Genomic DNA, 71485 nt, shown 5'->3' on the forward strand with positions numbered 1-71485 from the left:
CCTCCACTCCCCTTGCCATTGGAGCCTGTTGCGCGTGCGCCATGCCTTGGCCTGCCACCATAGCTCTGCCTGGCCCTAGGATGTCATCCACCCCATACAGGGACCCTCCACCGCCGCCGAAGCCTAGATCGACCTCCACCAAAGTGGATCCATCGATTCCGGTGCCCGGGGTGCCCTCCCTGCGCATCGTCGGTGGCGGTCGCCACTGCTACAATAACTATTAACTGAGGCCAGGAAAAAACTATTAACCGTGGCGTTTTTCACAACTGCCTCGAACCAAAGGTCACGGTAAATTACCTATTTTCCGAGGCGGTTGCCTGACCGCCTCGGTTAATCGAATAGAAAAACAAAAGCTCATGGACAGGCTCGTCAAGCATATCCACGGGCCTGCCGAGCCCATCCATGGCCCGTCGCCGCCGCCTCATACTGCCCATCGGAGGAGCTCGTCGACGTTCTGCTTTCCGCGCCCTCGCCCTCCTTGTTGTCTCCGTCGTGCAGCTCCTCAGGCGTCCCAAACAGGCAAGAGGCTCAGCGCTCGAGGCGGCCAAGGTGCCTGGCCCGCCGCCCGCTGCAGCGCGCCGCGCACCTGCCGCTGCCAAGTGCGTCAAGGGAGGTTTCGGGAAGGGCCCACTGGGAGGGAGGCTTGGGAGGGGGCCGGAGCGCCCGCTCGCCGCTGCAGCGCGCCGCCCGACGCCATGCGCTGCCCGCCTTTCGTGCACCCACCGCAGCCAAGTGCGTTGAGGGAGGTTGGGGAAGGTCCCGCCGGAGGGAGGCTGGGGAGGGGGGCTGCCAGCCAGGAGGGAAGGAGGCCGCCGTGCGGGATGGAGGGTTGGGAGGGAGGGAAAGGAGATGAGAGTCCCAAACCCTAACTCGGGTGTGTGTGTGTGTGTGTATATATATATATATATATATGGAGCCCTGGTAACGGGTCTTCCGGGCTCTTTGGGCCTCGATATTTTCTGAGGCGGGCCCTATAGGGTGCCCATCTCGGTTAATCGATTAACCAGATATTTAATTTTGTTTAGAGCAACCGTCTCGGTTAATTTCTATTAACCGAGGCGGTTATTTTAAGGGTGTCCGCCTCGGTTAATAAGTGGTAAATCAATTTTTTATAGTAGTGCGCCGGAGAGGATTCATGGGGTGCCACTCTGTTTCGTGTGGGAGGGAGGGGAACCAATGGAGGAGAGGAGTTTGCGTTTTTCTCGGTCGGGGTTGGAGGCTAGGTGGGGGATTGGCAAACTCGTATGTCGAAGGTCAGGGCAAATGTGGATGACCGGATGGTGGACTGCTGGAGCCGCACAGAGCCTCGTTCCCGGCTCCTCACGTGTGGAAGTCACGAGGGGCTTCAGGGGCGGCTCCAGCACTATTTGGCAGGGCTCCGGCTGAAGTTGGTTTTGGAGCTTTTTTGGAGCCCTCCCAGACAAGTCCTAGGTGATTTCGTGCACCATGTTTACTCATTGGCTTGCACAGATATTAATGTTTAGGACGATGAGTAACAAGTCCTTTGCGTGTCCTAATTATATAGCACCAAGCGACATGATTCATATGGTTTATTTTTTTTATTTTACAGACCAAGCGTGGATGCATAGCTCGAAGGGGAGGTCTTATCCAGTTTGCCCATAGCAGTCATGGCTAGCATTTTTTTGGGTTTGATGGTCCGTTGAAGGTCGCATCCATTTTACCTCAGTTGCAAACTTGCAATCAGCCTTTCATGTGTTTATTTGTTTGCTAATCGAAGTCCAATGAGCTTAAAACTAAATTGATATATGCTTTTGCTTTTTTGGAAAAGGGAAATTTTATTGATTTCAAGCACAGTACATCAAGATGATACATCGTCTTGAAATGTTCCCGACCTCTGCATAACCAGCACACAGCCTAAGAGAGTTTGACAAATAACCTTCCACACTAATGACTGTCAATCCTAAGACTAGACCGCCACCCATGTGCCGGGCAAAAAAATCTTTGGCCACCTGTGCCAAGAAATGAGATGTCGCTACAAGCTTGTCCTGCAAGATATGCTTCTGAAGGATAGCCCACGAATGGAGCCAGTGCGTAGTTGAGTAAATAACCTGCAAAAAGAAATATTTTTTGTTATCAAACACCATAGCATTTCTGCATAGCCAAACAGACCAACACAAGACTGCCACGCCCAGAAATACTAGTACACATCAGCTAAAAGTAGAAGTAGAAGTATTACAACAAGGAGTACAATTGATCCATAAGATGATTTTGAGCATCGCCTAGACACTAGCCAGACAGTGACCCAGGCAGCACAGCAGCCAGGTGGCAAGTGTGAGGCAACGATTGCAGGTAACAAACAGCATACAGAAAAGAAAAAAAAGGCAGAGAAGCCTGCCCGGCTAATCACGTCCCGTACTGCTAATCACAGCCGGAGCGAGGCAGCTTAAAACGGCAGGCCTCCCGAGCTGACTTGCCAGGCCCGGTGGCTCGAGCTTGTCACTCCAGCCGTGGAGGGCAAAAGAGTGGACTTTTTTCTTATTTACATTTAAAAAAAATCAAAATTTCAAAAATATATGTCCGTTTTCAAAAATTTCAAAAATACCCCCCGGTCGCCCTATGGGGGGCGACATGCCCTAGATGTAATTTTTTTTCTTCAAATTTGCAACGAGGTCCATGGCCGAAAAAAAATGAAAGGGGGCCTGTCGCCCCCCCCCCCCCCAACGGGCGATAGGGGCCTGTCGCCCACCCCAGGGGCGACAGGGTCCCTCCCCCTATATAAGAGCCCTGGCCGTCATTCACTTGTCATTTGAGCCTAAACATTCAGGAAAAAAGAGAGGGGTGAGGAGAAGAAAAACAGCGAAGCTTTGCCGAATTCCGCACTTGTGATCTACCGGAAACTTCCGTATGAATCCGTTGATATTGTATAACAATTTAATTTAATTAGCGGATTAGCTGAATTAAATTTGGTGTTTTAGAACACTCGTTTAGTATTACAATTTGAGTACTATTACAGACTTGTTTTTAAATTAATTATGCATTAGAATAGAATTATGACAGTACCTTATTGATATTGCAGCATAAGACAATAGAATTATGACAGTGCCTATATTTTCACGTATCGATTTGGTATACGATATGTGCATTATTTAAATCATTGTTCGTCATTTGGCGCACCACACTATAGCGCCAATGTCTTCGTCAGGATCAACCTACATTCCGTGGAGAAAGTGTGTAGCCACCGTACCTGAAGGAATTGATGTCCAATGTGCTTCTGCGGTTCGTTATGCAAGTTTATGCAATCTGAGGTTTTAGAAGATGACTACGGCATGAGGTTCTTTATGTGTGAGAACTACGAATATGATCCACCTAAGCGATACGGCAAAGACCGGGCCAAGGTAGCAGGACAACATACACTATTTTTCTTTGTGACCTACAATTGAGTTATGATTCTAACTTTTGTTGGACAAAGTCTCCTCCGCCTCTTTGTGATTTTATGCAGTGGTTCGACACCGTGCAGTCGCAGCAGGCAAAGGACTTTGTGGAACAACAAGCAAGGTGGGCTGCAGAACGTTGGCGCCGAATGAAGCACGAGGAACAGCAAGAGGAGAAGCGCAAGAAAGAGCAAGAAGAGATCCGCAAGAGGATGGAGGAGGTGGATCGTAAGGCGGCGGCCGAACGTGAACCTGACAGGGATAGAAAGCGAGAGAGGGCACGCCGTGCGAAGGAAGCCGGCCCCGAAGCAATTAGGAAGGTCAAATATCCTCGGTGCACTCAGTAGAGTAGTACCATGTAATCCTGGCATTTTACATTCCATAAGGCATGATAGGTTTAGATGCAACAAGAAATTACCTTGTCGCGTGCACATGCCACTGCAATTAGTTGTTTATGTTTTCAGTTGAGAGCTTGACTCTGTGTGTTGTAACTTTTACCATTAATTTGCAGTTGTAGCCGGGAATCTATGAAATGTTTGAACCTGTCATTAATATTTTCGGAGCTTTTCATGTCACTAGAATACTAAAAAGCACACATTTAATTAATATAATGATAAGAAATAAGAACTAAGAAATGCATTACATAATGTGAACCATCAAATTTTATATCATAATACAACGATAAGGAAACACACATCACACATGCAGTGGCATGGCAGAACCCGTTGCAAACTACGGTAAACAGATTCCAGACTAATCTAACATGCCTTAGGTAATTTAAAAAAACACAACAAACACAACGATGCAGCATGTCACTAGCACTAGGGTAGTCCTAGTAGCCGTACCCCCACGTAGCAAACTGCGTTGAGCCTTCTTCGCAGTATCCACCCATTGCAGGTGGTGCAGGCGGAGGTGCGGAGGCGCAGGGCCCTTCTTCTTGTGACAAGGGCAGTTGCAGAAAGGAATAGTGCATGGTTCATCCTGTGAACCGGCAGCATTGCTGGTATCATCATCTTCGTCGTCTTTGTTACCCTCGCTCACTTCCTCATAATGGTTCACCTTGCATTCCAGATCAAAGATCTTTATCTGGAGGTACTCGATAAACTCCTGAACAGAATCAATTGGTGCAGGATCGACCCACCTAGTAAAACCACAGTTTTCTGGAGAATCGGAAGACTGCAAAACAAATTTCATATAAGGTGTCTCATTGAAGATAAAGAAATGAAACAACCGAGTATTACCCATGCGTGTGGACATTTAAAGAAACGCCGACCGCCATCCATCCCGTCGGTGCACATCTGCACTAAGCAGTCCTCACCATGTCTGCATTTTGGCCACGGTTCTATACGGTTATCGTATTGTTGAAGAGGAGTTTCATTGGTAAATTCACTCTTGTGCTGTGGCGGAAACTCAAACACTGGTTCCGGAAAGGAATCAGGTCCAAGAGGCCCCTCCCATATTATGGGGTCTCCCTTTCTTCCCCCTTTTTCTTTCCCAAAACCGTAGTAATTCTTCCCGCTAGACCCATCTCCAGACATTGGGTATACAATGAGCTTTGGTGTTTGAGTGCTGCTGGGAGTTCACAAACTTCGGAGTATTTATAGGCGCACAAAGGTCTGATACCCGGAGTGTGGAGTGTAAATGCACCGAAAAAGCCTACATGACAACACAGTGAAGAGGCTAGCTGACCTAACACTGAAAAAGCTAGATTCGATTCTCGAAATGACTACTCGATTCATCTCTGTGCATGCAGACTCACAGCACTGCATTGCTGCCGCTCGGTCGATCGCGCCTAGATGCTGCCTTCCCCACTACATGCCACAGACCTTCGCTGTAGAATGACAGGTCCGTCGTCCTCGCCAGAGAGACTGCTTTGAAGGTGAGCTGGTGTGGTTGCCGTGTTGTCACATCTTTTTGAAATGGTGGAAGGGGACTGTTATTGGGTTTTCGTCTTTTGTCACGTATGTCTGGGCAAAGAATGCGACATTTGGGAAACCCGTGATCGCCGTGCTGAGCAGTGGCAACCTGTGATCTCGTACGCGCAGCTAGATACACTATGGTTCCTATTTTGAGCTATTCGAGCGTGTAGTCGTCATCATCGTCGGCGGGATCTCGGCCGCTAACTCCTACCGCACCTAACTTGTCCTTCATTAAATCACAGAAAAAATTTGCAAGAACTTCCTTTATTTCACGAGTATTATGGAATCCACAAACATAACAAGTTCACATCAATAGTATCTATAGAAACAAATGACAAGTAAACCAGCATAATCATAAACATCGGATACAAATAAGCGGTCCACAGCTATCTCATTACAAATAAACATCAGAGATACAAACATCAGATATATCTAACCACCCCTAGGGTGTCGGACCCTCTTAGCCCTCTGCTGGGCACGGACATGGCCCTCGGAGTAGGTGAGAACATCCGGAGACCTCACCTGTCGCTCAGGACATGCAAGGGGCTGCGGTGTCTGCTGCTGAGAGATCCCAAGTGGTGCTCCTCCTAGCTGTGAATACCCCAAGACATCGGGGTCACCTTGCGCGGCAGGCTCTTCTGGAGTCAAGCTGTCGAGGTCGTCTAAGGTGAAGCCCTCGTTATCTGGTCAAAAGGAGGAAGAAGAAGGTCTGGCGCCCGCATCGGGGTAGAATCCTACGCATAAAATGCGGATGTTAGCGTATGCTCGTGTCTTTGGTCATGACATGTAGAAACCGAAATACGAAACATAAACTAACCTGTGTAGGCCGGTATCTGTGGCCCCGGTACCATCCTTGGATACGGTCCGCCAACTGGTGTTGTCCCTCTAAACATTCCAGTATGGCCGCACGCAGTAGCTGGATCGTATCCTGTTTGTGATATTAGTAAATATGTAGGAACACTTGATCTAATTTTAAAGAGATATGTACGTTACCTGCACTTGGGAAGAACTGCGACATCGGCCCGTGCACGGTCGACGGACACGGGAACGACGACGAGGCCTGGGACGACCCGTGGCTGTCTTCGTACTGCACATGGCTTCCCAAGTTGTGCACTACCTGATGCAACTGGTCACGCTGCCTCGACCATGCCTCTGTCTGCTCAAACTGGGTCATTGGGGATCCGGCACGTACCCTCGTCAGGTAAGTTGAGCAGTCCGTCTCCATCATGTTGCAAAGGCGAAACTGCATCCATTCAGTAAAGGAACAGTTAGAAACACATGAATTATCTTATGAATATTAATATATATACATATATAAATATGATCAAGAGACTCACCGCGCCAGCTAGTGCCTCCACGTGGTACCGGCCATAGCCATCCTGAGGCCTCGCCTGGTGTGGCTGCGGGTGAGTGTCAACATAAACCAGACGAGTCCGAGTCCGGGGTAAGTACCAGGTGAGGTAAGCCCTAAAGGAGCTGTCTGTGTGTGGTCCTGTTGGATGGACCAAGTGCTCGTCTGCCTGTTCCCATTGGTCCACCCACGGCTGCATCTTGGTGAGCTAATCATCAGAGCACGGCAAGCCACTCCTTGACAACCTACAAAAGTGGACCACGAAGAATCATTAGATTCGACACGAATGTATGAGCCAAGTTCATTCATAATTACCTGTGGTCTTGGCGACTGACACGCTCCAACGCGGTGGGCACCGGAAACTCCTGGCGCTGCCCAAACTGTCTCCTGACTTTATAGGGCCAATATGCCTCAACCGCGATGTCATAAATCAGGACGGCTGTAGTAAGCCACAGGCTCGCATTCGCGGAGCAGTGCGAAGACAGGCCTGCTGGTGCACGGGTAGCCACAGCCTCTGGGCTGTAAGGCTCCCAGACAACGTCCTCGGGCGTCAGCATGTCGAGCTCCGAAACAAACTCAGGATATGCGTGTCTAACCTGCGCATGCGCCCAGGACCTCTGCATTCCGAATAAGTAAAATTAAAAGTGCGCTAATGCATCATATAACAATGAATAACAAAATTAGATTTGTTGCGAATGTACCTGACGCCAGATCCACATAGTTCCCATAGTGGGCCTGTCGTCCTCCTCGTCGCCGTACATGGCCCCGTGGTAAGGCTCGTGGCTGACCATGGGCCGACCAACGGCTAGCCTCTCGTACGACCAAAGCTATAGCAGTAGTGGGCACCCGGCCAGGATAGCGTTCCCATGTTTCTTCATGCAGCCGTCGCAGAGTCCACGGTAAGCGGCTGCAAGTACCGCCTCACCCCAGCTGTAGGGCGGTACGTCCTCGTCTCCATCCGCAATCCTCCCGTGCATACGGAAGGAGAATCCTATCAACCGAGTTGCTATGAGTGTTGTTGAACATGATGTAACCAAACAACCAAAGTAGGTACGCCTCCAGCGATCTGGTCACACTGTACTCGTCGGCATCCGCAGCCAATAGGGCAGGCTGCATAAACAATTAAGATTAATGGTTTCAACTGACAATGGAACATGTGAATTGTAACAATTAAATTTAAATATGGAATGAATATGTACTGTAAACTGTAGGAACCAGGTCTTCGAAAGACCTGCTGCTCGCGGGTGCGGGTTGATCGGGCCTGCTTCTTCCACGCGGTCAACCAGGGCAAAACGGGCCTCCAGGTCATCCTTCCACGAGGCCGCCACCACACGCGGACCTACAGCCTCCTCGACGATAGGGAGGCCGAGGAGGTAGGCCATGTCCTGCAGCGTAGGAGTCATCTCCCCACACAGGAGGTGGAACGTGTGTGTCTCCGGCCTCCATCTGTCAACGAGTGCCGTCAGGAGGGATCGGTCGAGCTGAATAGGCCCACCCTCGACAAAACGGCTCAGAGTCAGTAGACCGGCCTCACGTAACCTGCAATAAACAAAATTATCGAAACAAAGGAATACCGATGAATACATAAGTGATAAATAATAATATTTCATTACATACCTGTCACACCAATCGTGGTGTATAGAGATCGCCTCCCCGGGTGGACGAGGACGTAGCACCTCTAGGGCTCGGTGCTCAACTGCTGCAAAGTAAGACCTGTGGCTCGAGTCGATAACTGGGTCTAGCAAGGAGTCCATCTCCATACTTGCATTCAAAAATATATGAGAACACATAGGTACATATATGTTTCATACAATCTGGACGCGTAATATTTATACATTACAGATAAGTTCGATACAAACTCCATGCATGATTACTATATATTACAGATAGGTTCGATACAAACTCCACACACGATATTTATACATTACAGATATGTTCCATACAAACTGGACGCACGATTACTACATATTACAAATATGTTCGATACAATTGTGGATCATGACACCGAATGCCTTCCACGAGCAATTCTCGCCGATGGTCGTCTGGGATTTCCGGAAGGACCGACGTCAGCAGCATCGTGAAGTGCATTCTGAGGACACTTCTTATAGTTGTGACCCAATGCTCCACATTGTCTGCAACGCTTTTGCGTTTTGCTTGCTTCGGACTCGTCCATACCATTCTGAATACGACGTGTCTGACGGCGGCCTTTGCCTTTCTTAGTGGCTGGATCAGGAATAAACATCTTATTCTCATTATCCTGAATGAAAGGCCCCACTATTCCAATCCCGTATACCTCATGTCCCCAGGTGGATACAGCTGCTTCCTTGCTGAAGTAAGGTGAAACAAATACTCCTGGGTGCAACCCAGACTCTGCACATGCCGCAATGAGATGCGAGCATGGCAAATGCAATAACTTAGACTTCATGCAGGAGCAGAAGGCTTTGCCATCTACTATAATCAAACTCTCATGTACCACCCTATCTCTACGGATACCACGACCAGTTCTATCCTTGCATAGAACCTCAAATCTATGCTCCATTGTACCTGTCGATATGACGCGGTGCAGTTTGGCCTTTTCAATCTTCTCTTGCATATATTGTGTCACTCTTGTGCAAAACTAAATTTGGGAGTTACTGATGTTTATGCTTGCAGCCATGTAACGCTCTCTGAAATACTTCATGCACCCATACATGATGAACTCAACAATTCCCACAAGAGGAAAGGCACGACAAGAACGCATAACCATATTGAAACACTCTGCATGGTTCGTTGTCTGAATACCATACCGTATTCCGTTGGTATCATAAAGGAATGACCATTTCTCCTTAGGTACACCTCGAATCCAGTGTGAAAATGGCTTCTCAATTGAATCCCTAGCATCTGAAGCCTGACTCGTGCCTGTTCCTGATACCCTTATCTTCACTAACTCTGCAGTCAACTGATCAAACATCTGCCATAATGCATTGAATTTTCTCTGTTGATTTTGGGTGCACAACCTCTTAAACAGGTTCTTAAGATCCTTGTTCTTGAAGTGGTCATAGAAGTTTGCACCCATATGCCTAATGCACCACCTGTTTTGGACATCGGGCCATAATGGAGGCGTTGTCGCAGTTCCACGTTGCAATTTCAGTATTGATTGCAGCAGACCTGCATGCCTATCACTAATAAGGCACACATCTGGACGTGCAGCAACAATATGAACCTTCACTCGTTCAAGGAACCAATACCAACTGTCTAAGTTCTCATTCTCAACAAATGCAAATGCGAGCGGAACTATTTGGTTGTTGCAATCTACCCCGATTACGGTGAATATCTGACCTTTATACCTTCCAGTCAGAAATGTGTCATCAATGCCGATCACCGGAAGACAACACTGAAATGCTCTAACACAAGCACCTATACAAAAGAAGGCTCGTTGCATAATTCTTTGCCCCTTAGTCACGGCTGGTACGAGGTATGTGTCATAAAAGCTTCCAGGATTTCTAGCAGCAATCTGGGATAACATACGAGGTAGGTTATCATATGATGCCTCGTATGTGCCGAACCGCATCTCGAACACCCTTTGTTTAGCCCGCCATGCCTTCAAATAACTAATGGTGTACTGGTAAGTCTGCTCAATGTGTCGAACAATCATTTTTTGCTCATAATTTAGGTTGTCCATGATCAACCCATATATTTGCTTTGCAACAAAGTCGCATGATATATTGCGATACGAGGGAAGAACTTCTGACAGCAAACAAGTGTGCTCTGTCACAATGGAACATTTCCAGTTCGACTTCCATTTTCCATTGAATGCATGTACTCGCCATGGACATCCATCATTCACACACTTCACCTCACATTCTTTACTACCAGAATTTAAGACTCTGAATTCTCGTTTCAATGATATTTCCCATAGTCTCACAGCATCTTTTACGACTTCAATGTTTGGATATGTTGCAATTTGCACTACCTCATTCCCTCTGTACTCCCACTCCTGATTTCGTACGTCTTATGCGACATGACTGCCAAGACCATGCTCCTTCCACTTTTTTGGCAATGAGTACTGCTCGTCATCAGATGAGCCCTCATATTCTTCCATCTCTATTGCGGTTTGGTCTTCTGCCTCCATCTCGTACACAATGCTATGTATCCTCTCTCTCCCTCATCAGCAAGGCCTTGTGGTCCCATGTTTTGGTTCTCTATCTCTTCTGACTCATCTTGCTCAACATAATTGGTCTATCTTCGAATACTCGGAGTTGCTTGATCTGCACCATGTTGGATTTCATTTTGTGTCTTTTCCCGGATTTGAACAAGAATGGCCAGAGGCCACCCACGCTCTAGAGCTGCTTGCATGTACTTCTGCCAGTCATCAGTGCTGTGTATCATCATCAATTCCCATAAATCACTTTCTACCTCCCAATTAACAAGAGACTGGACGGGAACCAAAACTCCTTTCCAGAGGTTTATCTATGGCGCTAGATGTGCACTTAAAGGCAGAAAGGTCTACTCCATTTGGCCCATACAAAACATTGTAGTCACCATAAAATACTTGAAACTGCATCTTGCTCGACATATCTGTATATCACAGAATACTTATCGAGTTATACTCTTTAATTCACTACCTTATTCAATAATCCGTAAAAACTAAGTATGGAATTCAACTACAGCGTATAAGTATTCATAACTATATGATGACACTCAAATTCTATACTGCATATGCCAAATTCTATTCTAAATCGTAATTAATTTATAAACACGTCTCTAATAGTACTGCAATTGTAATAATAAATACGTAGTACTAATTTTCTAAACTAATTTACTACTACGTAACTAAAGTATCATTAAACTCCTACTTAAATGGTTCTACTATAGCACTAATTAAATTAAATTACTCTACAATACCAATGGAAAAATACATAAACTAAATGTACTAACCTGCAGATCACAAGTGCGGAATCCGGCTGGGCTTCGCCGCTTTCCTTCTCCTCACCCCTCTCTTTTTTTCTGGATTTTTGGTGGAATTTTCGAGCTCAAATGAGGAGAGAATGGGGTCGGATGCTTATATAGGGGGTATGGCCCGGTCGTCCGAGGGGGAGGCGACATGCCCCCCTGTCGCCCGCGGGGGGGGCAACAGGCCCCCCTGTCGCGCCCAGGGTTAACCTTACCGGTGGGAACCGGTCCGGTTTGACCGGTCAAACCGGTCCGGACCGGTTCCGGTTTCGGTCGGTACCCAACCGGCCAAAATTCAAAATTTAAATTTAAATTCAAAAAATGAAAAATTTTCAAAAAAAATTCCTAAAAATACTTCAAGTTGCGATGAATCTAATGGTATCAAATTTTCTCAAAAATTCGTTCATTTAGTATAGTTTGCGGGGATTTAAAGTTAAATCAAAAAAGAAAAAGAAAAAAAATGGACCGGCCCATTAAGGCCCACCAGTCAAACCGGTCAAACCGGCCGGTAAACCGGTTGCACGGGAGCTTTTGAATTTGGATTTGAATTCAAACCGGTCAAACCGGCCGGTAAACCGGTCGGAACCGGTTGCACGGGAGCTTTTGAATTTATTTGAATTTGGATTTGAATTCAACCGGTTCCGACCGGTAACCGGTCAAACCGGTCCGGTAAACTAGAACCGGAGCCCGGCGGTTACCGGTTACCGGTTGGGAAATAAAACCCTGGTCGCGCCTGTGGGCGGCGGCCACCGGTCGCCCGAGGGGGGCGACAGGCCCCCTTTCATTTTTTTCGGTCATGGATCTCGTTGCAAATTTGAAGAAAAAAATTACATCTATGGCCTGTCGCCCCCATAGGGCGACCGGGGTTAGTTTTGAAATTTTTCAAAACGGACATATATTTTTGAAATTTTGATTTTTTAAAATATAAAAAAGAAAAAGAACGCCAAAAGAGTTGGTGCTGCGACAAGGCCTCGGCCCAGGTCGCTTGTTTGTGTGTTGGAGAAGGAATTACAATGAGATCGGGCCGTGGCCTTGGGTTGTGAGTTCGAGCCTTTGTTCAAAGTCGCTTTGGCCCGAGGAGCTCGCCCGAAGAGGCAGACCAGCCCAGAAAGGCGACGATGCCTGGCCGAGTTCCGGCCATAAGGACAGGCACATTGAAACTCTCCCCGGGTATCCATACGGCTGGCCACCGTGTGGTTGCTCTGGTTTGCTCACTAACCCCTCTCAACAACTCTTTTTTCTTTCTTTTTGGCCCTCAGTTAGTCAGAATCGTATGGTTTGCTCACTAACCCACTAAGCCCTCTCATCAACTCTTTTTTATTTCTTTTTGGCCCTTAGTTAGTCAGAATCGTACTTGGAAATGAATCACAAGATTTAGAGTGTCCATTTAGAATCTTAGGTGGCTTCACGTGGAGATCTAAAAGGACTCTCTAATTAGTAATAATAAGATGAACTTAGTTACAATAATGAAACACATTGAAAGATAATGTGTGATAGAATATGCTATAGTTAGACGGATGCACTTATAATGGAATGTGCGCGCACGCACGTGCACGTGTTTGTGTGTGTCTGCACGCGCGCGTCCCAAACTTCCAAAGTATGTGTATGTATGGTCAATCCCTACACTACGACTTTATCTATGTAGGATTTTGTAGCACTAACACCTATTATCTGTGTTGGACTACATACACCTATTTGATAAGTCTGTTATGTACTATATTCAGCTCTTCAAGTTTTCCTTCTCCCACCCCCGCATCGCTCTGGTCTGGGGCGACTCGGGGGCGATACCGAGCGACTCTGCCGCCGCCCCCTCCCCGCATCTCGCCTCGAAGGCCGCTGTCGCCGCCGGCCGCCGGCTAGCCCGCAGCGGCGGCGGCCGCGTCGAAGTCGGCAAAGCCGCGTCCCCTCCCCTTCCTCGAGCTGGGCTAAATTTCGGTTCCTAGAAAATGGGAACCGATTGGTCCTTTTTACAAACAAGAACCGAGCAAGTTCTGTTTCGATTAGTTCGGTTCGGTACCGGTACTAACCGAACTAACCGAGCTGCGAACATGGACCATCCACCGTCGCCCCGTTCATGGATGCGCCGCCGCGCCGTCAATCCGCACTTTGCCGCTGACGTCCCTGCCCTGCAGCCGCGCGCGTAGCCCGTGGATGCGCCGCCGCGCCATTGATTTGGGGCCGCATGTTGCCGTCACCGTCCCTGCCCTACGGCCGCGCGCCATCGCCCATGGATGCGCCACCGCCGCCGCGGTTCGCCTCCTCGCCTGGCGGGGTCGGCAAGCGCCGAGCGCCGCTGGTTGCCGTGGGCGGGTGACGAGGATGGAGGCGGACGGGGTCAGAGCGGCGGCCGAAGGCCCGTTGGAGGTCGGCGTCGGGTGATGCGGCGGCCTGCGGGGGTTGGGACGCCGGACGCTGGGCGCGGCCAAGGGCGGGGGACCAACGGCCGAGAAGCGAGCCGGCGTTTGGTGAGCGGCGACATGGGGGGTGGCGGCGCGGGGCGCCTGGCATTGGGGTGGGCGCGGTGGCGGCAGGACTGGCGAGCGTCGGGATCGTCGGGTGGAGTGTAGAGGGCTGAATCGGGATGGGGGATTGGGGTTAAACCTAGGGTTTCTATTTGGGCCAGTGACATATTGGGCCTAATTGTCTAAGTGGGCCAAATTTTAGTTCTTCGGGAGAACCAAACCCAAGAACCAAAGATACCGAGAAACTTCAGTTGTTCTGATCATGGAACCGAATAGGAACCGAACTTCTTTGGTTCCGGTTCCCTCGGTTTCGGTTCTCGATAAATTCGGTTCGGTCTTCGGTTCTCGGTTTATATTGCCCACCCCGACCCCTTCCCCCTCCTCTTCCACTCCATCTCTTGGCCCTAACCCTAGGTCGCTCCGGTCGCCGGCCGGTCATCGGTGTCTCCGGCCTCCTTTCGCCGGATCTGCCGCCTCCTTGGCCGGATCTCCCCTCTCCGGGCCATGGCGGATGTCGCCGTCGCCGCCGCGCCCCTCCCCTGTTGGGGATGGTGGCCTCCGCCCCATGCTGGTTCCCTCCCTCACGGGGGCCGAGCGTGCCTGCCGCATGCTCACGGCCAGCCTGGTGCGTGTGGGGTTGGGGGCCCTCAGCCTCGGGGGCCCTTCGCCTCTTCGCTCCCCGCCGGCGAGCTCGGCCGCCTCCGTCCTCGGAGGCGCTCGCTCCTCTACTGGGGGCCTTGCCGTGGGATTCGTCTGACCCTTGGTTGCGGTGGCTTGGATGGTGCGTTCGATCGAGGGAAAGTCGTGCCTGCTTGCAGGTTGTCGATGGCGGTGCTCTCTGGTGCCATTTACCTGTTGAAGGCATCGATTTTTCTCCGTTCCCCGTCTTGGCCGTCTCTGCTTCCTGGGTGAGGCCCTGTGGCGTCCAAGGTGCCATTGGCGTCGCATTTCTCGTGGGCCTCCAGGCTCTGGTGGGTGTGTGACTGCCATCCCTGCGCGCGTGGATGGCCTTCTCCAGTCCCTGCCCTGCTCTTAATTGTCCAACATCGCCTTGGTTGCTTGGTTTGTTTTCTTCAGGTGGATGCTTTGCCGCCCTGATGCTTGGTCTCCTTCCCATCCTTTGGTCTGTGCGGATGCTTTGCCGCGGTGTTATTAGGCGGATTCTTTGCCGCTGTGTCATTGATTCTGGCGGATGTTTTGCCACTGTGTCGTTGATTCTGGCGGATGTTTTGCCGCCGTCGTTGTTGGTTCCTGCGGATGCTTGGCCGCAGTTGTAGCTAGCGGATGCTTTAACACCTCTCTCCTTGGTAGCCTCTCCTTGGCAACCTTTGGCGATGTATTTTCTAGTTGGCAGGTTCACGTGTTTGTCGTTCTAGGGTCGAGGGTGGAGCATGTTCCCCCTCTGTTTGTTCTTGCTGCTTTGCCACCTTCTTGGTGGTGCTGTGTATCCACCTCAATAGCCTCTGTCTATTGAGGTTTTGTAATGGTTGTATTCTCTTCTTCTTAATGAAATACGTGCTAAGGCACGATCGCGAAAAGTATGCCAAAAGGCAATAGCATCACAAAAGAAAAGAAAATATAAGGCAGAAAGATAAAACTGACATAGGCCCACATTTTCACCAAAGGTTTGACAAGATCCCACTTATAATTATTGATTCAACCAAAATATCCCATAATTCCTGATCCAAACTCTAGAAGCAAGCACCAGTTTAATTTCTTTTTATAACTCTAGTAGACAGATCAGATGTATACACATGTATAGCATGAAAAACACTGTATTTTTCTTCAACGTTTCACTGATAGAGCATAACTACAAAGTTTACCTTGCTAATTGGCATCATTTGCCAAGCTCAATACGCTTCCATTGTACAAACCAACCGCAACACAGGGCCCAATCTCTGCCACATCTGTAGAACTGCTCGTCCTAGGATCATAAATCTTCAGAGATCCCCTGTTTCCTAGGTGAACAAGCACTATCCTGCCATCATTCAGCACCAGCAGAGGACGCACCGTATGTTCAGCATGCCGGTAGCTAATACTAAGCTGCATCCTGTATTTCCTGACCCATGATCCCTTTTCCACATCCATCAAGAACCATAGGTCCATGGAGGAGGCAAGCGTGCGATGCGTCACGACCAAGCAGCCATTCATGTCAGCCAGTGACAACTCGCCCCAATCCATGTGATCGCTGGGATGCCCGGCGCCGGCGGCGGCGACACCGCCGTCCCCGACGCCGAGGCTACTGCTACTACTCAGGGGTCCTCGGATTGTCGGCGCCCACTCTTCGGTGTCGAGGTCGAACGAGGCTACGCGGTCGGGCATGGCGTCTTGGCCATGAACGAGCTCGCTGGAGAAGAAGAAGACGGTGCCGTCGATCACCGCCCATGTGCCTAGTGCAACAGGGTACGCAGGGTTCTTGATCCGCCGCCACCGGCTACGGCCGCCGCCGTCGAGGGTGGTGATCTCGTAGAACTGCCGAGCCGTGCCGGGGAATAGGTGGAGCACACGGAGCACCTTGCGGTCGCCCGTGGTGGCGACCTGCCCGAGCGCGACCATGGCGGTGTGGTGGCTGATCTCCCGCTCGTACGCCGCGTGCTCCTCCGCCAGCCCCTGGGGCAAGGCGCGCGCGTGCGCGACTCCGGCGGCTGCCGGGCTCAGAAGCATGCAGCTCACGCCGGCGCCTCTCGCGACGCAGACGAGGTCCAGCCGTACGGACACCACCCACTCGTTCTCCGCCTCGCCGGGGCCGGCGCCGGCCGCCGCGCGCGCTTGACGACGCGGCCGGCGAGGTCGAGGACGTCGTAGAGGACTGAAACGAACATTGCACCATTTATGCCATTTCGAGTGATTTTGGTGATCGAATGACAACACAACACTTGGACTAATATGTTTGTTAAGATGACCATTCTCAGGCTTTTAAGTTCAAGTGATGACAAAGAGAAAGAGAAGATAGGCGTAGTAAGGCCCGAAGGGCGCCCTGAAAGCTCTTCGGATCAGGAGCACCGGAAGAACCGATGCCTAAGCATCGGTGCATCCGACACTTGTCGGAAGAACCGACGCTATGAAGTTTGGTGCAGAAAGGAATCGAAGCCAAGTCAGCCTATAGGCACCAGTTGAACCGACGGTCCAAGAAAGGGCATCGGTGCATTGGGCGTACTGTTTACCAGAGACGATGTCAAGTGCCCAGGAGAAGTGTCTTCAGCACCGGTTCAACCGACGGTGCATCGGAGTATTGCATCGGTGTAATGACGTCAGCGCCCAGGAGAAGATCCTTAAGCACCGGATGAACCGGTGATGCATTGGTACAAAGCATCGGTTCAACCGGTGGTCACTGTGTCAGCTGTCAGGAGTCCAACGGCTATTTCGGGTTATGAGTGACCGGATGAACCGACGCTACCTCTGCCAAAGGCATCGGTTCATCCGATGGTACGCAGAATTTTGCTGACCGTTGGAGCAACGGCTACAAGATTTGGTGGCCTATATATACGCCTCACATCGGCCATTTGAAGCTTGCTGGAGTTGCTGGACATCTCATACACACCCAAGAACATCTCCAAGCCATACAAAAGCATCAAGATCATATCATTAGCCCTTAGCACACTTTGAGAGTGTTTTGTAAAGAATTAGCTCTTAGTGAGTGAGATTGCAAGGCTTCGAGCCTTTGTGCTGTGGTTCATTAGCGAACCAAAACAAGAGCTTGGTGCGCCGGCACCTTGGAGCGTGAAACTCGCCGGCAACGTCATCGACCCGCCAACTTGGTGTGGAGCGGCGACGACATCTTTGTGCGGGGGACGTGGAGACCCCCATCCTTTGTGGAGAAGCTTCTTAGTGGAACCCGGGGCCAAGGTGACCGTGATTGTGTTCACGGAAGAGACTTGGTGGCCGAGTAACAATACTCTTAATGAGTGCTACAATAACATGGATGTAGGTGTGCCTTTGTGGCTAACCAAACCACGGGATAAACACCCGCGTCAAGAGTTTGTTATCTCTTATCCCGCTCTTTAAGCTTCCGTATTTCATACTAGCAATTTGTATGCATTTATTTTCATAAAATAGTTTTTTGATAGAAAAGGTTATAGGTTGCTAAACTCTTTTGGGATAGGGGTTCCACACTAGAACAACCTAGTTACACATCTAGATAGCATATTTTAATTTAAGTTTTGTGCAATCTAGTTGGAGCTATAAATCTAAGTTTTTATTAGTGCCTAATTCACCCCTCCCTTCATATAGACTAGAGCACCTTATCCACGCCGCCGCTTGTGTGCTTGGCGTAGCCGGCGACGACGAGCGGGCGGGCCGCGTGGGCGGCGGCGAAGGCGCGGTCGGAGAGGAGGGACCGCCACGGGCGGCACATGCCGCGGAGGCGGCAGAGCTCCTTCCCCGGAGGCGCAGCAGGATCTCGTAGACGGCGTCCGGGGGCAGGGCGCCGGCGGGAGCGAGAAAGGCCTCGGCGCGCCTGTCTGCAGCAACCGTCCGCCCGGCGCTGCACGACGGCTTCGACGACGACGCCATGATTCCTGAGGCCACAAAAAATCGGAGAGGTGCTTACCGGGAATCGGACTCGGACCTCGACGGATCCCGGCGCTGGGCGGAGAGCGAGGCTGGCGGCCGCCCCGAAGGCTGTAGCACGGAGCCGGAGCGGAGCGCCGTGGTGGAGGGAAGAAGCTAAGCGGTGGTGGTGACGGGATTGGGGATTTGTGGTCGACGACGACTAGCCGTGTGCGTGTGCTGACCGGACTGAAGCGTTAACCTCGCCGCGACTGGGTTTGTGGACGACGCTCCCGCTCCATTGTGGGGTGGTTTGTTGACGTCGACGTCGCCGGAGGCCCAAAATCCCGTGATGGTAAAGTGTTGGATTTTCTGCAAAGAAAAACACAGACTTTTTCCCCAAAAAAAAAATGCCCGACCGTCGTCGTTCGTGGAGCGCTTCGCGCGGCCGGCGACGGCGAGAAACTCCATCCGGGTGGCGCGGCGTGGGCGGCGGCGGACGCCGGGCCGAAGCGGATGGAGGGACCGCCATGGCCGCCGGCAGACGGCGCGGAGCGCGGCAGACGTTGTCGGCGCACGAACACGACTCGCGCGCCGTCGGGCAAGCCAATTGCAGGTTGCAGCAGGGCGAGATACGTGGGCCGGAAGGCCGCCATGGGCTGAATTTTTTGTTTCTCCTGCTGGGCCGGCCTTCAGTGGCATTGCCGGCCCGGTGAGATGCATAATCCCCCTTGGCCGACCTTTGCTACTTCTCTCGTGACCAAAAAGATAGAGCTCCTGCAATATTTTCATCAAGTAAATAATGATCAAGTCAAGCAGGCATTTGCATGGATTGCTGAGTGTCCTGATCAAATCTTTATCCAACTGCCGCCAAATAAAAACTGTATTCAAGTGCTTGTAACAAGAACTCTTCTGGGCGTTGGATCTGATTGGAGAATGCAACCACTAGGAGATGCTCTCTAATCTGCCATGACTGATGACAATCATAGGGGTCAGGTGTCATCAGTTGAAATAGTGTCGTAACTGTGACCGTTTCTTTAGAAGACCCCACTTAGGACTTGCTTTTAGAAAGAGTCCATTTGCAGGAATTTTGTGACCTCATTCGCCTTGCTCCATGAACGATCGAGTCAAACACCATAGCATACAACCACTTTAAAGGTTTCATTGAAATGGGAAAATAATGGGAAAGACTTTTACTCCTGTGAATATAGTAGCAAATTCCGGCGTTCCATGCTAGTTTCTGATAGCCACTACCGGAGATCCCAAAATTGCCGAGTGTTTACATGTTTGCCGAGTGTTTTATTTCGGACACTCGGCAAACAATCTATTTGCCAAGTACCAACAAAGAAACACTCGGCAAAAAAAGACACTCGGCAAACAAAGTTGTTTGCCGAGTGCCTAGGGGTTGGCACTCGGCAAGGAGGTGTTCGTCGAGTGTCCAAGGGGTGGGCACTCGGCAAACAACCCATTTCTAAATTTTCTAAAATTTTTAAAAATAGCAAACAAAATCTAAAAATTATGAGATTTGGCAAGATGTCATAATATCATATGTGTAGATTGTGAGAAAAATTAGAGGAGGTTTCACACATTTTGTCATGTACGTGCTTACAAATCGATACATCTCCGGAGAAGAATCATAGAGTTTAGAAGAATCCGATAAGATTTGGAGTCAAATTGATGGTCGAATTGTTGTTTGAGTTCAAAACTTTTTGTATAGGCAATAGACAATATAGATTGTTTAACATGAAATTTTGGTAATTTTTCAAATCCATTTGGTATTTTTTCAATTTGTTTTGCTTAATTTTTTTGCCGAGTGTATTTATTTGGCACTCAGCAAAGCCTCTCGGACGAATTTTGAAATAGAATTTTTGGAGTGTTTCAAATGATCTCGGATGAAGAAACTCACAACATCAAAGTTGTAGATCTATAAAAGTTAAGAAACTTTGTAGTTCACAACTTTTTTATTTGAATTCATTTAGGATCTCGAATATGTGTTTGAATTTCTCAAATTTGAAATTCAAATTTCTCAAAGCAAGAAGTCGCGGGTTCGAATCACGGCAGCCACATAGTGGCGCGATTTGATGCGGAATAATGGTGAGACTTGATGACGTTGGATGACTGGTGTGGTTACCGGGTAAAAATAATTTTTTTTGCTATTTTTAAACGCTGTTTTCTAATTGGATCCGAAATATTTGCTGAGTGCTTTTTGGCACTCGGCAAAGATTTTGCCGAGTGCCCGAAAAAAGGCACTCGGCAAAGGTGACTTTGCCATCACTTTTTTATCGAGCCCAGTTTGCCGAGTGCAAAAGGGTCTTTGCCGAGTGTATTCGACGCAAAGTTGGCAAGTCCGGTAGTGAGCCACCAATATCAGAACTCTTAAGCTTGCACAAATATCACAAACGTTTTCCTTTGTAATTTTCTATGCAACTGGTTGTCTGCTAGTTATAAAACTATGAGATTCACTAATTTGACGCACCACAGAAAAAATATCCAGATGGCTTCCATGATTCTGGAAATTAGGGATGGATTATGCTTAGCTTTATGGCACAATGACCATTGGTTGATAAGACTCTTTGATCGGACATTAGCATGCATCATCAAGAAATTAATAGAGTGCCACATCATAATAAATAACCACGCAACGGCTTAAAAATATATAAGTGGTTCACCATCTAACCTTGAGTGTGTTTCTTTCTGTACTTTTTCGCTGAGGTCAATTCTCTTGAGGTCAATTCAAATTTTAAATGATCGTGGAAAATCAGTTGGCTTTATCAAAATGGAAGAACACATGCTTTTACTACCAAAAACCATATGTTTCATGGAAGAACATTTTTAAGGGTCTTCAACCTCATCCAGATAACCGCTGCAGTCACTTACTAGAAAGAATTTGCATTGCCTTCATTAAGGCATTCTACAACAGTCAATTTCATCACAGACGGTAGGTTGGCAGCTCTGAACCTCAAGTATACCTTGAGCTTTCAGAAATGACAGGCAAGCCAATGGACTAGGGCAAGCCCAATGCATGTGTCTCAGATTGCATTATAGGTGGGATCCGCTGCAATTGACAATAACTATAGTCTGGTCCACAATGGCAAAAGCCTCCGACGGAGATAATATGGGCCCTAGTGGGTCCCATTTAGTCTAAAAAAATCAATCCCCACAAACATTCATGACTCTCGTTCGCGGGAGAAAAATCCCCATCCGCTGTTCCTCCGCCCGATCCCCAATTCCACCGGCGGCACTCGCTTGGTTTCCATGGTGGCTAGGCCAGATCCCGCAAATCCAATCCATCCCCTACCTCCACCACCCGGCCTATGACTCATGGTGATCCTTCTGGTCATGGATTGCTCGTCGCCCACGGGTACGCCCCTCTAGCACTGGCGGCCTATCTCCTCTGTGGTTGGATTCATGGCGAGCCATGGGAACGACGAATCAAGGTATCGGACTGGTGCTGCATCCCTGAACAGGCGCGCAGCATGGCCAACCTTGCTCCTACGGCAGATCCTTGTGGTGGAAGAGGATCCTGGGGTCTGCATCTATAATCTATTCAATGACAGAAATTATACATCAGAACACTTGGTTGGACAGCTTAATTTCATGGTTGAGACAATGGTACTAGTACATGCTTTAGGTAGGCATACAAGCAAATTAGATGACCTGAATAAACACTACTACAATATAAGGCTCATAACATACTAATAAACTCTAGTTTTGTTGTGGCTGACTGCTAAATTTTTGCCATACGTGCTCCACCAAATCAGCCTTGAGACGCCGATGGATTGTTCGATCACGAATATTCGTGTCTTGCTCTAGGACCTGTGCGAATCCATGGATTGGGCCTTGGGCAAGTCCTGTAATCTGTGCAGAAACTTGAGATTGTTCGTATGCGTTGTCATTAGGTATCCCATAGGAGTCCCTCTCATCCTCAATTATCATGTTGTGCAAAATAACACATGCATACATAATATCAGCTAGTTGTTCCCTTTCCCAAAGTCGTGCTGGATGACGGATGATGGCCCAACGCTTTTGCAAAACCCCAAATGCACGTTCGACATCTTTTCTTGCAGATTCTTGATGTCGTGCATACAATTTAGCCTTGTCATTTTGAGGTCTAGTGATCGATTTGGCAAATGCAGCCCACTCTGGATAAATTCCGTCAGCTAGATAATATCCCATGTTATATTATGTCCCATTGACGGTAAACTGAATGCTAGGAGCTCTTCCTTGTAGTGTCCACCACTAGGCAAGTTGCTGTTAAACTCCTGAGCTACAGCCTTCCCATAGTGTTCTGATTTCTTGTCATTGCCTTTAATCGGATCAACTGAGTTGCTCAACCAAGAACTCATCAGCCGTATATTGTCATCTTCAGTCCAATTGACCCGTGTACCTCTTCTTGGTTCATCACTGCTATCACTTAACTCTTGAACATCAATAGTTTCTGGTTGTTTTTGACTTGCAGGGCATGGAGAAGCTGACTCCGATCCATGGGAAGTTACCTGCAGCCCCTCCCGAAGTATCAGATTGCACCCCAAATAGAGATCTACTGGCTGCAAATCCAAACACTTGATTAGGTGAGTGCACTGAATTTTGCTGACCAGCTTGAAAGTCTGCTTTAGTACTTTGCATCCAATTTCCATGGTTCTGAGCACCTTGAAAGATTGGAGGAGACTGGCCATATGGCTGGTAGTTGCTTGGAGGACCAAAAGGATGGAAATTCTGTAGATAATTAGGTGGGAAGTATTGGGAGAAATTTGTGGGAAATTAGATAGGAGGGGTGTTTTAGCTATCACTCTCTGCAGCTTGCCTTGAGGAACCTTGATTCATTGGACTGGTGAAAATTCTGTTGAAATGGTCCATTTTTGTTGAAACGAATGTTGAGCTATGTTGTTGTGTGCTTGTTCACCAACCTGAGCTTTTGTAGGTGAAGAAATAGAAGCCAACGGCTACCGGTGCAGAGCAACGGCTACCATAGCAGAGCAACGGCTACCAAAGCAGAACAACTGCTGAGGCCAACGGTTAAACTGAAATGTATATTTTATTTGTATAAATAGTGGCTGTGAAAAAGTATTGTATTTCATTGTCTTGTGGCCACACCTTAGGCTTAAGGATCATTTTTGGCGGATGGTGCTTGTGGTTTGGACGCACAATGGTGAAGATGCATAACTGTAGTAGCATTAAATGCTTAAGGTTACCTTTTTCCTATATTGTGGCTGCCCTAATAGTACTGTACTGCCTGCTAAGCTTGCCCATCCAATGGCAGGCTTGCTCAATCAGGGCACTGTTGGCTCTGTTGGATGGCATGGCATGGGCGGCAACGGCCTTCATGGCTTCGCAACTCCTCAGATGCAGGGGCGGAGCCAGAAATTTGTTTTTTTTATTATTAGAGGGGGCCAACCATACTAATTTGTATGAAAATTTAATCAAAATTCAAATATTCAATGTAAATTTGGGAGCCATATGGGGCCAGGCCCATGCCGCCCCCCTGTCTCCGCCCCTGCTCAGATGCTGACAAATGGCAAGGTGTAGCTGGCCGTGGGAGCCCCGGCATCTCCCAAACGCCCACCGTTTGCTGTTGCTGTATCTGCCATCATTCCGGTTCGGTTGTGATTTTGCACTGTTGGGGAGAATGAGAACAACAAACTTGTGATTTGCACTGTTTCATTCATCTTTTTCTTTTTTGAGAAAAACAAACTGATCAGACTGAAAACAAACAGTTTTTATCCATCTTATACCTTAAAAACAAACTGATCGAATTTTTTTTATTTATAATCACAGTCTATCACCAAGAAATTTTTCTATCCCCCATCCATCGATCAGACTGTCATTCAACCTATGACAGAGGCAATAAGCTATCCATCAATCCATGAATCCATCCACGCACGTCACCACCCCATCCGCGTCCGGCCCCGCTCCAACCGACGCCGGGCCCCGCGCACCCCTCCACCACCAACTGCCCCGGCCGGGACGCCGCCCACTGCCCACATGAAGGCGGCGTGCGCGCACGCGCCCCCGCCGGCGCTCGCGCGCGCTCACACGGCCGCACACCCTATCTATATATCACGCGCGTCGCCGCACCGGGGATTGCTAGTTTACGATCAACCGTATGGGAGGCTCTCGTACGGCCGATTTTCCGACAGTATTTTTTTTCTGTTTTTAGAAAAAAATTTATCGTTTTCTGAGAAAAATAAATTCAGACATTTTTTATGAGTCAAATAAATTTTCAAGTGAAAATTTGATGGGTAGAAAAAATTTAAAGAAAAAAATTGGTGAGATAAAAAAAATTTACGAGAAAAATTTTGACAGAGAGAAAATTATCAAATGGAAGAAATAAAAAATGTACGTCAAAATAAAAAAAACTCGGCTATTATTTTTTTTTAAAAAAAATTATATGCAAAGAACAAAAAAACTGGATCTGGGTAGGGGCGGCGCTGGACCCGCCGCGCCCCGCCGCCGCTCGCGCCGCCGGACCAGCCGCGGGTCGGGCCTCCGCTCGTGCCGCCGGCCCCGCCGCGGCTCGCGCCGCTCGTGGGGGAGCCGCGCCTGGATCTAGAAGGAGAAATCCAGAAAAAAGAGATGGAGGGAGGAAGAGAGCGGGTGAGGAGGAGGGGGAATCACGGGAGTGGGGAATGCGATGGAGAGAGGAGATATGTGAGCACAGTAGGACCCACCATGTGCTCGCACCTCCCCTCGGCCCAAAATTCCACTACATCATCACTCACTAGCTCTCGTCGCCGCCTTCACACTGAGAGAGAGCATCATCGATCAGCTTGGGCAAGCTCCTTCGTCCGCCATGGATCCGAGGGCCTTGGTCCTGGTGGTCGTGGCGGCGGCGGCGGACGGGGTCGGCGGGGACTTCGCGGCGGACCGGGCAGAGTGCTCGGACAAGCTGGTGGGGCTGGCGACGTGCCTGACGTATGTGCAGGACGAGGCGGCGGCGCCGACTCCGGACTGCTGCGCGGGGCTCAAGACGGTGCTGCAGACCAGCCGCAAGTGCCTGTGCGTGCTCGTCAAGGACAAGGACGACCCCAACCTGGGGCTCAAGCTCAACGTCACCAAGGCGCTGGGGCTCCCCGCCCTCTGCAAGGCCTCCGCCAACATCTCCGACTGCCCCAGTACGTGGCCTCTGATCATTCCTCATCATCATCCACAGGCCAGTTGGTGGAGTGGTAGTTCTTGTCATCGTAATCATCTACCACTCACTTTATTAAAAATAATTGTTACTTGTTTATGAAAAGGAAGAACATGCTAGGATCAAAGTTTAGACTCGACTTGGGAAAAACTCGATCCATGGCAGCCCTACTTAATTTGGGTCAGGGACGAAGCCAGATCAAAATAGCACCAGGGTCTTGTGTGTTGCACTTGCATATCGGGTCTTTATCTTTAAAAATTACTAGTACAGAACAGTAATCTCTATTGATTTTGCATAAATTTATCGAGGTCGCCAACCCGACAATAAAGGGCAGCTCCGCCCTTGATTCGGGTGCTAAATTAACCAGGAGAAGGCTCAACTCAAGCTCGCTCGTCACCGTGGTCGAGCTTTGAGAGCTTTTTGTGGTCGATTAGTAAACTAATGAAACAGAAACCTCAAGCTCGAGTAAAAGCAACGTGATATTTTCCATCTAGTTGAACCATACAACATTGTGCTTATGCAAGAAAACATTTTTTTATACAAAAAAAACCCGGCCTTGTCTGCATGTACATGCGATTCGGTTAGGATTCAGAGCACGGCAGGGCCGACACATATCCTTCTCCAAACCATAGTCACAGGATTCGGGGTCGATGCCTCGTCCCTCGACCCGGGAACGTCGTTCCGATTCGAGGGTCGGGGTCGAAGAGGGTCAGTGTCCCATTCAAGGTTGGATCGTGTTCCGGGTTGAAAGGGGTCGCAGCCCATTGCTAGCAGATTTAATTGGGATAAGGAGGTTAAGGACAGTGGATTGGTGTGGTTTTTGTTAGACAATGAGCTGAGTACGTGTAAAATGGTCTAAATGTATTCTTTTATATGTTTCTTATATGCTTGTGCAGATTAGTTTCTTCATTAGTAGCACATATATAGTTTTTGTCTTTATCGACCCGAAGATATCGACCCCGATGAATCAGGGTCGCGTCCCACATAATAATTTATCGTTCCATAGATGTATACCCCCTTCGTACCACAATTTTATAAAATGACGATCCTCGACCCTCGACCCCGTTCCTCGACCCGGTCGACCCAGGAACTTTGTGACTATGCTCCAAACGTCACAGCAGCTTTGAGAAGATGCCGTGCGGCGACAAGCATGCCGCCGCAGGGCCGTGCATGCTAGGCTAGACTGCTAGCTCGGGGACGTCGTTGCGGATAGCAACAGGTCGTCATGAACATTCCATGTTCAATAGGAGAACTAGCTAGTAGCTAGACACCGTACCGGATCGACCAGACAAAAACATCTCGTCGGCTGGCATGCCTGCTGCCGGGAGAAGGCTCCTAACCCCGCGTCTCTTTTTCCTCGGGGCACGGCCGGCTGCCCGTGATCGGCGTCACGCGTGGTTGATGAGGAGGGAGATGGCGTGATCAATCAGGCTCCCCACCTCGGTTGCCACGAGAAGATTCTGAAGCTGAAAGGGACTAGTGTGGACTCCCTCTTGACTTCAGTCGACAAGCTCGTCGAGTGTGGTCTCCATTCTCCAGCAACGAAATCTTTAGGGTGTGTGGGTGTGTCACTCTCCTAGCATGCAATTGTGGTCCTAGGACCCACATGTCAGGAATGGGTGGCCGGTGATCGAGAAAATCTCTGAACCTTAGCTTTTGCTGGCGAGAGGATTCTTTTTTAACACCAACTCCGTAAATTCATTTTAACTAGGATTTGAACCCGATCGAGCCTGCTTGATGCCAGTGGCAAAGTTAGAGCAAATTGAAGAGAGGTGCGCTTGCCTCGTGGGTGCATAAGATTGAGTCATGGGAGTGCAAATATAGTGAAAATTTGAGCATGATCACTGTTTTTCCATTTTTTTAGGGAGTGCATTAGCACCCTCTAATCATAACGTAGCTTCGCCCCTGCTTGAAGCTACTCGAGTGTTCTAACCGCTAGTCTAGAGGCCCTTTCACATTGACGAGCAAGCGTGAGACAATACTAGCTAATGAGTGACATATAGCTGCACCATGAGAGATTTTTCATCACGTTAATATATTGTTGGTTTTGTGGCAATACACACGCAGGGCTGCTGAACCTGGCGCCCAACTCCAAGGAAGGGCAGGTGTTCGAGCAGTACGCGAAGCAGGCGGCGGCGCAGGGCACCGCCCCCAGCGGTCAGTTTCATCATCCATCACCAACTTGCTTTAATTTCCCGTCCATTTTCTTCGTCTCTCGCTCCTCCTTTCATGATGATTCAGATGCATGAAACGCCAGCAAGGTTACAACAGTGAAGTCTGTACAAGGCATGGCTAGCTCAAAGCCAAGCCTTGAGTATACTTGCCAAGAAAAAAAAACTTTTTATATTTAGTAGGAGCTCGATCGCTTTGCGCTTGCTTTCGAAGGCAATCATCGCCGGCTTACTCCCTGGTCTGATTAACACGCGCACGCCTGCCGTAATGCGCTCTCCAGGTGGCGGAAGCAGCGCGCCGGCCTCGGGCGCGCAGAAGAGCGGCGGCACCGGGCCCGCGGGGCGGTGGTTGGGAGTGGGGAGGGTCGGTGGCGGCGGCGGCGGCGCACGCGCGGTGGTGCTCGCCGCGGCCGCCCCACTCGCCGTGCCTCTCCTCATCCTGCTGGGATAGACGAGATGGTGAATGAACGGCCGGCGGCGGATCATCGGAGGTGTGGTTGCGTACGTCTTGCGTGGTGTGCTGTGTTCTTGCGTGGCGTACGTTGGCAGTTAATTATCGTTTGTTTAAACTTGAACCGTTGGCAGTTACTATCTCACTTTATTATCAGCTATAATGTGGACAAAATTAAAGGTCGTTGATTTCCATTCCTTTTGGGTTCACTACTTGGCTAACTGGTTTGCCTTCTTCGACGGGGGAAAAAATTTGTTGTTTGTTTAAAAGAAATAGGGAAAAGTCAAAATCACACTCTCGAACTATCGCAGAAGTTCGATTTTTAACCTTCAACTACAAAACCAGCCATCCAACTATTCAAACCGGGCAAACTTGACTCTTGGGGTGGTATCCAAGATGGTTTTGTATTTAAAAAAATAAAAAAATTCTAATTAGCTTTAAAAAATAAAAACTAATTCATTTTGAATTAGAAAAATAGGAAACTAGTACCAATTTTTTTTCTAAAAATGTAACATATTTATTATTACTCTATTTGAATCTTAGTTATTTAAAACAATAGATATAATTACAAGCAACTAACTATTATGAAAATAAAAAAAATTGATTTGAATAACTGAAAAGTATGTACCAACACATAGGTTACATTTTTAGAAAAAAAATTATATCTATTTTGTACTTTTTTATTTAAAATGAATTACTTATAATTTTTTTAGTTTAAATTTGAATATTTTATTTCTCATAAAATAGAAAACCACCTAAAGGGCCAGATTTGCCCGGTTTCAACAGTTAGATGGTCTTTGTTATCCGGTTTTGTAGTTAAATGTTGAAAACCGGACTTTTGTGATAGTTCAAAGGTATAAAGCAGACTTTTTCAACAAAAAAAGTTGTTACTTTGCATTCTTGTTTCAAAAAGCACTAGAACTTTTCCCGACATTTTTCATAAAAACCAAGCTACTTCCATGCACACTGACCAAACCATGGAGATTCTTATGAGGCCGGCTACGTGATTGAGTAGTACTCCTACTACGAAACCTCCACTACCGCAGAAAGGGTTTGTAGGGGCGAGCGAAAAGCCAATTTTAGGGGTGGACGGCATAACCGCTCCTGCTTTTCGCAGCTAAAAATGGCGGTTTGCAGGGACGGGTTACGAGAGCCGCCCCTGAAAATACATTTGCAGGGGCGGACCCGCCCCTGAAAATCGTTTTGTAGGGGCGGGTGACCCCGCCCCGCCCCTATAAATGCTTTTTCAGGGGTGGTTGGGGGGATCACCCGCCCCTACAAAACAATTTTCAGGGGCGGGTGACCCCCCCACCGGCCCTTAGAAATAGTTTTCCTGCCCGCCTAAAATTTTTGAATTTGCGTTTTTGTTTACTGGATTTGAATTCGCAATTTTGATATATATATATATGTCTATTATATGTCACGTCCGCACTATTATACGTCTATTAATGATAACGTCCTAACTTCAAGCTCGTTCGCGATCTCTGTTCGCCTAAACGGCCGTTTAGTCCGTTTAAACAGCGTTTAAATGCTAAACAGAGATCACCCGTTTTGTTTAGGCCCTAAACAGTGAATTAAACGGTTGGACCGTTTAAACCCGTTTAAACCGTTAAAATCCGTCTAAATTGCCTAAACAGAGTCAAGTTAATCATGATTAAATGAGATAAATGATCATTTAATTCATAATTTGGTCAATAGGAGGATTAATACTACCACAATCAATACTGAACCAAGTAACACCGTAAGTATATGAAATGTTGTGGGATTTAGATTTCTTTCAAAAAGATTATTTGGCAGAATAATTACTTTTACATGTGTAAATATGTAGACTTTCTAGCATATTTGACATTTACGTACATAAATACACATATTTTAATGTTAATATGTCAAACCGTTTATGCCGTTTAACTCTGTTTAAATACTGTTTAAACGACCGAAACACTAAACAAAGGGTGACCGACTATTTACCGTTTAACGTTTAGGAAAACATTATTCGCGATCGAGACGTCGAATATATTAGACATAAGATACTTACGCATATAAAATTCATAATAGATGAAAAATAAATATCAATATAGTACATCATCATAATTCAGCTCTTATACATGTTTTTCCATCATTCCCCTAGGGCGCTAAATTAGCGTTAACCGTGCCCGAATTTGTGCCACTCACGAAGTGAAAGGTATTTATCATTCGTTGCTAAGTCTTGTGTTTCGTCAAAAAAATTGCCTTCCACGTTGACCACTTCGTGCAGAATGAAACAGCACAAATCATCGACTACATTTAGAAGTTGTCTCTCGTGGAGCTGGCCTCCGTGTTTCTCCGGGTCAAGCTGCAATTATTGAATACATGATAAATTTAGAATTTGTAGTTACAATAATAAACAATATGCAAACATCTATCCGTAATAAAGAGTAGGCCCTTACGCATTCGGGATCAGTAGTGTATCTCCCTTTCAGCCTCACATTCTCGCACATGTAGTACCCACAGTACACGGAACCTGCCGGTTGCTTGTGGCTCGGGAAATTTGTGCGAAAAGTCATTTTCTTTGCTCTGTTGGCGGGATGAGGAAGTCCTTTTTGAACGTTGAACTTGTATGCCCTGTTTTAAATTGAAAATATGAAAAGTTAATTTATATAGGCATATTTCTCTAGAGACACAAGAGACAGATGTGTATATGGAAGATAAGAAATTCACTCACAATTGAACAAGGTCTATGAATTCTTGGTATCTGTCGGTTTTCCAGTCCAAGGAGTCATGTACGAGCACTTTTCCACGCTTTGGCATTATTTGGGATGCAATCCAGTGAGCTCTGTAAAACAAAGCATCGATATCGGAGTAATGGTTAATCAAATAATTGGTATTAGACTTACTGGACGTGGTATGACGCAAATATGGTATCCATGTCTATCCACTGTTCCATCATATGCGCTATGTAGGCTGCAACCCTCTTCATGGTTAGTTTGTGAATTTTTTTGCGTTCCGCATCTTTGGCCTTCTTTGTTTCAAATGGCTTTAGATAGTCATCGTCGTCCTTCATCCATTTTGGCCCAGCGTACAAAGACTCGCAAATCGCTACGAGATCAAGGTACCGGACCTTGAAATTACAAATAATAGCATCCATTGATTGCATCCTGTAAAATTAATATATGGCATTAAATATTTATGCTTATACAATACTATAGAATGTAATACAAAGTCGATGAGGCACTTACATGCACCATAGTCGAACCATTTTGATACCAAGTTGTGAGAGGCGGAACATGTGCTGTATGTCTTCAAAATCAAACGTGATATCATTGATTTGTGGCCCCTTAAGTCCGAATACATCCAGATGGTGCGGAGCACCTAGGGTTCTCAGTCCAAGTCTACATGCCCTCTTGTACCAATTATGCATCATCTTCATATAAGTTGGACAATCACATAGTATCCAGCTCGGTAGCAAGTCCTTTCCGTACACAAACTCTAGAGGAGCATCTTCTAAGTCTGGAAGGTCATCAACCGCAAGCACCTTGTTGTTCACCGTGTCCGTGCGGGGCGTAGAATAGCCCAACCTTCTACTGCCACTAGAAGTTGGTGCTTTTTCCTATGACTTAGCCTTCTTAGATTTTTCATCAGACTTCTTGTTTGCGGCATGCCATCTATTCACAATTTCGGACCCTTCCTTTTCCTTTTGGTAAGACCGCAGAACTCGAGGTAGCACTGACCTGCTCTGAGAAGCCGAGGTCGTTGGCTGACTTGATGGCTCTCATGTCACTGGAGCCGCTGCTGATGGCGGTGCCTGAGTTGATGGCTCTCGTGTCACTTGAGCCGCTGGTGATGGCAGAGCCTGAGGTAACGAATCTCGTTGCTCTGGAGCCACAGGTGATGGCGGTGACTGAGGTGACGGCTCTCTTTGCTCTGGAGCTGGAGGTGATGGCGGAGCCTGAGGTGACGGCTCTCGTTGCTCTGGAGCCGGAGGTGATGGCGGAGCCGCAGGTGACGGCTCTAGTTGGTCTTGAGCCACAGGTGATGGTGGAGCCGTAGGTGAGGGCTCTTGTTCCTCTGGAGCCGCAGGTGATTCGTCTCGTGCTTGTGGAGATGGGAGGTCATGTTCTCGTTGTGCTCCTAGAGAGATATGTTCCATAGCAGACATAGTTATCTGACTAACCAGTAAGATATCTCGTTTATGCCACAGAATTATGCTGCTGACACATTCTCCAAGACAATTCTTCCCATCTGCAGTGGGGATGTCTATCTCCGTATCCTCGTAGTTTGATTTCAAGAGTTCCTCCACTTCTAGACACGCATATAGGGCCGGGGTGGGGTTTCCCTCAAATAAATTCCCAGCCGGATGCACTCGGGCCCTAGCAACTTCCTATGCTTTTCCAGTTCTGCCAACCGGATAGAGCAACAAACTTGGAGTAATACTCATTATGGCATCCACCGGGTATGGTTGTGCTATGTTCGAGGCGGCAATACTCTGAGCACATGCCGAACTCGCTCGGCCAATTACTGGAGATGCCACTGCCACCATCTGTTGTTGTCCAACCTCTTGCGACAGGTTGAACATAATTAACCCTGGCTGCTGCTGCTGCTCTGCAAGTGCTGCTCTCAACATATCCATGAACACGGCCTCCATGCTCTTTGGACCCAATGGCTGTACTGAGCACATCGTGTTCACTTTGGGATTTGAACTTTCCTTGTTTCTGAAGCTCCGCAAGTGCTAACATCTTTTGTGCCACCGTGTCAGTCTCGGGTTGATCAAACTTTGGTTTCCCTTCAACTAGCTTTGGCTTCCTTGCTTGAATCCATTGCCAGCCACATTCGTCCAAGCCGTCATATGGGTCGGGCAGCCCGGCAGCTATTGCCGCCTCTCTTTCATGGCGCCACTGGTCGAGCTTTGCTTGGTACCCACCCGGCCCAAGGTGCACTTTATGTATATTGCTCTTTGCTAGGTCACTTTGCTTCTGACTTAGGGCTAGAGCTTGTTCAGTGGTGTTCTGTCGAACAAACTCTTCCCATTGTGCTGGTGTGATGCCCCCGATATCCGCAAAGGGTGTGAGACCCTTCTTGACATACTGAACATTCAGTTCACTCTTCCAACTACGAAAAGTTTCACCAAGCATCTTCCTAGCATAATGTTTCACTTTATCTCTAGCTCCTCGGGGGAAAACAAAAGTTTTGCTCAACAATTGCCACATTGTTTCTTTTTTCCCCTCAGGAACTAGTGTCCATCTCTCGATCATTGGATCCACAACCACTTTTGTTCTGATTATAGCCCCGATGGCATTACGAAACTTCGCTACAATCTAGGGGGGGGTCAATGGGCTCTCCTGCTGCGCTAATTGCAATAACAGTGAACTGCCCTTCAGGGTACTGGTTCCTTCCTCGCTGACCTCGTCTCCTTTTGTTTTGGCTGTCAGAGGTTGTAGCGTACGGACCAGAGCTTTCATTGTCTTCCTCTGTTGGGCTAGGGGGGCGGCGTCGACGCTTAGTCCTTGCTGTCTGAGCCTCCTGACGTTGTTCCGGTTGGTAATCCGGATCTATCGTCTCCTCTGAATGTCTTCCTCTTTGCGGAATAGGGTGTGGATTAGCCGGGTCAAGCCATTCATTTCCTTGCCAAGCACCTGGTCCCTCGACACGGCCCTGATCGTCCCCAGATTGTTCATCGGAGTGCTCGTTGCCAGATTGGTCGTTGTCCAACTCCATCTGGGATGCAATTAGCTCGATTTCATCGTCTTGAGGTGCGAGAACATCCCTTCGTGGGGAAGATGACGATGAACGATTCATTACGACTTCTACATTAAAAAACCATCGAAACTAATTTGAATTCATAATTAACCACATTAAAAAACCTGGAATTGATATTAGAATACAATATCACATGGGCACTACAAAATGAAGACTTTGAATTAACACATTGTATCAACAATATCACATGGGGAAATAGATAATCGGGAAATCATACACTTTGAATTCACAAAATTATAAAGATTACAAATTACTAATTTCAATAGAATATGACATGGGAAATATGGAGACACATGCTATTATTCAATGTATTCTAAACCCTAAATTATTCAAATTATTCTAAACCATTAACCCTAAAATAATACAAATTACTCTAATTATTCTAAATCCTAAATTCTTTTGAATAATTACTTGCAACTAAATAATTAAGATACAATTTAAAAAACATACTATATTTCACGTTTGTCCTAGTTTAAATAAAAATAAACTAAATAATCTAAATCCTAAATTCTAAACCATTAACCCTAACCCTAACCCTAACAAGGGACTTACAGCCGGCCCCACATGTCACTGGCCGACGGGCGGCGGGCAGGAGGCGTACGGGGAGGCGGGCGGCGCCGGTGGCAGCTGGAGCCAGCGGGGAGGAGGCGTACGTGCGCAGGCGATGGCGGGGAGGGACGACCGTGCGGGGAGGACCGGAGGAGGCGGCCGGATCGAGGCCGGATCTGGGGGCGCGGCGGGGACGAGGCGGCCGCGGCGGAGGAGACGGGCGTCGTGGACGAGATCGGGCGCGGAAGCCGGCGGCGGGGAGGGAGGCCCGGCGCGGCGGAGGAGGAGGACGCGGTGGCAGAGGTCGAGCGCGGTGGAGGACGGCGCGCGCGGTGGGGACGGGCCGCCGGGGAGGACACTTGGGGGAGGTCCGGAGCGGAGGCCTCGCGCCGGGGAGGACGCGGTGGACGAGATCGAGTGCGGTGGGGGCGGGGCGGGGAGGCCGCGGTTGGTGGAGGCGGGGTGCAGGAGGAGCAGGAATGGCGCCGGCGATGGGGAAGGAGGAGTGGCGGCGGCGGTGGAAAATTTCGGCAGCCTGACAGTGTCTTCTCGCGCGTGCTTGGAATCTGAAAATTTTTCCAAGTCCCCTGGTATATATAGGAGAACCATTTGTAGGGGCGGGCGGTGCCCGCCCCTACAAATGGTTTTCCAAATTTGTTCCAATAATCTTTTAATCCAGAAAATATAGTTAACAATATCAAAAATATTGAAATGTTTACCATACCCCATTTTTTATGTGAGAAACACAGGAAAAATACCAAATTTTCATTTGTGTGTATATAACAAGATAACGTGTTCAAATCCTAACCTCTACTATGTTACCCCTACTATCTCATACTACTTAAGATGTACTTTGTGTTTTGAACACTTTGAAACACTCAAAATAACAAATTTTATATTTGCAAATTTTCACTAGATCTACAAGTTATTATATGCTAATGGTGAAAAATTCACTTTTTTAGTCATGATTTGCTAATTTTTTCGAATTATTTTATGTTTCAGGAAAATTTGGAATACAATTTGTAGGGGCGGGTGGGTGCTTCACCCGCCCCTAGAAATGGATTTCTAGGTGCGGGCCATGTCTAAACCCGCCCCTAAAAATCGATTTGTAGGGGCGGGCGGCGCCCCCGCCCGCCCCTACAAATGGTTTTTCAAATTTGTTCCAATAATCTTTTAATCCATAAAATATAGTTAACAATATCAAAAAAAATTGAACTTTTTACCATACCCTATTTTTATGTGAGAAACACAGAAAAAATACCAAATTTACATTTGTGTGTATATAACAAGAAAATATGTTCAAACCCTAACCTCTACTATGTTACCCCTACTATCTTATACTACTTTAGATGTACTTTGTGTTTTGCACACTTTGAAACACTCAAAATAACGAATTGTATATTTGCACATTTTCACTAGATCTGCAGGTTATTATATGCTAATGGTGAAAAATTCACTTTTTTTAGTCATGGTTTGCTAATTTTTCGGATTATTTTATGTTTCAGAAAAATTTGGAATACAATTTGTAGGGGCGGGTGGGTGCTTCACCCGCCCCTAGAAATGGATTTCTTGGGGCGGGCCATGGCTAAGCCCGCCCCTAAAAATCGATTTGTAGGGGCGGGCGACGCCCCCGCCCGCCCCTACAAATGGTTTTCCAAATTTTTTCCAGTAATCTTGTAATCCAGAAAATATAGTTAAAAATATTAAAAAATGTTGAAATTTTTACCATATCCATATTTTTATGTGAGAAACACAGGAAAAAAATTTACATTTTAGTGTATATAACAAGAAAATGTGTTCAAACCCTAACCTCTACCATATTTAATTGAGACATTCGTTTAAATCAACAAGTATAGTGAACAATATCATAAAAAGCTGAATTTTTTTCCATACGCGTATTTTCATGTGAGTAAGGCGTGAGAAAAAACAAATAGTACCAAACGACACCAGAAGACCGGGAATTGTATCGCATATTTATACAAATTTGAGAATACATAAATGCATGAGATATTTAAGCAGTAACAATTCTCGATTCGCCATCTTTGTGTGCCCACGGCTTGTCATCTTTTTATATGCCTGCTTCTATAATCTTCATCTTCTGTGGTAGGTCTGTGAAGAGGTTCATTTGATCATACTAATTATATTTTTCCACATCGTCGATACCCTCGACTCCTATGATATCTTGTTTTCCAGGGACGACAACATATTTTGTCTTCTTTGCAGGATTAGCTACATAGAGTACCTATGCTACCTGTGAAGCAAGTACTCATGGGTCGTCTTTTTAACCAATATTGTTGAGGTCGACAATTGTGAGCCCTTAGCCGTCCACCTCAACACCTTTCGGGTGCATCACCCAACAACACCGAAAGACGGGGATTTGTATATTTGAACCATAGTGCACTTTCCATATATTATCTATGACATCAAAATATGTTGTATTTCGACCTGATCTCTCATCTAAGGCCTCAATACGAACACCACTGTTCTGGGACACGATCTTCTTGTCCTTGGCAGCAGTATAGAATAAATATCCATTTATGCTATATCCTTGCCAACATGTGACTTGGCTAGATGGTCCAGCTGCCAATCTTTTGATCGTTTGCTCCTCAACAGCCTCCCCATCTGGTAGATCTAGGTCCTTCAACCATGTAATAAGTCGACGTTTGTGCTCTCTCATGACCCAATCATCCGAGCGGCCATTACATTGTGCCCGAAGTATGCTCAAGTGTTCTTCGACTAATGGTGTCATTACCGTGAGATGCTGCATAATGCAATAATGTGCTTGTTGCACACCTTTGAAATCTTTTCGATGAAGATTTTCCTGCCGACTATGCCCACACCTTCCAACCTCCCCAAAAACATGGAATTGACAAACCAAGGGACACGGTATCCTTTAGGTAACTTAGGCAAGACTCAATGACTTCCTCAGTATTGTATCCCTCTATCATAGACCCCTCAGGATGAGCACGATTCAATACATACCGGTTGAGGATAGACATGAAATGCTCATATGTCCACATTTCGTGTAGGTAAAGTGGACCAAGTGCTTCTATCTGATCGACAATGTGAATCATTAGGTGTTCGGTTATATCAAAAATAACCCGGAGGAAAACACATCTCTAGCTACGTCATAGTCTCCACACTGAATTCTTTAAGATCCTACAACTCATCTTCGTCGATCACCTTTTGTGAAATCCTATTGAAGAAGTAACACAATTGAGTGATTACCATCTTTACATATACTGGTTTGATCGCTCTGATTGCAATCGGGAGGAACACCGTCAGCAGCACATGACAATCATGATAGTTATAGCCACATAGTGACAAATCTTTCATCGAGACTAGTTTTCTTATGTTGGACGTGAAACGACTAGGAACTCGGATCCCTCTTAAGCTCTCGCACATTGCCTTCTTCTCATCACGTGTCAAGTTGTAGCTAGCTGGAGGAAGTTCATATCTGCCATTCCCTTTCTCCACAAGATCTTGTCTAATCTTCATGGCTACCAAATCCTGACGCGACTTCAAGGTATCCTTTGTTTTGGCTGATGTCTCCAGGAGGAGCCCTATTGTGTTCCCAAACACATTCTTCTTCAGGTGCATACCATCGATTGCATTGCAAACCTCAAGATCCGCCCAATACGGCAAGTACTTGTAGAAGATGGATTGTACGCCATCGATAGGTGCCTTATATCTCTTTCTCTTCTTCCCATCCTCCTTCTTCCCATAAATGACCTAGATGGTCCAAACCATTTTGAAAACATAATGCCCGTCTCGATGAACTGGTGCAGAATGGAAATCAGGCATGCCGTCAAAATGATTATAGAACTTCTTACTTCGGTACCTATGTCCTTCCACCAAGAAGCGTCTGTACCCAAGGTAAACTACCTTTCGAGAACCTTCAAGGAAAGATGATATTGTGCCATCCACGCACACCGTGCATCCTGTCCTACCTTTGATCTGTCCTGACAGGACAAACAATGCCTGGTAATCATGGATGGTGACAAATATAATAGCTCTAAGATTAAAGGGCTGCCGTGCAAAACCATCAAAGATATTGATACTCTCCTTCCATAAAGTTTCCATTTCTTGCATCAGAGGCTCAAGGAAAACATCTATATCGATGGCAGGATGCTTGGGGCCCTGTATAAGCACGGATAGCAAAAGATACTTTCCCTTCCGGCACAACCATGTAGACAGATTGTACATCGTCAGTATCACTGGCCATGTGCTGTGGGTGCTACTTCGTTCACCAAACGGATTCATTCCATCCATACTCAACGCAAACCGTACATTTCTCGGATCATTCCCAAATTCCAGATAATACTTGTCATCGAATTCCTTCCACTGCCGAGCATCAGCTGGATGTCGGAGCTTTCTGTCACCCTTCTTGCGCTGATCCGAATTCCACCATCGCATCAGCTCAGCATCCTTTGGGTTCGAGAAGAAACGCCTAAGGTGATCGGAAACTGGGAGGTACCACATAACCATGGCAGGAATTTTGCTCCGCTTCCGAGACATGCCTAAAGTAGCGTCGTCTGCCTCAACGGATGGAACTTGATTGTCGTCACCACTGTAACCAACATTGGTTTTGTACCGACTTGCACAACACACATGGCATTTCTTCAGGTCTTTGAAAGTATCCCCACGATACAAAATACATGATTTGGACATGCATGGATTCTTTCAACACCCATCATGAACGGGTTAACAAGCTTCTTGGCTCGGTATGTGTTGGCGGGCACTTTTATTTGGCTTTGGAAGCAACCAAAGCCAAGATACATAGCAAATCATTGAAACTACCATCTGACCAACTATGCTTAGTCTTCAGAGTCAACAGCTCTAATATGAAACGAAGGACGGTCCAGTGTTTCGGGCATCCCTTGGATCGCTCATATATATTTTCTTCTGCTGATTTTCTCACATTCTCAAAGTTTGGTAACCCCCTGGCACTAGCAGCCAATACCTCTGCTTTGGTGTGGCACAACAACTGGATCAGAAATCTCCATCGTCAAGTTCATCTTCTCTACTATCACTATCGATGAGCCTGTCATTGACATCATCACCATAGAATCCACCCGCTCCATCATGAACACTGACACCATCGTCATCTCTGTCAAGATCATAATAAGCATCAAAAATTCTGCCGAAATCATCACCTTGTATGATTCCATCCAATGGGTTATTTGTCGAAGGGGAACATCCACCTCGCCATGTTTCTTCCAAATAGTGTAGTCTTTAACAAAACCACTCACTATCACATGCGATCTGATTGTAGTTGGCTAGCTAAATACTTTCAAATTCCCACAAACTCTGCACGGGCAATGTATCAACACTGTGTTCTCCTTTCTTACGTGGTTCTCTGCGACTTTAATGAATTTATCTAGCTCTCCACTGAAATATGTGTCTATCCTATTTGCATTGTACATCCAAGCCCTATTCATCTATAAAAAATTATAAATAAATAAATAATGAATTAAAACATTTATAAATTCTTGTCTTCAGTGAAAACTATAAATGACAATACAAAAATACTTAAAAGAAATTTACATATATAGTACTAAATGAGAAAATTAAAACCAAAGATCATGCATAAATTAAAACATATTATCGCGTACATCTTAAAAGAAATTCATGCATGTGTGTAAAAAAAATAAAAAACTAATCTTCTCCATCCTCCATAGATCTAGTAAATAGTTTCCTTAGATATGAGGGTAAAACATATAGATCTAGTCCAAATGCTTACATAGTATTGTTCTCCTACTAAAATAGCACAACTTCATCTAAAAGTTTGATGCAAATAGTCTCAGAAATGGCTAATCTTAACCATGGAGATCTAAATCTAGTGAGTGGTTAAGAGAGCCCAATTTGAGCCAAAAAGCACACAAAAACCTTAGAAATGACAAGGATTAAGTACTAACTTACCTCTTAGAGCGCTCAGCTCGATGGGAATCAAGTTAAACCCCCCCTCCCTTTTTTTTCTTTTTTTCAGATGTTGGGGGAGCTCCTCTCCCGAGCCAACAATGGGGGGTCGGGAGGAGGAAGAAGACAGAATTTATACACATATTTTTAGGGGCGGGTCGGGGGATCCACCGCCCCTAAAAATGCCATTTGTAGGGGTGGCTTACCCCCATTCGACCCTATAAATGGCTCCTTTTTTAGGGGCGGATGGGGGTATATGAGCCGCCCCTACAAATGGCATTTGTATGGGCGGCTCACCCTATCGCCCGCCCCTAAAAATGGGCGCCGTTTTTAGGGACGGTCGGGGGGGAGGGGGTGAGCCGTCTCTACAAATGGTGTTTCTAGGAGCGGGTGAATTGCTACAGTGTCTACGGTTATTTGTAGCAACGGGTCAAATTTAGGTCTGTTCCTAAAAAAAATCAGGGTGTTGTTACAAATTATTTTTGTAGTAGTGCTTTTAATGGAAGCGATGATGGCGTTGGCTTTGCAACCACACTCAACCATACTCCTACTTGTTCACCTCTCCTCTACCTGACAACGACTTCAGTACTTCACTGATCGGTGATAGCACCGTGCAGCAAAGTGCAGGTGCTCATTACAACGCACTGCATGTATCATAATCCTGCCCGTAATGACGTAGCATCTTCAACCATGCGGATATTAATTGCACAACCTTGAACTGACCCATCATCTCAGTTCGTCAGTACTGATAAGAGTAGTTGTGCAACGTATTGTTCAGTTTACAGGCAGCAGTGCCATACGAGCAAGGATACAGAACAAGAGTAAGAGTTGAGTGATCCTTTATTAAGAAAAAAAAGAAAAGTAGAAATAGAGTTCGCGCAAAAATCCTCTGTGCTAGTGCCCGGCAACAGAGGAATTATTGCTAGCAGATAGACAAATGAGAGTGCATCAGTGTCCAAGTTTACTCGCTGTCACTCTCTAGATCTCGAGTGGTGGCGGTCACCGGGTTCTGTTGGTCTAGAAGATACTAAAATTTCGTATCATGTGTTTTACAATTTTGACATTTTGTTCAAAACAAATTGTCCTACAAACTATATATATAAGGGGGTACGTACCAACTACTTTCCAGATACTGTTCCAAAAATAAAAACTACTTTCCAGATACTTGTAGGCCTTTTCAGTTACAGCACAAAATATCGCGATAATAAGTAGTGTCGCAAAATCGAGTACGAGTCTTATCTTAAAAAAACACTTGTATAGATATCATGTTCAAATTTCAATTCATGTCATTGACAAACAAAAATATTTGACATCCTGCAAGCTCTTAATAGCTAGTTCATTGACATGAAAAAGGAAAACAATATGATCAGCTCAGACCAATCATCTACCATAATGCCAAAGGTACATTTGCTGGCATGCGGTCCAAGAAATTCATATGTCTAGCTTCCTGGTTATCTAATAAAATAAGATTTTGAACATAAATCTTTGTCTCATTTTATAATATTATCATTAGTTGGTTAAAATTATATATGAATCAAGAGTTAACATACAAAAAGTTTTAGAGTGATTTGTAGGACATATGTTGTAACTACAATAAAAACATATCAACCTCACATCTTTTGTTAGAAAAACTTCACAAATGTTGCAAAAAAAAAGAACATATGAAGTGTTTCAAAAGACATCTATATAGATTATAAACAAAAGATTTTGAAAGATCGGATCGGGTGCTCTAGCCTAAAAGGGGGAGGGGGTGAATTAGGCAAGTTAAAACCTTAACCTATGGCTCCAACTAAATTGCACAATATTAAACTAAAACATGCTATCTATATGTGCAACTATGGTTTTTCTAGTGTGAAACCCCTATCCCAAAAGAGTTTAGCAACCTATAGCCTTTCCTATCAAGATACTACTCTACGAAAGTAAAGACACACAAGAAAGCTAGTATAAAGTGCGGAAACGTAAAGAGCGGGATAGGAGGAAGCAAACTCTCGATGCGGGTGTTTATCCTGTGGTTCAGTTAGCCACTAAGGCACATCTACATCCACGTTGTTGAAGCACTCACTAAAAGTATCGCTTCCCGGCAATCAAGTCTCTTCTGTGGATACAACCACGGTCATCTTGGTCCCGATTTCCACTAAGGAACTTCTCCACAAAGGATGAGGGTCTCCACGTCCCCTGCACAAAGAATGTCGACGCCGCTCCACACCAAGTCGGAGGGTCGTTGACGTTGCCGGCGAGCTTCAAAGCTCCAAGGGGCCGACGCACTAAGATATCTTGTTGGTTCACTGAAGAACCACAACACAAGGGCACAAAGCCTTGCTCTCTCACTCTCTAAAGAGCTAACCTAGCACTAACACTCTCAAATATGTGCTAAGGACTAAGGATATGATCACTAAGCTCTTGGATGGCTTGGAGGTGTTCTTGGATGTGGGTGTGATGTCTCTAAACTCCAGCCACCTTGAAATGCCCGGGGGATGGCATATATATAGCCCACCAAATCCATAGAGTCGTTTGTAGTCGTTGGGCCTTTTCTGTGCATGGCACCGGTGTAACCGGTCACTCACGGCTCTGAGCTAGCCGTTGGCCTTCTGACATGCTGATGTAGTAATCACCGGTTAGACCGGTGCATTGCACCGACGTGTCGTCGGTTCAACCGGTGTTAAAGGGATCTGCCTTCACTTCCTTGCAGCTGACTTAACATTGCACCGGTGCTTGCTCCGGTGCACCGTCGGTTCAACCGGTGCTGAAGGCCTGCTTCCTGGCCGCTTGACATGCTCTCTGGTCAATAGTATAGTGTATAGACCGATGCCCCAACTTGGCACCACCGGTTCAATCGAAGCCCACCGGTTAGACCGGTGCATGTCACCGGTTCAACCGGTGCTGCTGTTTTCTGCAGAACTCGTACGAATCAGCGTTTTCTTTGAGTTCTTTCATCGTGTTTTGTTTTGCTTGGCCTTTTTGCTTCATCCCTGGGATCTATAAATCTTCACTTGACAAACTCATTAGTCCTATTGATTGCGTTGTTAATCGATCACCAAAATCACAAAACAAATGCCTAATGGGGCCATGTTCCTTACAAATTTACACTTGCAAAAATCTATATATCAAAATCAGTAAGACGTTGGTGAATGGATATGGACATGGGCATTTTTCGGTAGACAAGGTAAATGGGCCAAATTTAAATGCGTAAGCCTTTTTCTAGTTAACTACTAATACTAACGGGCTAAGATTTCGCGGGCTCCCGTGCGTTCTGGCCCCACACAGGCCCATGCGACGGTTCATAGTGGGACCCACGCAAACTGTTTATAGTGGGTCCCTCAACACTGTTCATATTGGGTTTCAAAATATTGTTCATTGTGGGACCCATGGTATTGTAGCCGATGCCACCCCTCCCTCCCTCCCCCGCCTCCGGTGTTAGTCTGCTCCCCTTTCTATTTTTAATTCTTTTCAATATTTGATTTCTAAATTTTATATACAACAGCCGTCCAATTTTTTTTAACCTCTCTCTGTATAAATCCGTTTTTTCTATCAAAATAGAACCCACGTTATTGTTAATAGCGGACCAACCGATTTGTGTCTTCTCCTTTCCTTGCAGTATCATCTTTCCTTTTTTTCATATCATCCGATATTTTATTCCTAAACTTTATACAACAATAACACTCTAATTTCTCTCCTTATTCCTCTAGGAAAAATGAACTCTACACTACTGTCGACAATAAGTGAAGCATCCCCTCATAAGAGAAGACTTAAATGTGATACCAACATCAGTCCCAGGAGGCTGATGACATATTTATTACATCAGATGGTTCATCACCGCACAACTCTACGCGGTAATGGGCAGTGAAGCGCCACTATCGCGAGGATTACAACTAAAACCCACACAACTACATTAACTACGAAAAGGGGGTCATCAGAGTCTTGCGCCATACGAAACTTCCTGCGGGTGACCCTATCCACAGGCAAGGCTGGGTGCAGGACGGTACCCTACTCGACGTCTTCGGGAACGTAGTCTGGATCTTCCTCTGAAAAAAATTAAGAATGGGGTGAGTACAAACGTACTCAGCAAGTCCAACCACACCCACGGAGGGGGTATAAACAGAATATAATGCACAGGGTAAATCAAGGATAAGGCTAGGGTTTAATTTGCGGAAAGCAATCTTTTATGCATGGGTTCATTGGAAAGAAATGATTTTCAAAACAAGTTTTCTTTGTACCGAATAACACATAATGTTGGCCCACACAGGACCCCAAATTTTAAGCTGCTACCGGACTCCTCATCCGCCGTAGCACACGGCACAACTGCCGAACACATTTCCAAAACAACTCACGCCAACCCATCCCAAAATAAACACTAGTTGCGTGACCACACCGTAACTCGCCTAGTACCTTGGGCACGGCTATTCGAATAGGTTTTAACTATGCAGAGGTGTGCAACTTTACCCACAAGCGGGGTACCACAGCTCGAACACCATAGTGTCGGTGTAGATCCCAACAAAGCCATTACCCACCTTAGCTAGACCTGACTAGCCATCACGGGATCCACCAAGGGGTCATTGACCTATCACAGAGGTTTTAACCGGGGCATAAGTCACACAGAGCTAATCCCTTCTCCTTGATCACCCGTTGCTCTCAGCTCTCCTGATGGCTATCAGACTAACTAGTGGGGTTTATGCTAAGCCGTTGCCCATTCAACGGTCGAGTGGTTTGCACAATAGTGGAGTTAGGTGAGATGACACACCAACTCGGTCCTTAGTTGTGACAAGATGGATATCTCCCTTCCTTGCTCTGCCACACAGGCACAAGCACACCCATCGGCAAATCACACAGAAATGCCATCCATCCCGTCTAAATTCATCTTTTGAAATTCCACTTTTCTCCCTTCTCACACACACACACATTTTCTTTATAAAACAAGTTGTATTGTGTATGAGGTCCTAAGCGTTCTAGCAGTGATTAACGTCCAAACAATACTTTCAGAAATTAATCTAGGTGGTCAAGGAATGGTTATAACAAGTCAAGGGGTGGCTATCCAACCGTGTTTTCAGCAGGCAAAACATATGCAACTTCCTAAAACAGGCCAATATGTTGTGTTTATAAAAACTAGGACAAAACATGCATCAAAGGGCGGGATTGAATTTGTCATCTTCAAAGCCTTCCGGGGGTTCTTGATCAAAGTGCTGTCCTTCGGGCTCGGGGTCGCAGAACTGGTCCTCATTCTCTTGCCTGCAGTACTGCTCGTCGACGGGCTCTCCTTCGTTCAAACCGTGATCTACGACATATACAAACAAGCACACAATCAAGGAAAGAAATAAAAGCTTTATTGTTGATCTCGATTCCTAGTGGCATGGCCAAAACTATGTTAGGAATGGCATGGTAAAGTTTCAGATCGATCGGGAGTTGTTTGGCGCATGAAATGATAGGCCGAAGAGGGGTTTAGGGGCTAAATCAGAGTTTAGGGGCCTATTTGTAATTATTTCCGGGAGAGACAGGACTTGAATAGAATTTCCAAAAATATCCGGAACATTCTGGAAAGGGTAGGGGTCTATCTATAATTAGTTCTATATAGTGGAAGGGTCTTTCTTTAAATAGGGAGAACATGGGGGTTTCTTTTGCAAAAGACTAAAAGGGTGGAAGGGCTTTTAAATAAAAGAAAGAAAGGCCAGGGGCCTTTGGGCAAAACTGCCATGTCTTCCCCTTCCTCCCGACCGAAACAGGGGAGGGGGAAACAGGGGCGCCGGCGGCGTTGATCCCGGCGCTCCGGGCCACGGCGGCGGCTGGGGTGAGGGGGAAAAGAGGGAGGGGGCTACGGGGACTCGATTCCCGGTCCTACCTCGGGCTAGGACGGCGCGAGGAGGTGGGGCGATGATGGCCGGCGGCGGTGGGCGGAGGTGGCTCTGGCAGCGGCGCTAGGGGCAGGGAGGTGCTGGGCTGGGTGGCTCTGCGGTTTGTGGTGGTGGTTGCGGAGCTAGGAGGCGAGGCAGGGGTCTCTTTATAGCCGAGGGGAGGCGGTGGAGCGGTGCGGGGTTGGTGGCCGGCTAGCGAGCATCGCGGGGCGCCATTAATGGCGCTCCGGCCGCTTGCGGCCGTCGTGGAGTGGCGCACGAGCGGCGAGGCCGGCACGAGGTGATGAGATGGCTCGGGCAGGCGCGGCGAGCGGGCCAACAGCACTGTAGTTGACGGCGGGCGGCGCGGCAAGCAGTGCCGCGCGTGGGCGTGCACAAGGGTGGCCGACGGCATGGCCGGGGCTCGCACGCAGCTCTGCTCGCTGGCGGACGCGGGAGCGCGGGCGTAGAGGTAGGCGAGCGGCACGGCGGCTCAGCGAGGCGGGGCGTGCGGCATGTGTGCGGGTGAGCGATGTCGCAGCGCACGCGGCGCGGCGTGCTGAGCGCGGCATGGGTAGAGGGCGGCAGCGACGGTGCTCGCGCGCGAGTGTGTGCGCAGGCCGCGCGTGGGGTCGGCCGGGGTGGCGCGCGTGCAGGAGCGGCGTGCGGGCGTGGCCGGGCTGGGTGGGGTGCGCGGCAGAAAAGGGAGGGAGGAAGGGGAGAGAGGGAGAGGAAAAAGAAAATGGAAAAAGAAAAGGAAAAATGAAAAAGAAAAAGGGGAAGAGAGAGAGAGAGAAGAGAGAGAGGGAGAGACTCGCGCCGGCGCTGATCGCGGCAACGACCGCGGGGCCGGTCGGCCACGCTCAGCGGTCACGTGCACGTGCGGACGAGGCCACAGGGAAAGGGGTCGGGGGGTCGGAAATCGGACGTTTGGAACAAAGAAAGATTCCGGGAATTAGGGTTCAGGGTTTTAGGAGGATTTTGAGCTCAACGATGAAAATTTTTGGAAAAAAACTATTTTAGCGTGTGATTTAATTTTGATAGATTTTCGGGATGTCACAAACCTACCCCACTTAAAATGAATCTCGTCCTCGAGATTCGGCTGGCTCCTAAACAGATGGGGAAACTCCTTCTTTAGAGCGTCTTCGCGTTCCCATGTAGCTTCTTCTACTCTGTGTCTGCTCCACTGAACTCTGCAAATCCGTACTTCGGAGTTTCTTGTCCTCCTAGTGACTGTGTCCAGGATCTTGACTAGTATTTCCTGGTATCGCAGGTCTGGCTGCAGATCTATCGCTTCTATTGGCACGTGTTCTGCCTCGGGTACTCTCAAACACCTTTTTAATTGCGAGACATGAAACACTGGGTGTATATCCGACATTTCTTCTGGTAGCTCCAGATGGTACGCTACTGCTCCGACATTCTTCAAAACTTGGTACGGTCCAATGTACCGAGGGGCCAACTTTCCTTGTATTTGAAATCTTCGAGTTCCCCGAATGGGTGAAACGTTGAGATAAACAAAGTCTCCTGGGTTGAAGCTTATTTCTCGTCTTTTCTTGTCTGCGTAGCTTTTCTGTCAAGATTGGGCGACCTTCAGTTTTTCTCTAATCTCAGCCACTCTTTCTTCTGCTTCCTTTATGAGTGCGGGTCCAACTAGGGCACGTTCTCCAACCTCTGACCACATCAGGGGGGTTCTGCATTTTCTCCCGTAGAGAGCTTCGAACGGTGACATGCCCAAGCTTGCTTGGTAGCTGTTGTTGTATGAAAACTCAGCATAGGGTAAACTCTGCTCCCAATCTTTGCCATAGGAAAGGACACATGCTCTCAACATATCCTCCATAATCTGATTCACTCTTTCTGTCTGGCCATCCGTCAGTGGGTGATAAGCGGAGCTGAAATCCAGTTTGGTGCCCATGGCTTTATGCAAACTTTTCCAAAACCTAGAGGTGAATTGGGTCCCTCTATCTGAAACAATTATGCTAGGCACCCCATGTAACTTTACTATATTTTCTACATAAAGCTTGGCCAGCTTTTCTCCACCATAATTGGTCCGCACATGTATGAAGTGAGCCGCTTTAGTGAGTCGGTCCACTATTACCCACATGGAGTCATGCCCCTTCTGTGTTCTAGGCAGTCCTACTACAAAGTCCAATCCTATCTCATCTCATTTCCAAACCAGAATGGGTAGGGGTTGCAACAATCCTGCTGGCTTCTGATGTTCGGCCTTGACTCTCTGACACGTATCATAGTGGGCGACGAATCGTGCAATATCCGCCTTCATTCCATTCCACCAATATTTTTGTCTTAAATCCAGATACATTTTGGTGGATCCTGGGTGAATGGAATATGCTGAGTTATGGGCCTCGTTCATGATCACTTGCCGGAAGCCTCCTTTCTGGGGCACACAAATCCTATTTTTATACCATAACGTTCCTTTATCATCCACTCTAAAATCCGGTGCCTTGTTTTCTCCAGTATGTTTGCGGATCTTCATTAAATCCTTATCCGAACCTTGGGCCTTTCTGATTCTGTCCTCTAGTGTGGATTGGACGTTCAGCACGTGGCTGGAGCCTCGAGGGACAATGTGCATATTCAATCGTGCAATTTCCTCTCTCAGATGATCATCTTTGGGTCCATAGGATTTCCGGCTTAAGGCATCGGCTACCACGTTAGCCTTGCCAGGGTGGTAATGGATTTCCACATTATAATCCTTAACTAATTCCAACCATCTTCTTTGCCTTAAGTTCAAATCCGGTTGGGTGAAGATATACTTCAAACTCTTATGGTCGGTGTAAATCTCACACTTATTCCCAATCAAATAATGTCTCCAAATCTTAAGGGTATGCACTACGGCTACAAATTCTAAATCATGGGTTGGATAATTCTGCTCATGAGGGCTGAGTTGGCGGGAAGCGTATGCAACAACTTTCCCGTCTTGCATCAATACACAACCCAATACTTATCGGGATGCATCACAATAGATGACAAAATCCTGATGAATATCCGGTAGGGTCAGCACTGGGGCGGTCGTCAACCTATTCTTCAATTCTTGAAAACTTCTCTCGCATGACTCTGTCCAGGTGAATTTCTTCTTCTTCTTGAGCAGCTCTGTCATGGGCCGGGCTATCTTGGAAAATCCTTCAATGAATCTCCGATAATACCCAGCTAATCCGAGAAAATTTCTGATTTCACTAACATTGGTCGGTTGCTGCCAGTTGGAAACTGCTTCGACCTTCTCGGGGTCCACTGCTACTCCTTCTGTGGTTAAAATATGTCCAAGAAAAGCCACTTTCTCTAGCCAAAATTCAAACTTGCTGAATTTTGCATAGAGCTTGTTTGCTCTCAAATTTTCCAAAACTACTCTCAGATGTTGCTTGTGCTCCTGAACACTCTTCAAGTAAATAAGTATGTTGTCGATGAAGACTATGACAAACTTATCTAACTCGTCCATAAACACCTTGTTCATGAGGTTCATGAAATAAGCAGGTGCATTGGTGAGTCCAAAAGACATCACGGTGAACTCAAACTGCCCATATCGGGTGACAAAGGCTGTCTTTGGGATGTCGTTTTCTCTTATCTTGAGCTGGAAATATCCTGACCTCAAATCAATCTTGTGACCTCAGATCAATCTTGGAGAAGTATTTGGCTCCTTTTAGTTGATCGAAAAGGTCATCAATCCTGGGAAGGGGGTATTTATTCTTTATGGTAACTTCGTTCAGCGCCCAGTAATCTACACACAACCTCATACTCCCATCCTTCTTCTTGACAAATAGGACTGGGGCTCCCCAAGGCGACGAGCTTGGTCTGATGAAGCCAATTCGTTGTAATTCTTCTAGTTGCTTCTTTAATTCTGCCAATTCGGAGGCTGCCATCCTATAGGGTCTATTGGCTATAAGGGCGGTTCCAGGGACAAGGTCGATAATAAACTCTATATCCCTATCTGGTGGCATCCCAGGAAGTTTTTCCGGGATAATATCTGGGTACTCATTTACTACTGGGACCTCTTCCAAGGACTTGGCTTCCATGCTAAACACCATTGGGTCTGATCCACTTACCCGGGTATGGCAGGTCACTCGTACTCCTTCCGGGTTTGTTAAATGTACCACCTTGTCAGTACAACCTATGAGACTATTGTGTCGGCTTAACTAGTCCATTCCCAGGATCACGTCTATTCCCTTAGACTTAAGTACTACTAAGTCCGCTAAAAATTCTACCCCACTTAAATTGATACTTACCCGTAGATAACCTAGTTGACACTTGATGTCACCTCCAGGCGTCCGGGTTAATAGGGGTGTTTTTAGTAGTACTGTAGATATATTGTGTTTCTCCACAAAACTCGAGGATATGAACGAGTGTGATGCTCCAGAATCAAATAGTACTATTTGCAAGAGCTGAGCTGACTAGGTACTCACCGAGCACTACGCCCTGAGCTCCTTGAGCCTCCTGCGCGTTGATGTGGTTGACGCGGGCTCGTCCAAATGACTACTGGGGCTGCCTCATCTGCTGACTGTTGTTGTTGGTATTGTTGTTGTTGTTGCGGATGGGCACTTGGTTGGCACCTGACAGAACTGGCCTTGGTCCATTCACCGTGTTGGAGAAGGCTGATGTAGCAGGCTTGTTCTTGGCATATGGGCAGTTGGCAATGAAATGTCCAGTCTCACGGCAGTTGAAACAGACCCTAGCATTGCTGTTGTTGGTGGTGACCTGGCTTGCATTGCTCTGCGGGACCCTCATGGTGTTCTGGCTCCTGAGCTGTGTGTTAGGGGCCTGTGGGCCCGTCACCTGAGATTGAGTCCTATACTGCATTGGGGCCTGGGATCTTGGTGCAGCGTAGCTGAAGCCTCTTGGTTTCTGGAAGCGATCCTGCTGGCGGGACTTGCTTTCCAGAAACTTGCGCTTGTTATCCTTCCTTTCTTTAATTTTGGCCCTTTTTGTAAGAATCACCTTGTTCATCAGTGTATTGAAGTCAGGGTATATCTGAGGGGTAACCAAGGTCCGGAGTTCTGGGTTCAGTCCTTTCTTGAACATGTCCTGCTTCTTTTCATCAGCGTTCACTTCTTCTGGTGCATATCGGGCCAACTCCATGAACTGATGGGAGTACTCTTCCACCGACATGCTCCCTTGCTGTAGTGCGCGGAACTCATCCGCCTTGCGCTTCATGGTAGCCAAGGGAATATGATATCGGCGGAACTCCTTCACAAACTCTTTCCATGTGATGGTGGAGGCATCTTCGGCAGCAGCGCAGTAATTCTCCCACCAGGCTAAGGCAGTCCCGGTGAGTTGGTGAGCTGCCAGAAGGACTTTGTCTCGGTCCTGGCACTCGAACGGCGCGAGCTTCCTCTGAATTACATGTAGCCAGTCATCTGCATCCAAGGGGTTGCTAGATCCGGCAAAGGTGGGCGGTTTGGTCCTCAGAAAAGCTGTCAGCTTGTCATTCATGGTTTGCTCTCGAGGCCACTTGTTTACGAGGGCATTGGCCAGTGTTTCTAGGATGAGGGTCTGGTTGTGGATTATCTGTGCCAGGTCTCCGAGGGGTGGTGGTGGTGGCAGTGGCACTTCTCGATTTTCTCCTTCGTGCTGGCTCACTTCCTGTTCTTCCTGAGGGGGATTTTGTCCATTAGGTTGCACTCCCATACCAGCGACTGCGGTGTTCCGAATGTGGGAGGCCCTCGTAATGCTTCGGGAGGCCATCTGTTAGGAACAATTTTGGCACATAGTTCTAAGGGATATGTTGCCAGCAACTATTTAGAGTTGGTGGTTAATGTTTCAAGAATCAAGAATCTCAATTGGGCGCGATTCACATTAGTTCATTTGTTGGACAACCTGGTTGAATTCAAGAAGAACAGAAGAACAGGACATGCCGGAAATTTGGCACTATTCTAGGTGTTTTTTTTTTGTCTGTACTAGTTTTAGTATTATTCATGGTAGTAATGAAAATGTTAGACATCAATGATTAATATTATGTGCCCAGGTTTGGTTTTTTGAGCATTTTCAAGCATCTGGTGATGGCTTAGATTATGCACTGCATCAACATCCGTTGATAAGAAACTGGAATGAAGACAAAGTTTTGAAGCGAGCACGCATTCAAGCTATAAAGAAATTTGGGGCTGAAAAGGTAATTTGGAATGTGTTATTTTGCCTTGTGTTTTATCAAGTGATGGATGTGAAGCTTCTTTTTTTTATGGTGCAGGTGATCGTGGAATTGGAACCGAATGAGTCCAAAGTGCACACCGGTAATGATAATTTTTACCAGGATATTGGTGATGACCAATATAATGAGGGAATGAGATATGAAAAATCTGAAAATAAGGATTGGAATGAGAATGTAATAATTTTTAATTGCACTTTTGGACAGTAAATGCATTAACCAAGTTTGTTGGTCAATTGTGAGTTGTCCATTTAAAGTTACTCTTATTTCTTTTTAAGGTTGAACAGGAAGATGTAAATCAAGAAGACCAGCGTGATGCTATGGAGGATGACGAAATCAAGATAAAGGTACATATCTGTATGTTTTAAGAAACGAGTTTGAGTCATATTTATGTTAGTGTCCATTGTATTTCAGGAATCAATGGAAGCAATGAAATCCCTATTTGTAAGGTTCCCGGAGTTGCATACGGTTGTGCAGGTTATAAATTCAAGTTGCTCTGTTATTTATAATACATGTATGTGAATGGTTAGTATAAAGCTGCTTACGTCATTTGCATTGAAAAGATTAGATGGTTGTCAAGCTATTTGATGGAACTAGAAGTAATAGGTCCACAAAGTGTGAGGGAAAGCAATGTGATTCATCGGGTACTAGCAAATCGTGAGAACCGAATTCCAATGTTCAAAAGGAAAGTGAGTAGGCAAGTCATGCAAACAGTATGGATAAATCAGAGAAAGAAAAACCATATCCGGAGCAGGGTACTGCTGATGAAAAGGAGGTTTCTTCATCCAACTTATCTTCAGGAGCAAAGAGGAAAATTGATTTTGTTTTGAGTCCTACACTGGTTGAAAAGGTGAAAACCAGAATCAATAGGCAACCAAGCAAAGTCTGCAAGTCCCCGTACATAGGCACAAAGCAAAATAGGGTATCTAAAACAAAAACTAATTGTCCAAATGCTGGTATGTGTTCATGCTTTGGTTTTTCATTGAACAGATACTTTCTATATATTAATGTTTAACAATGATGCAGGCGACATTACAAAAGGACTAGAGTTAAGTGACTTGGAACTTCACGCCATTAAATATATTTTGGAGGAATTTGCGACTGAACCAAATAAAAGTCTAGTATGCATAGGTGGAATTGAGCTGGGTGCTAATCAATTGAAGTGTCTAGTAACACGTGTGAGAGAGGATGCAGGAGACAAATGGTTATGTTCTGGGGTAAGTCGTGTACTTCAATTTATGTATTTGCCATAGAAAATTTCTTGGTAATTAATATTATTATGTATGCATGCAGATAATAGACTCCTATGCAACTATATTCAACTCTGATTGGAAAAAAGATACTAACGAGATAAAGCATGCACTTTTAGATGTCAATTGTCAGTGGTTACGAATGATTGGAAAAGCTTGGGTACAATCTGGTGTACCTTGGTGGAGGTTGTGCCATAAGTCTGCTCAGGAATTGGTTGGAGCTGATATGGTAACACTGATATCATAGTTTTCCATTTCACAACTTAATGCAGATTCTAAAAGTTAATGTCCATGTTAATGTAGGTCTTCATTCCCATGAATACTACAAGAACTCACTGTGGCTCTGTGTTCTGTACCTGCTAGAAATGAAATTCAAGTTCTCGATTCTTTCAATAGGACCATAAATTATGCAGAAGAATTAGTCGAATTGGTATGTGCGATATACTGTTAAGCAATTAAGTTGAAACTATTAAGCTAATCGTACAATTTTTTTGACTTAAGCTACCATTCAGAGATGTGGAATTCATTCAATTTTGCAAGCAATTTTGGCATCATCTGACAAGTTGGAGTCAAGGTGGAGTAACTATGACATTTTACAATGGGATGTTGTTGTGAAGAAAAACATTCCACGGCAACATGATGCGTAAGAATTTTCATAAGCTTGTATTGTGGGGGTAGAATTGAACCTATCCATAGATTTATTGTAATGGTTAAAAATTGTAATTGCAGGTGCTCATGCGGGATTTTTACAATAAAATATATGCAATTTTGGAATGGGAGTGAAATAACAAATCCATTCACGCAAAAGGATATGGAGAAATTTAGGAAGAAGATGCCAGCTGAGTTGATCTTGTCGCCCTTGAATGAGCTTAATACCAGCAAAGAGCATGTACTTGCCACCCAGAATTTTAGTTGATCTCTATTTTTGAAACCATCAGGTTTTTTTAAAATAGTTTAGATTTATTCTATAGTTGGTCATACAAAGAGAGAACAAAACACTACTAGAAAACGGGTCAAAGGTCCTGACCAAAGATACCAGCTGCTGTTGCAGCCGGTACTAATGGCACGCATCAGTACTGGCTGCAACAGCAGCTGGTACTTTTGGCCAGCGGCGCTCAAAGGTAAGAGGTTTGGTACCGGATTAAAGCATCACCCGGTACCAAAACTTCAGTATAGGCACTGGTTGGTGCCACCAACCGGTACAATGGCACCGGGTTTTGCCATGATCCGGTGTCACCACGTGCCCATCACAAAGGCACCGGTTAGTAACTTCAACCGGTGCCTATGCCTAGTGTTTGGCACCGATTGTTGAGCACCAACCGGTGTCTTTGGCCTATGCCTATAAATACCCCAACTCCTCCCCCCTCCAAGCTGTCATGAACTCACTGTTCATGGCAGCTGAGTGAGGGGAGGGGATGCAAATTTTTGTTTTTTTAAAAAAAAAAGGGTTAGTTATTTTTCTCCATAACTTAGCAATTGGTTTTTAGAAGCAGTTATCACTTAATTTAGTTTATACATGTGATAACTTAGCTGATGGTTATTTAATTTATTATTTTTACATTCTAATTATGTTAGTTATAATTTTGTAGTTAAGTTTTATTAATAGCGTATTCAATGTTAGTTATAAATTGGTAGTATGAATGAACTATTTGTACACTACAATGATGTATATAAATGTATTGTGGATCCAGATGAGTCGGCAATGGATGTACATGGCCGACCGGCGTTCAAAGGAGTTCATTGATGGCGTGCATGAATTCATAGAAGCGGTCGAGAAACACAAGTACACACACTCACACTTGTACACACTCACACTCGCTCTCTCTCTCACACACACACTCTCTCTCACACACACTCACACGCTCGGTCTCTCTCTCACACACACACTCACTCTCGCTCTCTCGCTCTCACACACACACTCTCTCACACACACACACTCTCCCTCTCCCTCTAACACGCGCACACACACACACTCCAACTCACTCACACACGCACTCACACAGAGACTCTAACACACACACACACACTAACACATGCACATACACACATTCGTTCAAAGAATTGAATTCTCGTGCTTCAGTTAAGGATGGACACAGACTCTAACACATTGTTGCGGTTTCAGTTAAGGATGGACCCCTTCGGTGATGACGAGACCGCCAGGCAATACATGTTGGACGCAATAAACGAAGATGCGAGGGCCAACACCACCCAGCAGCCAATCGGTGAAGAAGAGGCTAGGACAGCTGATTCCTTCATGAATATGTCTGGAGATGCCAATGAAGAAGATGATGACTTTGTGCCGCCGCCCAATCAACAGCACGTTCCAGTATGTATATTAATTATGCATGGTGACTTCGGTAGATTAGTTTTGCGATTAACATATCTTTTATGTAATTTAGTCGACCTCCACATCGACTTCGTTGAGCCAATCAAAAGGGAGACGCCGGCCAACCAAGAAAATAGAGGGAAGACAGGTCATCACAGAAGTGGATGCAGAGGGCTGTCCAAGTGCTCCAGAGACTGCTAGCACGAAATTTGTCAACCAATGTGGGGTTATTGTTTGGGCAAGAATTCTGATCACCACAAGACTATGGAAATCGAGCAAACCAGAAGAACAGCAACACGCCGTGCCTCCACATCAGAAGGAAATGTTATGGACAGAACTCAAGGATATGTTCACTCTTACTAAAGGAGTTCACCAAGAACTTGTGAAGAAATGTGCCTTGAAAAAGATGGTCCTTGCCTTTGCAACTTTCAAGAAAAAGTTGTACACCAATTACATCAAGAAGGATAAGGAGCCGAACTGGGACGATCTTCCTCAGGTTAAACCATGCTGGGAGGAGTTCAAAAAATACAAACTATCAGAGGAAGCCCAAGGAAAATCAAAACAGGCCAAGGCGAATGCAGCAATTAAGAAATACAGCCACCACCTTGGGGCTAGCGGGTACAAGAAGTCAGTTAAAAAATGGCAGAAGATGGAGCAGGACCTTATGGATAGAGGCATCAGGCCGGCGACCTAGGATTGGCCGGATAGATCCAAGTGGTGGTTATTTACTAACGGTGTGACACTAAACTAGTTGGATGGATCTTTGGTCGTGCCAGAGCATATGCAAGAAGTGTCCCGCGACCTGGTCACAGCAATAGATGAGGCCCAACACGGAACATTCCAACCTCAAAGGGAGAATGATGAACTGACCAGGGCATTAAAGAATCTGGAACACCCTGGACGAGCCCGCGGCATCGGCGTGGTCCCATGGAAAGTTGCTTGGGCCGGAGATTCCTCTTACAAGATTCACCGAAAGAGCAAAGCCGAACAAGAAGAGAAACTCCGTGCCTTACAAGAAGAGATGAACAGGAAGGTTGCGTCCTTCGAATCTCAGATGGACACCAGGGTCAATGAGGTAGTGCAGCTAGCTCTGAGCCAAAAGGGCACTGCTGGGTCGCACTCGGATGTTGTGATAAGCCCGGCCTCTCAGCGATGCAGCAGCTGTGCATCCACGGCAGCACCCGACGTACAAGCTGATGAGCACTCCTAGATTGAGCCAACGACGGTAGATGACTAGAGGTATCCAGTGGATGATATCACCATGCCGACAGCATGCGAGCTACATGTGCGAGCAAAGAATATATCCATTCATGTAGCATACGGGTCAGCCCGGCCACTGAATCCTTGTACTATAATTTGGAAGGGCGATACCCCATGGCTACACCTCCGTCACAGTTGAGCAGATAGTTGGAAACAATGAGGATCTTGAGCTCGACTTCGTTGGAGGGGATGGAGAGAAGACATTGGGAGAGGCACTGCACGGGGTCGTTCTATGGTGCAAGGCCGACATCAAATTTACTGCAAGCACAATGGCTCCCGTGCAGACCGATCGCCCGTCTTCGCGGCCTTCCTCGCCGTCGTCCCCACAACCACCTCCCTCACCACTGTCTCCGCCGGGGCAAAGGGCCGCGAGTACTCCAACTCCTCCTGCACCGGAAAAAGGAAAGAAAAAGACATCATCCCTCCCAGCGGATGGACCCTCAAAGAAGAAGCAGAAAACGGTCGAAAGAAAATTGATCTACGAGAAGACCGCTGAGGAGTTGGAAGAGGAGACTGCTCGATATATAAAAGAACAGTTGAAGCCTAAAGTCTCCCCGCAGAGGGAAAATGTACCTCTAAAATTAGGGAAAAAGCTTCTCGCAAACCTAGACAACCCACCAAAACCAAAAAGCTTACCCTCGGACTATGATCGTACTCTGACAAAGGCACACATGGTGAGAAATCAGAAGAAATGTGGCAAGACCATTCCTCAACTTGGCACACAACAAAAAGAACTCGAGCCCCTCCGGGTGCCAGGGTTGCCAGTCATACACCAGGCGGACGTATAACATCAGGCGGACCTACAGGCGGCGATATTTCTTTCTGAAACTGGATTAACGCTAGAGCAGGCAACGGGGCAAGAGGAGCCGGATATTCCTGTCGCTCCCGTTATTACTCCATTTGAGCATGGAAAACCTTTTGTCACTGAGGAACAGGAGATGAGTCTAGGCACGCAGATGTTCAACTTGCATAGATGGTACCTGCGAATGTCGAATGACGAAGGGAAAATGTTTGGAGTCAAGTATCGTGACCATGATTTCTTTCGCGGGGAGGACGACTTCTGGGTGTACTTCGAAGATTTATATCACGTTTACCATCGACAAACCTTCGACGCCTCTACCATCACCATTTGGGTTCTGTAAGTATCACTTACCTCTACATTAATTCTTTTTGTTAACAAGTAATGTAATTATCTGTGTGCATTATATAATTTCTATTGTATCGTTTAGACAGGAGAGTCAAAGAAGTCGAAAAGAAGGATGGCACCATCAGATCGGCTTCATGTCTCCGTTGCTAGTCAACCAGAAAGTGCTCAACGAAAATTACACGGCAACGTGCCAAAACATGTACGATTCGTTGACTAGGCAAAATTACAAATCATATATATTCATACCATACAACTATGAGTAAGCCTTGGTCGACTCAATTCTCTATTATATTTCTAAATAAATAATAAGTCGTCTAATTCATGTATGTATATATATCATATCTATATCTACAGTTATCATTGGGTTTTACTCGTACTTGCCGTAGAGACCGGCAATCTTGTAGTCTTTGACTCAATGAGAAAACCAAAATCCGCAATCCAACATATCATAGACCCCTTGAACAGGTAAGTTCAGTTTGCACAATCAAATTCTTTTTATGTTAATAACAATTGTTGAATATCAAACTTAACTTTGAGCACAGAGTCTGGAAAAAATTTGTGAAAACGAACAAAGGACGTGGTCAATGGAGCCCCGAACTGAACGTTAAAATGGATTATCCGGTATGTTGATTCACGACCATTTATCTAGTTAAGTAATTCCAAATTGTTCTAAATTGAGTACTTTATTTGTTTCTCCTTAAGTGTGCGAGACAAAAACAAAGAACTGATTGGTGCGGGTACTATATATATGCGACTTCTTGCACATCATGACTCCATGCGAAAAGCCTACTACGGAGGACCTAAGAGTACGTACAAACCGTTCACTATTACATTTTCCTAATTATACTAACGCGCATGATGTTAATATATCAGTCCTTTTTTCCTAAATGATAAATGTGTCGAATCGCGGATGAAGTTTATTCTACCGATCGGATCAACGTCATGTGCGAGCAGCTCGCCAGATTCATTTTGAACGAGATCCTGGATCCTAGAGGCGAGTTCTACCACGACGGTCACATCCATAGAGGGTTTCCATCGACGTCCTGAGGGGCCAGTAGTTAGACTATAACCATGACTTGTACATTTGTAAATATTTTTAAACGTGATGTCTTGTTGTTTGTATATTTGTAAATATATTAGTTTAGCTAATTACCTTAATTATATGCTTGCATTTGACTTTTAGTTAGTTTCAAATATTCTGTGAAATCGAACACGACCACGTATAGTATTGTAGAGCTCGGGTACGCTTAGCAATATAAAAGAATAAACAGTAATAAATAAAACAAATAAAACTAGAATTGGGCAAAATAGGGAAAACTCATTGCTACCGGTTGGAAAGATCAACCGGTACCAAAGAGGCTGCCAGCTTGCGTCAGCGTGGTAGCCTCTTTGGTACCGGTTGGTCTTTCCAACCGGTACCAATGAGCGCCTAAGGCACCGGGTGGAAAACCCAGTGTCTTAGGGTGAGGCTATTGGTCTCGGTTTGGGGGAACCGGTTGGAAAACTGGTTCCTAAGGCCGTTTCCAACCGGTTCTCATAGCACGTTTTCTAGTAGTGAAAGGCTCTTGTTGCAAGCTATGCTATCCAAGTTACACAACCAGTTCTAATTTACAGATCCTTAGTGACATGACCGACATTATGAGGTCCCCCATATTGCTGCTCCAAAACATCCATAATTTGATATTTCCTTAGACCAGCAGTCTGGTATGCTAAGATTTCTTTTTTTCTGCCGATCTGAAATTCTACGATGCGAGAGTAGGAAACCTACTTCATTTGATCTGGCCATAACATGGTTGTGCGTATCGATGTACTTATATACATACCATACATTCATCTCAGGGTTATGTTTAATCACCACCTCAAATGGAACCTTTCGTGAAACTTTTTGGCCTGACAAGTGGACCCTCCATGAGGGGTAAGATGGGCCTAATCTTGGTGAAAAAGAGTTTTAATTATTTCAACTTTTTATAGATAGATTTGATAAACATTAACATGTCATCAAATTGTAGTCCTACCTCCTATTGCAACACATGTTTTAATTTGTTTTAGAGAATTCATAACATGTCACAAAAATTGGATTTACCTTGTATTCTGTACCATCTCTGTGCTATTTTCTTTGACTGACAAGATAAATTTTTGATGTATGAATCATGTCTATGATAATGAATTAAAAAGTTATATGCTGTTTCAAATGCTTCTAAGAGATAATTTGATGTCACATCTAACGCTTCGAGGGGACAAAAATATTTCTTGTCTCAATTTAATGGCCGCCACAACGTTTGGTAAAAAAAAAATTGGTTGGCAAATGTCACTTCATGGCAAAAAAAAAAACGTTACACCCAATTTTCTACCTGTACGTGCATGCCAGGGAGGGGCAAAAAAAATGCATCTGCCAAAATGTCACGTCATGGCACATTAGATGGTACAGATCTCAACTAATCGTGGCACATTTACTATGCGACCAGTGCACGGATGACAGATCTCAACAAACCATGCATGCAAATTAGATCTAATCCCTAATTTTTGGATTTAAAATACATAAAATAAATATTAAAACTATTACCTCCTAAGAGGTAATAGTCTATAAGATTAACGGTCCACAGTCATTTCGGTGTACCGTAGCAAAAGCCTTTATTTATATGGCAATATGAAGCTGGAAATCCGATGACCATTAGCAGCTTAGTGCCTTAGGGCAACACGAATGTATATGGACCAAGTAGTCTTTAGTAGTGGATCCATTCACGATAGGCTATAGCTATTGCAAAGTTCACAATGTTCATTGTAAAAGTAAGTAGTGAGGTGAAATGGAGAAAGTGAAGGAAAGGAGAGAGAGAGGGAGAGAAAGAGGAGGAATTGACATAAATTGATATTCTATTTTTTATGGACAGCTCGTAAGCTTATGAGTACTTTTAGCTATGGACTATTATATGGAGCACCTTCACGATGGTTGATGTAGGTTGAATGAAATATTTAATTCTTATGGATTTCTTTTGGAGCACATTGTTGTTGGCCTATTGATGCAAATGAAAACTATAAAACACGGATACCAAACTTGGGAACAACTTTGAACTGCCATAGAGGGGATTTGAACTGTTTTTAGAGTTAGGGGATACATAATTCCCGGTTTTCCCTGTTCGAGTGTGTTTTCAAACTTAGAAACAAGTTCAGTTGGAAAATTTTGACTTGAGTCTTTTGTAAAACTTCTGGAAATTAATATCAATAGTACTAATTCTGAAACGTACTTTCTTTCTTTTTTTGAAACGAAAAACGTACTTCCATAATATCATAAAAATATTATATCGCTTGGGAATACATCTCCGTCCCTACACGGCATTACAAAGACAAGATAACCAAAACATCTTTCATCGCAAAAAAAAAAGATAATCAAAATATCGTTTTTTTCACCCATGGTAGCCTCTCCTTGCTGTTTAGCTTGAACCAAATCACCGAGACCTGTACGGCCAAGCTCTTGGGAAAGTCACAATAGCCAACATGTTCATCCGATTCTCAAATACGATATGTTAAGCTACCCTGGTGCTGGAATAAAACCTTTTCCCTTCTAAGTCTCATATTCACCATCTACTGATATAAAATCCTATACGAGACAAAATATTTTTTAAAAATATAATTTTTAAGATTATTTTAACAAACATATGCGTAAGAGCCAAATGTTAGAAGCAATAAGTCAAAGAAACAGCAAGCAGCACGTAGAAACAAAGAACGGCCCATTTCCAAGGCCATATCACAACTCACACACACCAGCTAAAGGTCCGGGCGGAAACTTTAAACTTCGGGCGCACGCCTAATCCCCACGCCCAAAATCATCGTCGCAAAATAACAAAAAAAATCGTATTTTTCTCCGAACCAAACCCAACCCAACCCGACCCAAAGCCAGCCGAGCCGCCCCCCCAAATCGTTCGTCTCCCTCCGCCATTCTCCCGTTTGCTTGATTGATTGGCGAGCAACCACCCCACAACCGCGGCTGCAATCCCCTCGCCATCTCCGCGTCGCGGAATCCCTTCGCCATTGCCGAGGAGGCGGGGTCGCCGCGGCGGGAGGTGGTGTTCCGGATCTCGGATGGCGTCGGCGAAGTCGTCGCGGTCGCGGCCGGCGGGCCACTCGGGGGTGTTCCCGGTGGGCAGCGCCGCGGCGGTGGGGAGCGGCGGGGGCGGGGGAGGCGGCGGCGGCGGCGACGGCGGGGTGCAGCTCGCCGACAAGCTCAAGATCTTCAAGACCGACAACTTCGATCCCGACGCCTACGTGCAGTCCAAGTGCCGGACCATGAACGAGAAGGTGAGCCCCGATCCGCCCGCGGCTCGATCCGGCGGCGCCTCTTGCCGCGGTGGTTGGGAGGTCGCATTTCGTTGTTGTCTCGTGGTTCGGATGTCTATCGGAATAGGCGGCTGTGATCTGGGGGAGAGGCCATTGGTGTTGGAATTAAGACGAAATTGTGTCTTAGGGCGATTCTGGTATCTTCTGGACGATTGGTGATTTGGGGAATGCACTTCGGGTTTTCTCGGGGGTGCGCTTGGCGGTCACCTCAATGCGTGTGTTCTTTGCCCAATTGATACTTTACAGTCACAAAAATGATTTGGCATGACTTGTGTGGATAATTTCGGAATTTGGTTTCTTCACTTTATCTAGAGCAAGTGACGTTCTGATGGCGAAAGTTTGGTTTTGTCGATCGTGTTATATGTGCAAATCAGAAAACTGAGCATGTGTCAAACCAGGAGCATTTTTTAATTATTTGTATCTGCACATTTGAAGAACAGCCTGAGATTTTGAAATACTCAGAGTATAGGTTTGAATATGCTTCCATTCTTCAGGTTGCATCATAATGTGGTTATGTGTCGGATTTTACCAGAAATGAAATGCTAGAGGCCTAAGGGGAGTTGACCTAAGTCTTGAATTTTCAGGAAATTTATGGCATTGCTTCTGGAACTAGTGCATTTTCAGTTTGGTATCGCTATTGTTACAGCAGTTTGAGTCCAAACATAATTATGATGGTCACAGCAATTTAAGGGTTCAGGATCATGCTAAATTAAAGTCTTGATGTTATATTTTTGTTCACTGGAATACATTGCTTCCTTATCGATGTATTTGGTGGTAGAAAAATGGTACTTTGTTTCGTTTGTTGAACATCACCTGCAGCTTGAGAAGCTACTACTCCCTCCATTTTTAAATATATAACGTTTAGGACAAGCTAATAAGGTCAAAAATGAACTAATTAGCTTTTCCAAAACATCACAGATTAAAAAATAGAGGTATATTTTAATGAAATATACCCTTGAACATATAGTTCAGTTGGGATTTTGAGTTTTGTGGCAACTTTCAAGTAAACCATTGAAAATGGAGCAGATTTTAGATCATGTCTTTCCTTGATTCCTCACTAAGTATGGTACTTCACTGTTTATATTTTGTGACAACTGCGGTGACTTTAGTCCAGCCTAACAAGTTGCATGCCGTTTGAGAAATCTCTTAACTCTGGATCTACATCCATCCCTATTGTAGGATTCATTACTGTGCTTATTTCATTACTCTGAATCCTGCTAATTTTTTTTCGACATTTTAGCAAAATTCTTGCAATATGCCAATTTGTTCTTACGAACCAGCTAAGATCTCTTCATTTGACTTTCAAGTTTGCACAATGGATTTGGTTCATGAGAATACTCCTACTTTAGAATCACTTTATTGTTAACTTTCTATATCAATTTATCATTTTTCAATACATGGTATTTACCCTATCTACTATGTAGTGATAATGCGTTTTCATGGGTTTTCATTAAAATAAACTAGCTATTGCAATTTCTGAGGCACGATGATGTGCACTAGGCATAACTGACAAGGATTTTCAAATTCATTGCAGGAAATACGACATTTGTGTTCTTATCTGCAAGACTTAAAGAAAGCTTCGGCTGAAGAGATGCGCAGGAGTGTTTATGCAAATTATGCTTCGTTTATCAGGTCCGGTAGCAACCTTTTGTGCAAGCTTTCCTTAAATATGTTGTGCCGTTGTCACTTTTGTTTGTTATCTTTTCTCGAATAGCTGTGTTATCTTTTTATTATCTTCACTTTCATCAGATCCTTATTTCTCTCTCTGATAACAATTCTTAAGTATCATTGTGCTGAATGCTGCGTACAGGAGGAGTTATCAGTTTTTTTAGTAAGTAATTCATTTCTATAACTTTTTTTTTCTTTATGAGTTGAGCCATTTAATAAAAATGTTTATGTATAGGCATTTGCCTACCTTATTTGTTACGTTGATAATATCTTTATCCTTATTTGTACTTTATAATCCGTGTACCTGGTTTTGTTTCTCTTAGAAACTAAATACTTTGACAATTGCAAAGAATGTTTCCTTTTCAAGTATAGCCTATCTATTTTTATTAAATGAGGGTTATATTAATGTAATTTTATTTATTCATCCTGAAATTTTAATCTTTATAGTGTCTAGCTGGCGACATGTGAAATCACAGTTTGCATTGTTGACCTTTTCTGCTAAATAATTACTTTGTACTTATTTCCTTGTCATCAGAACATCAAAGGAGATTTCGGACCTTGAAGGGGAGCTACTGTCAATTAGAAATCTGCTTAATACACAGGCAGCTTTAATTCATGGTCTGTCTGAAGGAGTTCAGATAGATTCATTGACATCAGGCCCTGAAGGTTCCGCAGAAGACGACATATCCAATGTTGAAGATCAGGAGCCTTCCGAAATTCAGAAATGGTCTGCAGATTTTCCTGACATGCTTGACGTTTTGCTAGCTGAGCGAAGAGTGGATGAAGCACTGGATGCACTGGATGAAGCAGAACGAGTTGCTGTTGACGCAAAACGAAAACAGACTCTAACTGCAGCTGAAGTTTCAGCTTTGGGAAGATCTGTCTCTGATAATCGTCAGAGGCTGGCAGATCAGCTTGCTGAAGCTGCTTGTCAGTCTTCCACTCGTGGTATTGAGCTTCGAGCTGCGGCTTCTGCCCTCAAAAGACTTGGTGATGGCCCCCGGGCTCACAGCCTCTTACTCAGTGCACATGATCAAAGGCTTCAATGCAATATGCAAACTATACATCCATCTAGCACTTCATATGGTGGGGCATACACTGCAGCACTTGCTCAACAAGTTTTTTCAGTCATAGCTCAGGCACTCAGTGATTCTGTAGATGTTTTTGGTGATGAGTCATGTTACGCATCTGAACTGGTTACATGGGCTACCAAGCAGGTTATGTCATTTGCACTCCTGGTAAAGAGGCATGTGTTGTCCTCTTGTGCAGCTGCTGGAGGCTTGAGGACAGCTGCAGAATGTGTTCAGATATCACTTGGCCATTGTTCCTTGCTGGAAGCTCGTGGTCTGTCTCTTTCATCTGTTCTCCTGAAACAATTCAAGCCCAGTCTTGAGCAAGCATTAGATGCTAATTTGAGGAGAATTGAGGAGAGTACCGCTGCACTAGCTGCAGCTGATAACTGGATACTCACTTATCCCTCAACTGGTATTCGTCCATTAGCTAGATCATCTGCTGCTAATTTGGCACTTCAGCCAAAGCTCTCTAACAGCGCACACCGCTTCAATTCAATGGTTCAGGTAATTGTGATCTCTTATGGTTAGATTACAAGAATGAATCTATCTATTTGTTGTATCCAGAAAGATGATATTAATCTTTTTTTAAATCATGTACCAGCAGAGATATATCATATTGATGGTAAAGGCTAATGTATATCCATTGGCATAGTTATGTGTCTTATGACCTAACACTTCTTTTGCCACTACATTGGGCATTCTTTGTAATTTCATCTCTGTTGCACTTCTGTTCTCATCAAAGATGCTGTTTTCAGCAAGGATTGTGTTAATTTCTCAGTAAACCCTCATCTCGATTAATCTGATACATGACTTGTCCTTTGTCCACTTTATGCATTTCATACTATTTGTAGTGTGTTAAAACCAATACAGTAGGTGCACAATCACTAGAATGATGATGCCAGCACAGCTCCCTTGAATCACTAGTTCAATAATGGAAGTTTTGCTTTAGCTGCAAAAATGATTTTTCCTCTTATCATTACTATCGCATAAAAAGAAATATTCTACTCTAAACTACTTCCATTGAGCTCCGAGCTTCTTCAGAGAAGATGATTAGCTTGTATCTTGGCTCTATATTAGGTATGTCTAATGTTGTCTTGAATTTCAGGATTTCTTTGAGGACGTCGCACCACTACTTAGTCTGCAATTAGGTGGCTCTGCAATGGATGGGATCACACAAATTTTCAATTCATATGTCAACTTGCTTATAAGTGCTTTGCCTGGTTCAATTGATGATGAAGCTAACTTAGATGGTTTAGGAAATAAGATTGTTCGAATGGCAGAGACTGAAGAACAGCAGTTAGCTTTATTAGCTAATGCATCTCTACTAGCCGAGGAGTTGCTACCTAGAGCAGCTATGAAGTTATCATCAATAAACCAGTCTAGCATGGATGACTTGCGTAAAAGAGGAACAGATAAACAAAACCGTGTGCCTGAGCAGCGTGAATGGAAAAGAAAACTACAACGTATGGTGGACAGATTGAGAGATAGTTTTTGCAGGCAGCATGCTCTTGAACTTATATTTACAGATGAAGGCGATACCCATCTTAGCGCAGAAATGTATATCAATATGGATAATACCGTTGAAGAACCAGAATGGGTTCCATCTCCAATTTTCCAGGTACATACAAGTTTGATTATTTATTGTAATTAGCTAAATTGGACCCTGGACCATGCATTTGCCAGAATGGGCTCATATAGGCCTCTCAGTAAATTCTTGAGTGTTTAGAAAATTTTCTGTTTCAACATGTCATTTTACTTATAATCGCCTTGCCAAAAGTGTGTCATTAAAATTCCAACTTTGAGGCCATTGTACATCTTTTCATGCAGTTGCTGGGTCAATCCTTTTACCATCTTATCATGATCATATACAAGGACAGTAGTAGCTAAATTAGTTGAGCATATGGTGTTTGAATGGATGGGTTGAACGTACAGTTTTGAAAGAGAAACTTATGTTACCTACTCAATTCTGGTGATTCTTCTAGCTGAGCCGCTGGAATATAAGAAAATCATATTTACACAGTTTAAATAGCTCAATTGGTTAAGATGATGCCCCATCGAAAGTTAAGGGGCTCATGGATTAGCCATTTTAAAAAAGCAGGTCTTCGCTGTTGCTTATATCCTTAATATTGGATATACTTTGCTAAGATTGCAGGTTTCATGGTGAAGCTTCTTTTATCTTCAATGCCAATGTGTTGTTAAAAACAGTGGAACTTGTCAAAAGTAGTTGTCTTTCTTTGCATAGTGCAAGTTAGTCTTAGATAATGTAGTATTCGGAAGAATGTCATCTGCTGTTTGTTGCAGGAGCTATATGCAAAGCTAAACAGGATGGCAAGCATTGCCGCAGAAATGTTTGTTGGTAGAGAAAGATTCGCTACTTTGTTAATGATGCGCCTCACAGAGACGGTCATACTGTGGCTCTCAGAGGACCAGGCCTTCTGGGAAGAGATTGAACAGGGGCCAAAGCCTCTAGGTCCCCTTGGTCTGCAGCAGGTAAGCTCCTTTCCTCCTTTTTCTTTTTGTTTCATTGGTCAATTGTTGTTTTAAATTATTTTCCTTTTTTGCAGTTCTACCTGGATATGCAATTTGTCATCATTTTTGGCCAAGGTCGTTTTCTCTCTAGACATGTACATCAAGTCATTTTGGATATCATTGATAGAGCAATGGCCGCATTTTCTGCTACTGGAATGAACCCTGATAGGTACAGTGCTCATCATTTTTGCCTTTCTATTGGTTCACAATTAGATGTCCGTTCATCTGCTACAAAAAAAAAACTGCTAATATTTGTTAACGTACGCAGTTCTCTAGCAAAGTGAACCCTGTATTGCATTTTTGCCTTCTAGAGTTTGGATTACGCTAATGTTCCTCTGTTAAGAAAACTAGTAAGAGAAGGAAGGATAAGTAATAACTTGGAGTTACATATGTTCCTGTAGGCCGCTACCAACTAACCGTAGCTGACAGCTTGGCTGCCATTAGTAACCTCCAAATTGCCCTACTGGATGGTTTAAAAAAAATTGTTACGTATTAGCGGAGGCCATGATGTGTATTCAATTAGTTTTTAGAAAAAGAAAGATTATATGAAGCGGTTTCTTAAACTTCAGCTGACTGGTACCTGCACAGTATGCCATCCACCTTCGTAATTTATTCTTATTTGCTGTACTTGAATGCTAACAAGGTATCCTACTTACTGTAGTTTAGTCATACTTCCGAAAATCTTGAGGATCCCCTCACATGTTCCTTGTTACATTATCCCATGAAGGAGATTGTAGTAGCTATAGTGTGTTTCCCTTGCCTATGGGGGATATTCTCACAGAAGTTGCTTCCACTGGGAGCTTCAAATTTCAGCCAATATTCTTGTTTCTGTGCAGTGTCCTTCCGGGCGATGACTGGTTCATGGACGTCACTCAAGAAGTTGTCAGTATGATCAGTGGAAAGGGTAGAGCTGCCAATGGGGACAGGGAAGTAAACAGCCCGACCGCCTCCATTTCAGCGCACTCCATGTCGTCGTTCAAATCCCACGGCAGCTCCTAGTTTGCAAGCTGGAAATTTTTTGTAGGCAGATCATTGTATAATAATCAATAGTATATATTCTTTCGCCCTATTCCTCCACTTCTTTGTTCTTTTTTTTTCTGCTTCCTTTTTCCCTTCAAAATCTGTTGTGCTAGTATTATTAGTATAGAGGGGTAATTGTTTGACGTAGGAAAAGAAATATTGAGTCATTTGTTTCAGAGAGCTTGAGGCCCGCAAGTGTTGCATGGCCAAATGGCTGGCAGGACATCCCCCCCAGTCTGTATCATTCTTTCATCAGTTTTCACTTGTCAGTTGGCATGAATACAGAGATTCCACACTTCGAGTAATTTCTGGCACGTATGGGTTCTGAAACTATTGACTCTGAGTTAGCTAGTAATCCACTACGCACTAGAGGATGCTTCAAAGTTAAGTCCTGTCACAATCTTGGAAGCAAGTGTTTACAACAACACTGGAAGCCTCGTGAACTCATCAGTTCTAACTTCTAAGGTCTATGCTTTATTGCCATTAATGTTTTAGAATTAGAATGATGGTAATGATCCAAACTTCATGCTAACCTTTTGTGCTCGAACCTGTTCATATTGGTTGATAGTGCAGGGACATGACCTGGACATGCCAAAAATGCAACTGCGTGATGGTGAGCATATATTCGATCAGCCATAAAAAATCGACGTGATACTTATGGTTCGGGTTTGCAGATTTGTACTGTCATGCTTGTTTGGTTTGGTTAGGTACTTAGGCAAAGTATTTTCCGAACGGTGATCCGTTAATGGCAGAAGAGAAGCCTGGCATTTCGTACTTATGGAGTGTCTAATACGGAGGGTTGGTAATGGGAACAGCGTTAATATTTGGAGTGATCCATCCATTCCAAATGGGGTTACACGTAAACCAAGCACGCCGAGGTGGAGGGTGCTGACCAACAAAGTCGCTGACTTGATTGTTTCCAGTTGCAGCTTCCAAATCTGATCTTCCAAAACTTAAATTCTGAATCTGAAAAGCCACTTGTAATAAAATATGATTCACGTGATACGCGGATTTACTTGCGTGGCCTCACTGCCAATCTTGCCATTATAAGAAAGATCCAATCTGCCATAGTTCTTGCATCCCGTCGACACCGAGATCCGTGTCCACACTGTTCACGATCACATCGATCGAGTTCGAGCTCCAAGAACATGGCAGAATCCAAGAGAGACGAAGCTTCTCCCCTGCACGTAGTGGTGTTCCCATGGCTCGCATTCGGCCACATGATCCCCTTCCTCGAGCTCTCGGAGCAGCTCGCCAAGCGCGGCCACTTCGTCACCTTCGTCTCAGCCCCGAGGAACCTCGCCAGGCTGAGGCCCGTCGTCCCGGAGGTCAGGCCACGCATCCGCCTCGCGCCACTGCCCCTGCCGCGCGTCGAGGGCCTCCCGGACGGCGCCGAGTCGACGGCCGACGTGCCACCGGAGAAGGTCGAGCTCCTCAAGGTCGCCTTCGACGGCCTCGCCGCCCCCTTCGCCGCCTTCCTCGCCGGGGCCTGCGCCGGTGGGAAGTCCGGAGCCGGAGAAGGGCACGGCAGGAAGCCGGACTGGATCGTCCACGACTTCGCGCACCACTGGCTCCCGCCCATCGCCGACGAGCACGGGGTGCCGTGCGCGGCGTTCTTCATCTTTCCGGCGGCCTGCGTCGCGTTCATCGGCCCCAAGGCGCTCAACGACGCGCACCCGAGGTCCGCGGCGGCGGACTTCACCGTCGCGCCGCCGTGGATCCCTTCCTCATTGTCCCATGTCGCGTACCGCGGCCACGAGGCCGAGTGGGTCGTCGGGGCGTGGGGGCCCAACGCCTCGGGCGTCTCCGACACAGCCCGCATCTGGGAGACGATGGAGCGCTGCCCGCTCCTCGTGTGCCGCTGCAGCCGCGAGGTCGACGGCCCGCTCTGCGACCTCCTCGGCGAGATCTACGGCAAGCCCGTCCTCCCCTCCGGCCTCCTCGCGCCACACGACGCTGCCACCCGCGCTTCCTCGGCTGCCGGGGACGACGACCACGACGACGACGAGGAGACCGCGGGCCTCATGCGCTGGCTCGACGCCCAGCCGGGGAGGTCCGTGCTCTACGTGGCGTTCGGGAGCGAGGCGCCGCTGGCGCCGGAGCACGTCCGCGCGCTCGCGCTCGGGCTGGAGCTCGCCGGCGTGCGCTTCCTCTGGGCCCTCCGGAGGCCGCTCGGCGAGGCGCGGCCGGAGCTCCCGGACGGGTTCGAGGCCCGCGCGCGCGCCGCCGGCCGCGGGGTGGTGCGCGTCGGCTGGGTGCCGCAGGTGCGGGTGCTCGCGCACGCCGCCGTGGGCGCCTTCCTGACGCACGCCGGGTGGAGCTCCCTCATGGAGAGCTTTCTGTTCGGGCACCCGCTGGTGATGCTGCCGCTGTTCGCCGACCAGGGCCTCACGGCGCGGCTGATGGCGGCGCGGCGC

The 71485-nt window shown here is 46.1% G+C and overlaps 4 protein-coding genes and 2 long non-coding RNA genes across 6 annotated transcripts in view; 5 read left to right on the forward strand and 1 right to left on the reverse strand.

The window, feature by feature from the left end:
• Window positions 1–15682: 15682 nt before the first annotated feature.
• Window positions 15683–16873, reverse strand: LOC120659642. The gene has a single exon (XM_039937848.1). The coding sequence runs from the start codon at window positions 16718–16720 to the stop codon at window positions 15884–15886; it is 837 nt and encodes a 278-aa protein (XP_039793782.1). The 5' UTR covers window positions 16721–16873; the 3' UTR covers window positions 15683–15883.
• A 4836-nt stretch (window positions 16874–21709) lies between these two features.
• Window positions 21710–23746, forward strand: LOC120659643. Its single transcript, XR_005669124.1, has 3 exons — window positions 21710–22072; window positions 23004–23115; window positions 23466–23746. It is a non-coding gene; the product is annotated as an uncharacterized LOC120659643 (long non-coding RNA).
• Window positions 23747–25226: 1480 nt separating this feature from the next.
• On the forward strand, window positions 25227–28489 carry LOC120659645 (non-specific lipid transfer protein GPI-anchored 14-like). Its single transcript, XM_039937849.1, has 3 exons — window positions 25227–25656; window positions 27741–27830; window positions 28126–28489. Exons 1-3 carry the CDS (start codon window positions 25335–25337, stop codon window positions 28293–28295), a joined length of 582 nt encoding a protein of 193 aa, XP_039793783.1. The 5' UTR covers window positions 25227–25334; the 3' UTR covers window positions 28296–28489.
• Window positions 28490–52016: 23527 nt separating this feature from the next.
• Window positions 52017–54665, forward strand: LOC120659646. The gene is made up of 10 exons (XR_005669125.1): window positions 52017–52198; window positions 52287–52430; window positions 52506–52640; window positions 52751–52810; window positions 52878–53419; window positions 53490–53680; window positions 53757–53942; window positions 54017–54143; window positions 54215–54356; window positions 54443–54665. It is a non-coding gene; the product is annotated as an uncharacterized LOC120659646 (long non-coding RNA).
• A 7618-nt stretch (window positions 54666–62283) lies between these two features.
• Window positions 62284–69363, forward strand: LOC120659647 (exocyst complex component EXO84B-like). Its single transcript, XM_039937850.1, has 7 exons — window positions 62284–62739; window positions 64313–64410; window positions 64982–66023; window positions 66625–67137; window positions 67821–68009; window positions 68084–68217; window positions 68885–69363. The coding sequence occupies exons 1-7, from the start codon at window positions 62524–62526 to the stop codon at window positions 69045–69047; spliced, it is 2355 nt and encodes a 784-aa protein (XP_039793784.1). The 5' UTR covers window positions 62284–62523; the 3' UTR covers window positions 69048–69363.
• A 657-nt stretch (window positions 69364–70020) lies between these two features.
• LOC120659648 (putative UDP-rhamnose:rhamnosyltransferase 1) overlaps window positions 70021–71485 on the forward strand; it is a 1991-nt gene continuing 526 nt past the window's right edge. Inside the window, exon 1 of the mRNA XM_039937851.1 lies at window positions 70021–71485. This exon is cut by the window's right edge and continues 526 nt beyond it. Within this exon, the coding sequence (XP_039793785.1) occupies window positions 70217–71485 (1269 nt within the window). The 5' untranslated portion in view covers window positions 70021–70216.

The sequence above is a fragment of the Panicum virgatum genome, chromosome 2N (assembly GCF_016808335.1).
Source record: "Panicum virgatum strain AP13 chromosome 2N, P.virgatum_v5, whole genome shotgun sequence".
Lineage (NCBI taxonomy): Eukaryota > Viridiplantae > Streptophyta > Magnoliopsida > Poales > Poaceae > Panicum > Panicum virgatum.

Coding starts and splice junctions, on each gene's coding strand:
- LOC120659642 (XM_039937848.1), bottom strand. CDS start 16,720: ATGCTTCTGAGCCCGGCAGCCGCCGGAGTCGCGCACGCGCGCGCCTTG.
- LOC120659645 (XM_039937849.1), top strand. CDS start 25,335: ATGGATCCGAGGGCCTTGGTCCTGGTGGTCGTGGCGGCGGCGGCGGAC. Junction 25,657..27,740: donor CAACATCTCCGACTGCCCCA/GTACGTGGCCTC, acceptor ATACACACGCAG/GGCTGCTGAACCTGGCGCCC. Junction 27,831..28,125: donor GCAGGGCACCGCCCCCAGCG/GTCAGTTTCATC, acceptor TGCGCTCTCCAG/GTGGCGGAAGCAGCGCGCCG.
- LOC120659647 (XM_039937850.1), top strand. CDS start 62,524: ATGGCGTCGGCGAAGTCGTCGCGGTCGCGGCCGGCGGGCCACTCGGGG. Junction 62,740..64,312: donor GCCGGACCATGAACGAGAAG/GTGAGCCCCGAT, acceptor AATTCATTGCAG/GAAATACGACATTTGTGTTC. Junction 66,024..66,624: donor GCTTCAATTCAATGGTTCAG/GTAATTGTGATC, acceptor CTTGAATTTCAG/GATTTCTTTGAGGACGTCGC.